This window comes from Engraulis encrasicolus, chromosome 16, assembly GCF_034702125.1.
Source record: "Engraulis encrasicolus isolate BLACKSEA-1 chromosome 16, IST_EnEncr_1.0, whole genome shotgun sequence".
NCBI classification, from domain to species: domain Eukaryota; kingdom Metazoa; phylum Chordata; class Actinopteri; order Clupeiformes; family Engraulidae; genus Engraulis; species Engraulis encrasicolus.
Genome location: NC_085872.1, coordinates 9,964,410 through 10,036,086, shown reverse-complemented (window position 1 = coordinate 10,036,086; position 71,677 = coordinate 9,964,410). Strand labels below are relative to the sequence as shown.

Sequence of the window (71,677 nt, the reverse complement as noted above, 5' to 3'; positions counted from 1 at the left end):
CTGGGACTTGAACCTGCACCCTCTGGCATTCAAAACGGGGACTCAAACCGCTACACCAAGGACGGAGCCAGACTGAGTGTTGGTCAGAACACAGACACAACGCTAGTCATGGTCACTCCATTAGTGTCTGTTGTATTTTGAAAATGCAAACACAGTATTTTGATAATTGATACAGTTACTGTGAAGTATTTTTTATCTTGTAACTTTTTAGTGCTGGGTATTTTGTACTGTATTTGTATATACATTTAGTTGTAGGCCTATCTTTGCTGTGCATTGATTCTCTGTTTGGAATTGAACTCGCAATCCTCAGCTTCAAGGCCAACTGCTAGTCCTTAATTGCCCAAACTCAAGCTGCTGACATCCACAGTGTCAAACGGCCTATATAGTTTCAATTTACACGGTTCAAAGAATTTGTGTTACTTTGCAGCATTTGCTAAAAAAAACATGTTTCAGGAAGCATGAAAGAAAGTAATGGTCACCTTAATTTTTCATGTTCCAAGCTCAGCTATTTGACCACTTCAAGCTTCTTTTACCATAATCATTAGTTAAAACTCTTGTGCCCTACCCCAAGAGTGAAAACATTCATCAGCAGGTTCACTGGAAGCCCTGTGGTGTAATGGTATATTCACTTGACTGCAATGGTGAGAGTCATGGGTTCGTATCCCGGGTGAGCAGAGCTGGCGTACCTCCAGTGTGCAGAACTGGGCAGGCATGCAGAGAAATGTGAACTGGCAAGCAGAACAGAGAGACTAGAACTGAGCACACTGAAAGAGAGACATCAACTGTCAAGCAGAACTGGGCACAATGAAAGAGGGACAAGCACTGACATATCAGGAGAGATTTGAACTGGACACGTTGAAAGACAGTCTTGAGCTGGCAAGCAGAACTGATCACACTGAAAGAGAGACTTGAACTGGGTACACCGAAAGAGAGACTTGAACTTACAGAATGGGATACACTGAAAGAGAGACTTGAACTTACAGAATGGGATATACTGAAAGAGAGACATGAACTGATGGAATGGGATATACTGAAAGAGAGACATGAACTGATGGAATGGGGCATGCTGACAGAGCAACTGGAACTGGCAAGCAGAACTGGGTGCACTGAAAGAGAGCCTTGAACTGGAAACACTGAAAGGAGAGACTTGAACTGGGCAGACTGAAAAAGAGACTTGAACTGGTGTAACTGGGCATGCTGAAAGAGAGACTTGAGCTGTTAAGCAGAACTGGACACAGTGAAAGAGAGACATGAACTGGGTGCACTGAAAGAGAGACTCAAACTGGCAAGCAGAGCTGGGCATACTGAAAGAGAGACTTGAACTGATGGAACAGGACACACTGAAAGAGAGACTTGAACTGGCATATTTTCAGTGTTGGCCACTGGCGACCACAGTCAGAATGAGAATATGTAAATGAAGAGCAACTGAACAATATTTGACTACAAGATGGCAGGCTACAACTGGAGGAACTTGTACCGAACAGAGATGAGAAAAATGGTGTCACAAAATGCATTCAATATGTTTTTTTTTTTTACAAAATGTGTTATTGCGTAATGCGTTGTTACATGGCTTTTAGAGCTGGGATACACTGAAAGAGAGACTTGAACTTACAGAATGGGATATACTGAAAGAGAGACATGAACTGATGGAATGGGGCATGCTGACAGAGCAACTGGAACTGGCAAGCAGAACTGGGCATACTGAAAAAGAGACTTGAACTGGTGTAACTGGGCATGCTGAAAGAGAGACTTGAGCTGTTAAGCAGAACTGGACACAGTGAAAGAGAGACATGAACTGGGTGCACTGAAAGAGAGACTCAAACTGGCAAGCAGAGCTGGGCATACTGAAAGAGAGACTTGAACTGATGGAACAGGACACACTGAAAGAGAGACTTGAACTGGCATATTTTCAGTGGCGGCCACAGTTAGAATGAGAATATGTAAATGAAGAGCAACTGAATGACATTTGGTGGACTACAAGATGGCAGGCTACAACTGGAGGAACTTGCACAGAACAGAGATGAGAAAAATGGTGTCACAAAATGCATTCAATATTTATTTTTTTACAAAATGTGTTATTGCGTAATGTGTTGTTACATGGCTTTTAGAGGTGTTTACATGAGCTCTTCAACTCCAGCCTACCAGAGTGGAGATCTCCTGGGGAACACGTTAGTCACCTGCAGTGTGTGTCTGTCCGTTGTGTCTGTGTGTCATCAAGAGCATCTTTCTCCAGATTGCACACTGGTGGCTGTGACCTGTGATGTAAGTCTTGTTGTGGGTTTAAGTGTGTTATCTAGGCTACTTCAGGCAGCTCTGGGTAGCCATGCAGGGGATCCTGATTCACCTGGGGGCAGGACCGTATTAAGATAATGTGGTGCCCAGGGCCCAAAATGGCTTGTAGATGTTTATCTTACCAGCCAAATACACACTCACTACTGGGTTAAAGGGGCAAGTACTATGCGTTTTCTTTTCTACCAGCCAAACTGAATTTTCACCTTTTGGTCAGTTGTCAGGTGTTAATTTGGGAGCCCTGGAGGTGCCCCGGGCACTATACTGCAGAGGTGCCCCCTTTATGAACCAAAGTTGCTACTGTAACTGACTAACAACTTTGCTTTCAAGAAACGCACCCCAGAATTGAATGGAAATCATGGTTATACAGGAGTTTTTGAGGTTTAGAGTAGTAGGGATACATTTTATTGCTGTCTAACTGTTATTGTTGATCATGTCTTACAAGCCATTTTTGTCTAGCAAAGGGAAGGTACGTTTCCCATGCTGGGGCTTGAACCTGGATCCTCTGGCATTCAAAACAGGGATTCTAACCACTACACCAAGGACGGAGACAAGCTTAATCTTAATCAGAACACAGACACAACGCTAGTCATGGTCACTCCATTAGTGTCTGTTGTATTTTGTGTACTTTGAAAATGCAAACACAGTATTTTGATAATTGATACAGTTACTGTGAAGTATTTTTTTTAATTTTTTGCAACTTTTTTGTGCTGTGTATTTTGTACTGTATTTGGAAATACATTTAGTTGTAGTCTATCTTTGCTGTGCATTGATTCTGTGTTTGGATTTGAACTCGCAATCCTCATGCTTCAAGGCCAACTGCTGGTCCATAATTGCCCAAACTCAAGCTGCTGACATCCACAGTGTCAAATGGCCTATATAGTTCCAATTTACACAGTTCAAAGAATTTGTGTTACTTTGCAGCATTGCTAAAAAAAACATGTTTCAGGAAGCATGAAAGAAAGTATGGTCATCTCCACAATGGGGTATGAACCTGCATTTTTCATGTTCCAAGCTCAGCTATTTGACCACTTCAAGCTTCTTTTAATCATTAGTTAAAACTCTTGTGCCCTACCCCAAGAGTGAAAGCATTCATCAACAGGTTCACAGGAAGCCCTGTGGTGTAATGGTATATTCACTTGACTGCAATGGTGTGAGTCATGGGTTCGTATCCCGGGTGAGCAGAGCTGGCATACCTCCAGTGGGCACCACTGGTCTCATGAAATAAAGACCTGATGGAACAGGTCACACTGAAAGAGAGACTTGAACTGTGGCAAGCAGAAGTGGACACACTGAAAGAGAGACTTGATCTGATGGACTGGAACACACCGAAAGAGAGACCTGAACTGGGCACACTGAAAGAGAGACCTGAACTGGGCACACTGAAAGAGAGACCTGAACTGGGCACACTGAAAGAGAGACCTGAACTGGGCACACTGAAAGAGAGACTTCAACTGTCAAGCAGAACTGGGTGCTCTGAAAGAGAGACTTCAACTGTCAAACAGAACTGGGTGCTCTGAAAGAGAGACTTCAACTGTCAAGCAGAACTGGGCACACTGAAAGAGAGACTTCAACTGTCAAGCAGAACTGGGCACACTGAAAAAGAGACTTGAACTGTGGCAAGCAGAAGTGGACACACTGAAAGAGAGACTTGGACTGGGTGCATTGAAAGAGAAACCTGAACTGATGTAAAGACAGACTAAAAGAGAGACTTGAACACATTGAAAGACAGTCTTGAACTGGGTACATTGAAAGAGAGCCTTGAACGGGCAGCAGAACTGGGGCCTCTGAAAGAAAGACTTGAACTGACAGAATGGGGATGCACTGAAAGAGAGACCTGAGCTTGACAGTAAAACACACTGAAAAAGAGGCTTGAACTGATGGAATGGGACACACTGAAAGACACACTGAAAGAGACACTTGAACTGGGCACATTGAAATAAAGACCTGATGGAACTGGGCACACTGAAAAAGAGACTTGAACTGTGGCAAGCAGAAGTGGTCACACTGAAAGAGAGACTTGGACTGGGTGCATTGAAAGAGAGACTTGAGCTGGCAAGCAGAACTGGGCTTGCTGAAAGAGAGAGCATACTAAGAGGGAGACCTGAACTGATGTAAAGAGAGACTTGAACTGGTGGAATGGAACACACTGAAAGAGAGACTTCAACTGTCAAGCAGAACTGGACACACTGAAGAAGAGTCTTGAACTGATGTAAAGAGAGACTTGAACTGGACACACTGAAAGAGAGACTTGGACTGGGTGCATTGAAAGAGAGACTTGAGCTGGCAAGCAGAACTGGGCTTGCTGAAAGAGAGACTTGAACTGTCCATGCTGAAAGAAAGACTTGAACTGGGCACTGTGTGTGTACACTGGCAGAGCGGCTTGGCCTAGTGGGCACAGTCAGAATGAGAATATGTAAACTAGAAATGCATTCTCACAGAAAATGCTGGAAGCGGGCTTGCCTTTTGGGGCAGAGATGAAACAAAGTACTAATGAGAAAACAAAGCTAAAAGAAATCTTGGAAAAACTCCATCCACCCAGTCAGAAGTTATGGGCCAAACAATTCAGCCATTTTGGATTCAGCCATCTTGAAAGTGTTGTAGCTCTGCATTTTAGGGATATACTAAATGACATACATGGTATTTTAAGTTGGCTAAGGAACACTGCATATGATATAATTTTGAAAATCAACATGGCTTCGAGCGGGATTCGAACTCACAACCTCCATATCTGTAATCCAGCCCCTTTGCCATTGATATTAAATGACATACAATACATGATATTTGAAGTTGGCTAAGGAACACTGCATATGATATCATTTTGAAAATCAACATGGCTTCGACTGGGGTTCGAACCCGCAACCTCCATATCTATAATTCAGCACATTTGCCATTCATACTAAATGACATACATGTGATTTTAAGTTGGCCAAGGAACACTGCATATGATATAATTTTGAAAATCAACATGGCTTTGACTGGGGTTCGAACCCCCAACCTCAATATCTGTAATTCAGCACATTTGCCATCCATACTAAATGACATACATGGCATTTTAAGTTGGCCAAGGAACACTGCATATGATATAATTTTGAAAACCAACATGGCTTTGACTGGGGTTCGAACCCCCAACCTCAATATCTGTAATTCAGCACATTTGCCATCCATACTAAATGACATACATGGCATTTTAAGTTGGCCAAGGAACACTGCATATGATATAATTTTGAAAATCAACATGGCTTTGACTGGGGTTCGAACCCCCAACCTCAATATCTGTAATTCAGCACATTTGCCATCGATACTAAATGACATACATGGTATTTTAACTTGGCTAAGGAACACTGCATATGATATAATTTTGAAAATCAGATTCGCTTCAAGTGGGATTCGAACTCTCAACCTCCATATCTCTAATCCAGCACATTTGCCATTGATAATAAATGACATACATGGCATTTTAAGTTGGCCAAGGAACACTGCATATGATATAATTTTGAAAATCAACATGGCTTCGGGTGGGCTTCGAACCCTCAACCTCCATATCTCTAATCAAGCAGCATGCATTCCCATTATGCCAAGCAGCTAGCTGTCATGCACAGTCCAGCAAGACTATATCACATTGCATTGAAGAGCTGAACAATAGACTTCTAGAATGGTTGCTCGCACCTGCTCGTTAAGAATAGAATCTTGAGACAGTGGCAGTTAAGATGGAACACTTCATTGGGAGCACCTGTTCTGATACTAACTAACAGTTAGTATTTAGCCTTAAACAGGGGATAGAAATAGAATGAGTTTTTTGTCTTTACAACATCGTTGTAAAAAAACTAAAAGGAGTTGGCACGTGTCCTTTTCACAGATCGGAGTCATGCTTGTGATCTCTCTAACAGTCTTTGAATGAAGTTTATAGGTTAAAGGGTTCAGGCACAAATGGACCTCCGTGTGGGACATGCGCTGATCTCTTGAAAAATGCACTTTTCGAAAGACTGGGATTCTCCATAGAGCCAGGCCTGTTTTTTTTACAAACCTGCCATTTAAAAAGTATTGGGAGTTGGGAAATGAAACTTTGACAATTTGGAGACATCCCATAGAGCTCGCTAAGGGACTGTTCGTTATTTATTTTCGGGGTCACCGGAAGAATATGGGGGAGGGTCATGCCATTTTTTCCTGTGTTGAGGGGAGGGTCAACCAACATTTTTTGATCTAAAGGGGAGGGTCATTCATTTTTTTGTGTGTGTGCCTAGATTCATTAATATATATATATATATATATATATATATATATATATTTTTTTTCTCTCTCTCTCGAAATATGAGGCAAAAAACATGCGAACTCAGTGTAAAATCCCCGACTCTCCGCTTCACAGGGCGGTACCATCTTCCTCCAACACCCGCTGAATACAGTCTAGAACTCTCGTAGTAGTACTGAAATCGCCACCGCCTTCGTGAAGTCTAGTGTTCAAGATATCTTAACAATGGCGTTGGCTTTAAAGACTAGCGTTGTCATGCAACGCTTTTTGTGAAAAGAAAATGTTTTGCAATCTAAAACTCGATAAAGTGTGTGGGGGAGGGTCATCGAACAATTTTCGCCGTTAGAAGGAGGGTCATGTATTTTTCGTATACATGAGGGGGAGGGTCAAGCGATTTTTTTTTAAGCCCTATGTCAATCTTCCGACGGCCCCTTAAATAAATAACGAACAGTCCCTAACAACGCGTCAACTAAACTTCTAGGTGAAAGTGTTGATGTTTTATGACCGAAAAAGCCTCCTACACTCTAATGTCTAGAGTGGCGGAACCTTGGTTCATGAAGGTTCCACCATGGTTTTCAATGGGGACCCAGGCTTTCACAAAATCGCCAAAAACGGGAAAACGACAAGAGACACGGAAAAGCCTATAACCATACGCGATCTCCAAGCCGAGCCGGTCGTTTTAGTGTTTGAACGGTGTCTCTATCTCGAAAGGCCTAGGAGGAGATCCATTTTCTATTTTTACTGCCCCTGCACAAGAGAACCAACTAGAAATGCATTCTCACAGAAAATGCTGGAAGCGGGCTTGCCTTTGGGGGCAGAGATGAAACAAAGTACTATTGAGAAAACAAAGCTAAAAGAAATCTTGGAAAAACTCCATCCACCCAGTCAGAAGTTATGGGCCAAACAATTCAGCCATCTTGGATTCAGCCATCTTGAAAGTGTTGTAGCTCTGCGTTTTGGGGATATACTAAATGACATACATGGTATTTTAAGTTGGCTAAGGAACACTGCATATGATATAATTTTGAAAATCAACATGGCTTCGAGCGGGATTCGAACTCACAACCTCCATATCTGTAATCCAACCCCTTTGCCATTGATATTAAATGACATACAATACATGATATTTGAAGTTGGCTAAGGAACACTGCATATGATATCATTTTGAAAATCAACATGGCTTCGACTGGGGTTCGAACCTCCAACCCCCATATCCCTAATTCAGCACATTTGCCATTCATACTAAATGACATACATGGCATTTTAAGTTGGCCAAGGAACACTGCATATGATATAATTTTGAAAATCAACATGGCTTTGACTGGGATTCGAACCCCCAACCTCCATATCTGTAATCCAGCACATTTGCCATGCATACTAAATGACATACATGGCATTTTAAGTTGGCCAAGGAACACTGCATATGATATAATTTTGAAAATCAACATGGCTTTGACTGGGTTTCGAACCCCCAACCTCAATATCTGTAATTCAGCACATTTGCCATCCATACTAAATGATATACATGGCATTTTAAGTCGGCCAAGGAACGCTGCATATGATATAATTTTGAAAATCAACATGGCTTTGACTGGGATTCGAACCCTCAACCTCCATATCTCTAATGCAGCAGCATGCATTACCACTAAGCCAAGCAGCTAGCTGTCATACACAGTCCAGCAAGACTATATTAGATTGCATTGAAGAGCTAAACAATAGACTTCTAGAATGCTTGCTCGCACCTGCTCGTTAAGAATGGAATCTTGAGACAGTGACAGTTGAAATGGAATCCTTCACTGGCAGCACCTGTTGTGATTGACTGAAAGACAGTTAGTATTGAGCTCTAAACTGGGGAGAAAATGAGAATGAGTTTTTTGTCTTTACAACATCGTTGTAAAAAAACTAAAAGGAGTTGGCACGTGTCCTTTTCACAGATCGGAGTCATGCTTGTGATCTCTCTAACAGTCTTTGAATGAAGTTTATAGGTTAATTTTTTCAGGCACAAATGGACCTCCGTGTGGGACATGCGCTGATCTCTTGAAAAATGCCCTTTTCGAAAGAATGGGATTCTCCATAGAGCCAGGCCTGTTTTTTTTACAAACCTGCCATTTAAAAAGTATTGGGAGTTGGGAGATGAAACTTTCACAATTTGGAGACATCTCCTAGAGCTCGCTAACAACGCGTCAACTAAACTTCTAGGTGAAAGTGTTGATGTTTTATGACCGAAAAAGCCTCCTACACTCTAATCTCTAGAGTGGCGGAACTTTGGTTCATGAAGGTTCCACCATAGTTTTCAATGGAGACCCAGGCTTTAACAAAATCGCCAAAAACGGGAAAACGACAAGAGACACAGAGAAGCCTATAACGATACGCGATCTCCAAGCCGAGCCGGTCGTTTTAGTGTTTGAACGGTGTCTCTATCTCGAAAGGCCTAGGAGGAGATCCATTTTCTATTTTACTGCTGCCCTGCACAAGACCAATAATAATAACTAGAAATGCATTCTCACAGAAAATGCTGGAAGCGGGCTTGCCTTTTGGGGCAGAGATGAAACAAAGTACTATTGAGAAAACAAAGCTAAAAGAAATCTTGGAAAAACTCCATCCACCCAGTCAGAAGTTATGGGCCAAACAATTCAGCCATCTTGGATTCAGCCATCTTGAAAGTGTTGTAGCTCTGCATTTTGGGGATATACTAAATGACATAGATGGTATTTTAAGTTGGCTAAGGAACACTGCATATGATATAATTTTGAAAATCAACATGGCTTCGAGCGGGATTAGAACTCACAACCTCCATATCTGTAATCCAACCCCTTTGCCATTGATATGAAATGACATACAATACATGATATTTGAAGTTGGCTAAGGAACACTGCATATGATATCATTTTGAAAATCAACATGGCTTCGACTGGGGTTCGAACCTCCAACCCCCATATCCCTAATTCAGCACATTTGCCATTCATACTAAATGACATACATGGCATTTTAAGTTGGCCAAGGAACACTGCATATGATATACTTTTGAAAATCAACATGGCTTTGACTGGGATTCGAACCCCCAACCTCCATATCTGTAATCCAGCACATTTGCCATGCATACTAAATGACATACATGGCACTTTAAGTTGGCCAAGGAACACTGCATATGATGTAATTTTGAAAATCAACATGGCTTTGACTGGGTTTCGAACCCCCAACCTCAATATCTGTAATTCAGCACATTTGCCATCCATACTAAATGATATACATGTATGGCATTTTAAGTCGGCCAAGGAACGCTGCATATGATATGATTTAGAAAATCAACATTGCTTCGTGTGGGTTTCGAACCCTCAACCTCCATATCTCTAATGCAGCAGCATGCATTACCACTAAGCCAAGCAGCTAATTGTCATGCATAGTCCAGCAAGACTATATTACATTGCATTGCAGAGCTGAACAATGGACTTCTAGAATGCTTGCTCGCACCTGCTCGTTAAGAATGGAATCTTGAGACAGTGACAGTTGAAATGGAATCCTTCACTGGCTGCACCTGTTGTGATTGACTGAAAGACAGTTAGTATTGAGCCTTTAACAGGGGAGAAAATGAGAATGAGTTTTTTGTCTTTACAACATCGTTGTAAAAAAACTAAAAGGAGTTGGCACGTGTCCTTTTCACAGATCGGAGTCATGCTTGTGATGTCTCTAACAGTCTTTGAATGAAGTTTATAGGTTAAATTTTTCAGGCACAAATGGACCTCCGTGTGGGACATGCGCTGATCTCTTGAAAAATGCACTTTTCGAATGAATGGGATTCTCCATAGAGCCAGGCCTGTTTTTTTTACAAACCTGCCATTTAAAAAGTATTGGGAGTTGGGAGATGAAACTTTCACAATTTGGAGACATCCCATAGAGCTCGCTAACAACGCGTCAACTAAACTTCTAGGTGAAAGTGTTGATGTTTTATGACCGAAAAAGCCTCCTACACTCTAATCTTTAGAGTGGCGGAACTTTGATTCATGGAGGTTCCACCACTGTTTTCAATGGGAACCCAGGCTTTTCACAAAATCGCCAAAAACGGGAAAACGACAAGAGACACGGAGAAGCCTATAACTATACGCGATCTCCAAGCCGAGCCGGTCGTTTTAGTGTTTGAACGGTGTCTCTATCTCGAAAGGTCTAGGAGGAGATCCCTGCACAAGACCAATAATAATAATAATGAAAGAAACAGGACTTAGAGATTACTATAAACGGGCCTTGCTCTGCAAGGGCCATGCTCTGCATGGTCCTTGCTCCGCAAGCCCGCTTAATAATAAAAGAAACAGGACTTAGAGATTACTATAATCGGGCCTTGCTCTGCAAGGGCCATGCTCTGCATGGTCCTTGCTCCGCAAGCCCGCTTAATAAAGAGCAACTGAACATTTGGTGGACTACAAGATGGCAGGCTACAACTGGAGGAACTTGCACAGGACAGACATGCCTGTAGAACCCTTGTGGGTGGCCCATATCCCAGGAGGGAAAATAGGCATAACTTGTAGTGAAGAGGGTTAATAGACTACCACATTTTGTTATAAATTCTACATTCTGTAATAATTTATTACAAGATGAGAAAAATGGTGTCACAAAATGCATTCAAATTTTTACAAAATGTGTTATTATATAATGCATTGTAATATGGCTTTTAGAGCTATTTACATATGAGCTCTTCAACTAGGACTCCAGCCTACCAGAGTGGAGGTCTCCTGGGGAATACGTTATTCACCTGCAGTGTGTGTCTGTCCGTTCTGTCTGTGTGTGTCATATCAACAGCGTCTTTCTCGAGATTGGACACTGGTGGCTGTGATGTAAGTCTTATTGTGGATTTAATTGTGTTATGTCCTTGAGGCAGCTCTGGGTTGCCATGCTGGGGATCCTGAGTCACCTTGGGGCAGGACCATATTAAGATAATGGGGTGCCCAGGGCCCAAAATGGTTAGTAGATGCCTTACCAGCCAAATACACACTCACTAATGGGTTAAAGGGGCTAGTATGTTTTCGTTTCTACCAGCCAAACAAATTTTTCACCTTTTGGCCAGTTGTCAGACGTTAATTTGGAGCCATGGAGGTGCCCCGGTCACTATACCTCAGAGGTGCCCCCTTTATGAACAAATATTTGTAAAGCTTGTGTCCTGTGGTGCTACTTCACTGGTGAAAAGATGGTTGGTGCCCCTGGCCCTTGTGGATAATCCGTCCGTGCCTTGGGGAGGCCCTGAAGTATACAGCCAAGACCTCAAGGCAGAACACAGCTCTTAAAATAGGGATTACTCGCTCCATGCTAGTGTGGAGATCCTTACTCAGACAAGACCCAGAGAATATGCTCTCATATGATTAAGACACGTGTGGGCATTGCTGTGTGAACCTCCCTTTTTCTGCCCTCTACAGGTCTGAACCTGAAGATCATTCGTGTGTATGCATGTGAGTGTGCATGTGCATGTCTGCCCTTGGCCGAGTGTGTGTGTGTGTGTGTGTGTGTGTGTGTGTGTGTGTGTGTGTGTGTGTGTGTGCGTGCGTGCGTGCGTGCGTGCGTGCGTGCGTGCGTGCGTGCGTGCGTGCGTGCGTGCGTGCGTGTGCACTGTCCATGCACGCAGCCGTGTTTGTAGACTAACATAAAATGGCAACACTGGCATGGAGAAATAGGAATGGGACGGACCTTCTTTGGTCATTCTGGTAGAGGGGTAATTGCTGAGGTCACCCTCAGGAAGGAAGGGGAGAGAACTCCCGCCATTCCTCTCACCCCTTCAAAACCCATTTGATAATTTCTGGCCCTGCCATGGCTCTAACGGTAGGGCACTGGGATGCTACACCGGCAACGAACCGGGGTTCAAGTTCGGCCTGGCTCCTTTGCCGACCCTTACCCATCTTTTTCCCCATTCACTTCCTGTCTGCATCTCCCACTATAATTCTATCATCAATAAAGTCAGAAGGACCAAAACAATCTTTTAAAAAGCCCCATTTGAGAATTTCAAAATAAAACAATTATAAATGATATAATTATATAAAATATATAATTATAAAACAATTAACACCAACACACATTAACTCAGTGCAATGTGTTACCCCTTATACTCCAACCAATCTTAACAGTCATGATTTACACTGTTGTTTTGGAAGATGAAGATATATGGTTTGCAAATGTTTGGATGTGCTGGGTGTGGGTGATGCGGTGGCTGGATGACTGCTAAGGAAGCCCATGAAGTCCTTTTTACTTTCATGATGATAGATCCCCATGGGGTATTAAGAGTGTAAGAATGTACTGAAGGGAGCCAAGAGACACTGTGCGTCATCCTTAATTCACCCTCCGTGGTCGACTTTTATCTCCAAGAGCAAAGTCAACATGTTTCAATCTCTCCAACGCATTCTTCACTGGAACCCCCAAGACGGCAGTCCATGCACTCTCTCTGGAGGACATCCATAATGATTATGTTCAGTGTGCGCGATTCTGTCAAAAACATCATCTACACTGTAGATTCTACAGCATCACACAGCATTGTGTGCGTGTGTTTGTGTGTGTGTGAGAGAGAGAGAGAGCGAGGGAGAGAGAGAGAGAGAGAGAGAGAGAGAGAGAGAGAGAGAGAGAGAGAGAGAGAGAGAGAGAGAGAAGAGGAAGAAAGCTGGAGGCAAATGTGGCCCACTGCCATAAACTGCTATCTGGATGTTTCTGTGTCACTTGATGGTGAAGCTCAGCAGGCGTGTGGTTTAGTCATAGACCACGGCTCGGGGCTGGGGAGGCTAGAGGCCGCCGGGGTGTGTAAAGGTGATGAAACACACGGCAGCTTTTTGCAACATAATTGGCTCCCAATTTTTAAAAAAGAATGGCTAACTAGGTTTGCCTACTTCTGATCCAGTTACTCTAAAAGTGTTGTTATGATAAACTGTCCAAATGAAAAAGTGGGTTGCCCAAAAATGTTGCTCCAAACATTTCTCTGGGGTGGAGTTGGGGTGTCACTTCTTCCGGGCTCAGGGAGAAGATGGGCCCAGAATTTGGTGACTAACCATGTATTGGAGAAGAGGTACGGGGCTTTCAGGTGATTTTGTTTTTGTCTATCAGCGGCACTGAGTGTCGGAGCTGCAGTTCATCAAACTGGGACAGACAGCCATGATGCAGGTGAGGTGAGGGGGGAGATGTGGATACACATGCTACACAGCAAGATCAATTAGATAACAATCTGACCTCTGAGAGGGGTATAGGGAAAAGGAGGAGACAATGGATGCAGCCTAGGAGAGAGAGAGAGAGAGAGAGAGAGAGAGAGAGAGAGAGAGAGAGAGAGAGAGAGAGAGAGAGAGAGAGAGAGAGAGAGAGAGAGAGAGAGAGAGAGAGAGCATGCTGAGAGGAGGTCGAGCGTTGAGTGGAAAAAAATGTGAAGAAGTGTTTCTGAACGGAAACGAAAGAAAAGTGAAAGGAAAGACAAAAAGAAATGGTTATGGATGTGTTTGCCAACAAGTTTGAACGAGAGAGAGAGAGAGAGAGAGAGAGAGAGAGAGAGAGAGAGAGAGAGAGAGAGAGAGAGAGAGAGAGAGAGGATAAAGAGAAGGGCAGAGAGGAGATGGAATGCTTTGAAGACCAAGTAAATATTCCCAGACAGTGAAATTGGCCTGGATCCGCTCCAGCTCTGACCCTGCATGAATGCAGCACAACTGGGCCAGCACTGGCCCAGCACGGGGCCATGTGTTAGCCGGACCCCACTACTCACCGGCTCCTGGCCTCCTGTCAGCCCCCGTACGGCGCGTACATCATTCCTCTCACCCCCTCTTATCCTCCGCTCTCCTCCTCCAAAACAGAGGCAGGGTCAGGAGCAGAGGCGATTTTAACCTATTAAAACACAGCGTTATAAATATGCTGTTACCAGAATGGCAATGACCGAGTCGTAGTGCATTACGAAAGGCCCTGTGTTATGTCATAGTAGAGTGGTACTATGGTAATTAACCTTTCAATGACTATTACAGCATGCCACTGGAGGTACGGCGTGCATAATTGGGCTAGGGTAAGTTGGAGCCCCAAACGAAAGTTCAAAAGAATGAACATTCACAACAAGTCACCACTACTGTAGTTTAAAGTCTTGGCTGTTATTTACTATGTGAAGGGGGCCCCAAGCACCTGCCGCCGGCCTAGCCTGGTGACACGATACGTCTCTGCGGGGTACGAGGTAGGGACGAGGAGAGGGGGGGACGAGGCAAGGGATGGAGGGAGAGAGGAATGGAGGACTGAGGACACCCCCACAAAACTCTAAACTCCATCCAGTCTTTTTCTTGGCTCCAGCTCCACATGCAAACCCATGCTTTTGCAGACCTTAGAGTGCATTCATACTGAGAACTGTTAAAAAGGTTATATTGCTTCATATGTTGGAGACAGTACTCTCAAGGACCTTCATGTGATGCACAAGTACAAGTTCCAAACAATGCAAGCTCATTGAACTCAACAGAAACCAGCAATCAAATTCACAAAGGTTTACACTTTGCAGCACAAATTATACTGCTGCAAATTATGAACTGACTGCTCCCAACTGATATATTTTACTTCACTAAGTGCACAGAGTGTGTCATCCGTACATATCGAGGTATACTAAATGTAATTAATTTATTGTTGATTTAATATTTTGACATGGGTAGTCATCTTATCTATCAGTGTTGGTATAAATATGGGCTCTGTAGGATAAACACATTGCTGGGTGATATGTAATGTAATGCATGTCTCTTGTCTGTTTGCCTCTCTAGTTTGCTGTTTACATTCATTCCTGAGTGAAAAATTGGCACAACGATTTGACCTGTAGCCTAAGTCTGTGTAGAGAGCCAGTTTTTCACTCATTAAATCAAGACAAGGGAGCTTTTGTGGTGTGCTGATACTTCTTCCTTTTCTTGTACTTATACCATGAATTTACTTTTAATTTTGTCACCTCTGTTTATTTCTACTCATTTACTATACTACACCTGTTTACCATGAGAGCAAAAGAGAGAGAAATAGGCCATAGAGAAGCAAGGGGCAGCCAAAGCCAAAGTCAGACTGAGAAATATACTGTAGATAGAGGAAGAGAAAGAGAGAAAGAATGCTGTGTGTGTGTGTGTGTGTGTGTGTGTGTGTGTGTGTGTGTGTGTGTGTGTGTGTGTGTGTGTGTGTGTGTGTGTGTGTGTGTGTGTGTGTGTGTGTGTGTGTGTGTGTGTGCACAGCTCATGATGGTTGACACACACACACACACACACACACACACACACACACACACACACACACACACACACACACACACACACACACACACACACACACACACACACACACACACACACACGCACACACACACACACAGCGCATGTCGTGATGTCGTACTGACCTGATGACAGTTTTCCTCTGGGCGCAGCAGAGGACCTCAGCAGAGTCCATCCCCTGGCCCAGACGGCTCTTATCTCGGCCCTATTCCCACGACACCCTGGCTTCTTTTTGGGGAGTTTTTACCATAAAAGGAGACGAGGAGCTGGGCTGTGTTTCCTGTGGGAGGGATCTGATTGCCCTCTGTCAGTGTTGGAGTAAGCATGGTGATAGTGATCCCCCTTCTTACACAGAGCTGCTGCACTGCACACTTGCTTGCTTACTTTCTCTCTCTCTCTAACCACTCTCCACAGTGGAGAGAACATCTAATCTACGTAAGAACCTCTTCTCTCTCCAGTCCTACCTATTATTGTCATTTTCCTTTTCTCTGTCACGCATACACTTTCTTTGTCTGTAAACAATTATTCTCCCACTCTTCCTCTCTCTCTCTTCCTTCCTTCCTTCTTCACTCTTTCTCACACACTCACATGTTCTCTCTTTCACTGTAGATCTCCCACTGTCTTTCCTTACCTTGTCAATCACTCTCACTGATCAAGTCAAGTCAAGTCAAGTCAGCTTTTATTGTCACTTTCTTCATATGCACAAGTCACAAGGAAACCTGAAATTACGTTCTCTCTCTATACCATGCCAGGACATAGACATACAGACTGACATAAAGTGCAAGACAGGACAGGTCACAGTGATGGACTGGTGACAATACGTAATCAATAATAAATACTGTACAAATGATCATTTAACATGCAACATTACACATGGAAACAGAAGATAAGATAAATATAGAATGTAGACATTACAATAATAGAAAATAATAACAGTGACAGTAGCAATAGTAACAGTAGTAATACCAATAGTTATATAAAAGTAGATTTGGGGTAGCAGCATTGTAAGCAGCATAATCACTCTTACTCTCAATTTCCTCTGACATCGCTCCCAAACGGCACCCCTACATTGCCTGTTGCTGAAAACTGAGCACGACTTTTACCAACACACAACCTGAGATGCCACAATAATCCTTCATGGAACAAAGAGAGATGTTTTCGTGGCATACCAGCGGTTGAGGGGCATTATTAAAGGCTGTGGTTTGGGCATTAGTGGTGTAAGACAACACCATAGGTAGAACCCCGTTTGCACAATGGAATGGGCTGCGGTTTACCATGATGCTGTTCTTTTGTGGTCAGAGGCCACAGACACAAGAAAATCCAAGACAAAGCAGTGAACAGCTATCTGTGCAGTTCAGGCCGAACCAATGATACAGTAAGTAAGACCTCCTTGGGCCGAACCTTTGCTCACTTACAAAACATACTACGTACTCTGCAGTCCTAGGCCTTCTTTTACAGTAGCTGGCAGATTATTATTATTACTTCTATAAAGGTTCTATAGTCAATCAATCAATCAACCTTCTGTTTCTGCTGAATTCATATCCTGACCAGAAAAGAAGTCAAAGACATAAAAACCCCAGCCAGGCCACGCCCTCCTAGTGACACAACACCTTTGGTGGTCCTTCTAGTCAGGCCAAGAGCAATGTAAATATTGTTTCTGATCTCCACAACTCCACCCACTTTGCCAGTCAGCCAGAAGAAGATCTAGTGAGGCAGGTCAACCATGCTGTTTGGGAAACATTCATTGTTATGCTCTTGGTCAAGTCTCGAAGAGTTTTGAAAGTCGATGATAATCAGGCTATAAAACCCAGCAACAGGTTCTTTCTCTTCCTGCACCATTGGAATAAAGTTGAGATGAAGTTCAGTTGTCATAAACATACCCAGCTGAATGCCATACACATGCCAAACAAATCTGACATACAATGACTACAGTATTACATACAGTATTAGTACATAACAGTACGTATTAACAGTATTAGAGTATAGTGTCTGTCAACATATTAAGGCCAAAAACGCCTGGCAAAAAAGGCCTGTAAATGGCCCTGCCGTTTATATATATACAGTATATAAGGCCTGTAAAACCTAAGCGCAATATTTTAATTAAAAGGCCATCCACAATGAAGCATTTGTGACCAAGCCCGACGACAGGGGCCAAAGGGGTATGTTGTCCCGGGCCCAGGAAATATAGGGGGCCCAGAATTGGGTCCCCATTACATTGTATGTATTGGATAGGGGGCCCTTTCATATGACTTTGTCTTGGGCCCAGCGAAAGCTGTCAGTGGCCCTGTTTGTGACTCTTCCCATCGACCATTGGACTGGGAAACAATAAAGACAAATAGGGTCACAACTGTTGACACATTGCCTGTTATTACTTTAGGGACATAATAACAAAGAGCCTTGTGTTACTCTCCTCACAGCAGACTGCTGGCATGGCGAGACATTCCTAGTCATAACAGACACGGAAATCCTCTTGGCAAGTGTCCCCAGAGAAACCCTTGTGTGTGTGTGTGTGTGTGTGTGTGTGTGTGTGTGTGTGTGTGTGTGTGTGTGTGTGTGTGTGTGTGTGTGTGTGTGTGTGTGTGTGTGTGTGTGTGTGTGTGTTTGTGTGTGAGAGAGAGAGTGTGTGTGTGTGTCAGAAACAGAGTCAGAGATGGCCTGCCACCCCAGCTTTACACCTCACTCCCTCTTCCTCCTTGTCCCACTAGAACAGTAGGGCAGGGCTGCTGACCGCTTTCGCTAAGCCCAGGACAAAGTCATCTGAAAGGGCCCCCTACCCAATGCATACAATGGCTTCCCCCTTGCACGGTTGAGGCATAAATGCAATTTCGTTGTGTTCAGTGTTCAGTGTTCACTTGTGCTGTGGAGTGCTGTGTCAAAATGACAATGGCAGTTGGAGTTTCCCAGTTGGGCTTTCACCTCATCCCATCACCCTGTCTCCCTAGGGCCGGGACAACATGCCCCTTTGTCCCCTCATGTCGGCAGGGCTGAGAGTGATTCTGGCCCGGCCCGTCTCTCTGTCTGTCTGCCGTGAGCAAAGTTATGAGGATCAAACACCACTTTGTAAATCATACACATGTCAGAGGAGCAACCTGCCGGTCAGGCCTGTCTGTGTGCACTGTAAAAAAAAAAGTGAAAGCCCATTGGGAAACTCCAACTCCCATTGTCATTGTGACACAGCACTCCACAGCACACTGCACACAACGAAATTGCATTTATGCCTCACCCGTGCAAGGGGGCAGCCCCCAATGGCGCCCCAAGGGAGCAGTGCGGCGGGACGGTACCATGCTCAGGGTACCTCAGTCATGGAGGAGGATGGGAGTCGAACCGGCAACCTTTGGGCTGCAAGTCTGACGCCCTAACCGCTTACCCATGACTGCAGCCATGTATGATTTTCAGGCTAACAAGACAGTGGTGTAGCATACAAGGGGGTCATGTGCCATCCATCTTCACTGTCAACTGGCACGTCAGGCATCCGTGAGTGTCCGTCATATGTGGGATATCACTGCTAATGAAATACTGAAAGAAAAGTCAGCGACACCAAGCTCCCGTTGCTCTTTTTTAATGTGACGTTTCGGGTAGCATGCCCTTCATTCATCATTGTCTGATGAAGGGCATGCTGCCCGAAACGTCACATTAAAAAAGAGCAACGGGAGCTTGGTGTCGCTGACTTTTCTTTCAGTTTTTCATGGTATTTTTGCTGGTCCTGCACCCAATCTTTTTGAGACGGATGTGCATGTTTTTCTCTTTTTGACTATTGAAATCACTGCTCAACCACAGCACCTCCATTGTTAGATTGTCCAGGCACAAAGTACAAGGAAAAGACATGGGGCTCCCGTTTTTTCATGAGCCAAGTTCTAAAATGTGAGGATCTTGTAGATGTAATGGAACTCACAGCGCCAAGTTAGAAAGATCTAGTATTGATATTTGACATGTAAAATGCCGACTCTGAAAGAAAGAGAAAGTCTGCCTTGCAAAATGGCTGCAGGCTAGCATTGAGCATTTGTAATGGTGCATACACACCGCAAGCGTGGACGTCCACTTAACGTCCACTTCACATGTCTGGTATCAGTCCGAAACAGTTAGAATACATGAAAACAGATCATGCGCCTTGAAAATAGAACTCGAGTCTATTTTCCTGCACGGACGTCCGCGTTCAATGAGCGCGCTCCATTGAAAATGAATGGCTGCTGGCCGCGGACAGAACATGGACGCTGACTGTGCAGTGTGCAAGGCAGCCCGCGAACTTCTCGGACTCGCGATGCTCCTGGACACGTTAAGCGAACGCGAATATCCGTAAACCGTAAACTTCCGCAGCCACGCTGGACAAGGAAGTTTGTTTGCTGCTGATGTAGGTCTTGTGCTGATAGGCAACTCCTAGGCCGACAAAGCATATTGACAAAGTGAAAGTGCCACCAGATATTTCGTCCAACCTCAAAAAGCCGATCCAACCCCCCCCCACAAAAACCATTGGTCTGCCACTGGTGGTTCCTATGATAGTTGAATGAATGAATGAATGAATGAATGAATGAATGAATGAATGAATGATTGAATGAATGAATGAATGAAAGGTAATGTAACGTTGCAGTTTACATGGAAATTAGGCCTGGACTGTGCAGGAAGAAATATAATTGGCACTCATCATCAAGCCCTCTAGACAATCCAAAGGTAGGACCAGAGCTAGCATCCGAGCTAACAAACCCCTAAACCATTAGCTCCTTGGCAGTGTTGCTGTCATCGCCACAAAGGACCACTTGAGCGGGCCTTGTGCTCTTGTCAGATAAGAATGAGAGCTGCTGATTGGGATGCCGTGTGGTGTGTGGCCCTTATACTGTGACAAAGCCCCTTGACTGGTGTCGATGGCGATAACACAATGAGCCAAATGAACGAGCGTCTGCCGTTGCGGGCAGGCTACCGCTGTCCCCTAATCCAGCCACGATCAAGGAGGCCCTTGAAAGAGCCTTGGTTGCTTGTGAAAACAACATTCTTCTAGTGATTACCCCTCTGGTTTGTTAGTGCCTTGGATCTTTCATTACATTATGCCCCTGTATTTTTAGCATCAGCAGCTGCTTTGCTGATGAGCGCGGCTGACCAGAGAGACTGAGGAAGGGAGGAGACTGCATCCCCATCACCACCACCACCGCCACTGGGGATTGCCTCCCAGCCCCACCCTACCGCACCCCCAACTTCCACTTACTAATGCTTCTGTAGTTGCACTGCTTCCTTTAATAAAGCGGCATAGAGGGACATACCACGTGGAGCACCCATACCATTTGCATGTGGACTCAGGTTCGAATCCGGCTGTGGTCGTTTCGCAGACCTAACACATCTCTGTCTCTCGTGACATCTTCTTGTGTCATCTTCACCGATAATACAGTACACACTCAAAAAGCAAAAACAAAAATGTTTATAATATGATGTGACCTACTGTGCAATAACCTTATGTTGATGTAATTTTGCACGGTGAGTTGTATTCTATTTTCTGCTGGTGTTGGTAATGTGTGTGTGTGTGTGTGTGTGTGTGTGTGTGTGTGTGTGTGTGTGTGTGTGTGTGTGTGTGTGTGTGTGTGTGTGTGTGTGTGTGTGTGTGTGTGTGTGTGTGTGTGCGCGCGCGTGTGTGTGTGAACCTATGGAGCGGCCCATCAGCAGCTGCCATAAGACTGACCCCGAGGGAAGGCCCATTTGCCTCTGGCATACACTGACAGTAATTGCATGGAGGAATTTGTATGATTAAGCCTTGCGGGACAGATACCTGAAGCAGACATTTGCCCTATTGCAGCATTGCACTTCCAGTGGGTGTTAAGTATGTTTGGGGGGAAAATAACCTATTGGCATTTAAAATGCTAACTTAACATACAAGGCTCGACTGCATTCTTACTGTGCCATGTATGAGCATTATGTCTAAAATAAATCTCCAAAGTCTTGAGAAGCAATGGAAAAGTATTTTTGGTGCAGCTGTGTGATGTTTTGCAGGAGTTCGGAGAGGTGATTGAACACAAGGCTCACATTTCCGAACCGTTTCACTTGGCTCAGGAGAAGCCTTTTTTCCATGGGCCGATTTCGCCCCCCCATTGAAGGGGAGGATGGGAAAACTTTTCACCCTCTTAAAGCCCTAACCAATGCTGTTATTACCATTAATTTCTGCATTCCTCTGCGCCGGAGCTGAGATCGAAGCAAAAACCATGAAGTATCTGCTGTGGAACGTTTGCACCAACATCATGGAGAGGATTTTTGGAGAGGCGAAGGAGAGTCTGCCAACCCCATGCATTTACACTCTCCATTCCACATTTAATGTCATTCTGAGACAGGTAGACAGTCTGTTTAGTATGTATAGCACATCCTTGCCAGATGACTATTTTCTCAGCGCCACAGTACGTACTTGGATCAAACTCCCTTTACATTTTCATGCCAGGTGGTCCAGGCAGGTTAAATACGGCATCAAGACCTTTTCCCTTCCCTTTCCAACCCCTCCCAGACTCTTCCCCAACCACTACAAACAAAGTCAACACAATCCAAATAAGGAGCTCGGCTATGGTCCACACTCAAGGGCGCTGCCCCACTTATTCCTTAGAAAGGTCTTTGGGAGGTGGTTTACTGTATGTTCTAGGGGTGGTCTGTGGTGGTAGGTTCTGGGGGCTGAAAGGGGTACCAAAGGGGAGGGGAGGGGAGAGGAGGGAGGGGGGTGGAGGGGGGGGGGGTCACCGGGGACCTTGGCTGTCTCCACAACCCTGGCTTTAAACCACTGAAGGCAGCATCGTGTATCAGTCTGCATACCCGACTCTCTTTTCTCCCTTGCACTCTCTCTCTCTCTCTCTCTGTCTCTTGCTCTCTCCTCCACTTGCTCTCTCAGTCTCTCCAAAATCTCTGCCTCTCTCTCTCTCTCTCTCTCTTTTGCTCTCTCTTCCCTTGCTCCTTGTGGCTTGTGCTGGCCCCACTGTTTGACAGGGAAAAAAGGCTGTGTAATTTTACTCTCTGCTCTTTTGTCCGAGAAGGCAGTGCCTCCAACTGCTCAGACCAGGCTCACGTACTGTACCCCTATAGCTTTCTACACTGCTCGGCTCCTTTGCCTATAGCTCTCCCATCTCCTTAGCCTTTTCCTCTCCTCCGCGACTCGTCAGCCCAACTCAATTCAGCCAAAATGGAGGCCATCAAGAAGAAGATGCAGATGCTGAAGCTGGACAAGGAGAATGCCATCGACCGCGCCGAGCAGGCAGAGACCGAGCAGAAGGCAGCTGAGGACAAGTGCAAGCAGGTGAGGTGATGAAGGATGCACGGTGGAGGAGCAGGAGTTGGCGGGAGTTTGAGTTGGAGTCTGCGAGTTGGAGTAATTCCATTCTTTTTTAATTTAGAGGATGGAGGTGCTGTGTTAGTGGAGTGGGATTGGATGAGATGCTGGTGGTGGAATGGATTGGTAAATAGAGGTGCAAATGAGGAAAAGCACGGGATGTTGGGGAGTTGGGAGTGATTCCATCCTTTTTTCTTTAGTGGATGGAGGTGATGTGCTAGTGGGGTGGGATTGGGGTAAAAGCAGATGAGATGCTGATGACTTGAGGATAGAGGTGGTGGTGGAATGGATCAGTGGGTGGAGGTGGATTAATGTGCAAATGAGGAAAAGCAGGTTATCATGAGGGATCATGGGGTGGTGGAGTGGGATTGAAGTGGCGAACAGGTCAGATGATGATGGAATAGTTTTGTAGCTTTGCAGAACTGATTAGCAAGTGTGAAGAAGTTGATGATTGGGGAGATGTTCGGGTGGGACTGATCTACAAGAGTGCAGAAGCTGGCAAGATAGAAGACCAAGGTGGTGGTGGAGTGGGATTGCTGCATGAAAGTGCAGGATGAGAAGATGGTGTCTGGATGACTGCACAGGCACTGAAGTACTTGCATGGAGTTGACAGAGGGGAGGCAGAGTAGAACTCGGGATGGCCATCAAACAGAGTGGAGGGGGATCATTGAAGGGTGGGAACTTATGAGGCAGCTCACACGGATGCATTTCAATTATTCATTAAGTTTTTGAGCACTTATCCACTTGGGTATTGTTTGAGGTCCTCATGAATCACCCAGGAACTGTTTCTAATTGTAGACACATGCTAACTGAAATAGTAGCAAATGGGCGAAGACCTACAAGATAATATGTCCAGTGCGTTTGTGCCAAGAGCTACACAAATATTTAGTGTCTGCTGACTATATATGGCTAAATTCACACCAGACCCCTCTGATTATCTGTACTTAATGACATCCTGCCTCATTGCAAAGGCTTTAAAACATCCTAACCAAGCCAGGACCTTCGGCACAGTTGCCTGATTAATGGCGCAACATCAGGCCATTCATCAGTGCAAACAAGCTAAACATTTAGACCTCGAAAATGTGGAGTGTTATTCTCTGGCATGTGCCATCAGTTTTCCCCACTGAGTCAGCCCACATGGCGATCACTGATGCAGATGATGACGATGGTGATGGAGACGATGATGGACATGGGGCATGTCTGCAAGGCTTATCCCCGGCAGGGCCTGGGAGCTGGTATACTGGGTCCCGCAGCAGCAGCAGCCACAAGGCACTCGGGTGGTGCCCACTGCCCAGAGGGTGGAGCTCACTCACCCCACCCGGAATAAAAAAAGGCCAGCTATGTCAGCTGCTGCCAGCCAATGCAGGCCCTGCTTTGGTACTAGTTAGAGGGCTCTGGGGTGCACTGTGGCGTCACTCAGCATTCCACATTCTAGAACATTCCCCAGCTCCACTACTTATCACTCACTTGCCTTGCTCGCTCGCTCTCTGTTATTTCTCCCTCCACTCCCGTCCACTGGCTTTTTGCTCTCTCTCTTGCTCTCCTAACATGCCCTTATATAGCGAGCTTACTTTTGAGAGAGAAGCAGAGAGCAAGGATGTTTGTCTCCTTGTTTGAGGCCAAAAGCCTGGGTCTGTCAAAACACCATTTTATGTGTTGGCCGTTTGAATCACTTTCAAGTGGGAGGGAGGAAGCTCTTTAAAAAAAAAAAAAAAAAACACCCAAAGAGCATGTCAGAGTCTGCGGTCAGCTGAATCATACGTCCTACAGGTCTACACAGACACCTGAAGTATGACAGGTACAGTATGCAGTGCACAGCATGACAGACAGGGACAGACTTGCCAGTACAGTGCAGACAACAGGGGAGTCCCAGAAAAAGAAACAGACCTTCTGTCTGGATTGCGGCCATCTGGCAGCCCTAGGCTGAGCTGGAGCTGCTCCTCAGCTGGATGCTGATGATGGAACAGTGGCTACCAGGCCCGCTGGCAGCTTTTGCTGGGCCCAGGACGAAGTAATCTGAAAGGGCCACCTACCCAATACGTATAATGTAATGAGGACCCAATTTTGGGCCCCCTCTCTCCCTGGGCACGGCACAATATACCCCTTTGTCCCCCCTGTTGGCTACAGACAGGCACTGTTTACTGCACGGGCCTACCAGGCCCAGGCACAGGGGCTGAAGAGCAGGGTTAGACTGGGATGACAAATCAGTGCGGACATTTTAGCCAAGACCAGTTGGCTAGACATTGAGAGAGACAATGAAGCCTGTGACAACACTTTTAGTCATCTAATATGGGCTATAATGTGCATTCTTATATGACAAATAATCTTGTTTCACCTCAGCACTATAGAAATAGGATGTTGTGAGCTCTATAGATCACTTCTCTCTTGGCGATGTCAAGCTTTTATGCAATTTTTCATTCTACAAACACATGCTGGGCACAAACAAAATATGTTTACTGCCAAGCAGGTATAGACATTCAGTATGGAGAATTTGTCTTGGTATGTTTCAACATCAGTTAAAAAAACACTGATGCATATCTGTATAGCCTACCAGTATAAAGGCCTGTATGAAATGATTGGAATGTTGTATGGGGAAAGACATTCTACATAATTATAGTGTAGATACAATCTGTAATGTAGAATCATGCAAGAAACACATTATTTTACTGCAGAGTTTCTCAAAAAGACAGGACCACTTTGTCCCCCCAAAAATGTTCAGAGACCACCTGGCTGTCAACTGAATTTACAGTTGACGGGTGCTAATCTGACACTGCTAATTGGACAATTCGATGCAAATCATTTACTTTTTATTCACATTGCAAGCCTTCCTTATTGTATTGAAAATAAGACTTCTGCTAGCTTTGTTTAGCTTTGTAACAATGTTACTACAATGTACTGCTAGCTTGTCATGGAGAAGTAGAAATCCCCTTGCAGACCACCTGACCTCTGTCGCGGACCACCAGTGGTACCCAGAGCACACTTTGAAAATCACTGTCTTACAGCATGCTAGAGCTTCTGCTAAAGAATCTGACAACAAAGGCATATAATTGCATTAGAATGCTCTGAACGTCAACGGTAACATGACTTTGTTTCCCTCAGCTGGAGGAGGAGCTGGTGGGGCTGCAGAAGAAGCTGAAGGGGACGGAGGACGAGCTGGACAAGTTCTCCGAGTCTCTGAAAGATGCCCAGGAGAAGCTGGAACTATCTGAGAAGAAAGCCACGGACGTGAGTATCACTATCCATCAGTGATAGGTGGAGTCTGTGAGTCTTTGCAGAAAAAGGGAGGATGCTCTCTCTCTCTCTCTCTCTCTCCCAGTAAAACGTACAAAATAAACAAAAATTCAAAGAATGATGTACAAGATAAACCCAGTGTGGAATAGTATAGTCAGTCCTGATCCAAATATTTCAGTTCGCTACATGTACAGCTTACATGGCCTTGTGGAATTGTTGAAACAGTTACTGTAATCACGAAAAAATAACAATAGGCTAAGTAGATTTTTAAAAGAATCCAAATGTAGCTTTGCACAGCACAGTGCCTGGTGAATGAATATATACACTCACCAGAGGACATGACACACAGCTTTGTTTTTGGTGAGACCCTCTTCAAGTCAAATGCAGTTGCAGCTGGCTGCGCAGGGAATGCACTGCCTGACAGCATAATTACCTGGAGTGGAAGGCCTTTGATCACCGGCTGGCTGTCAACAGCTATGCTGAAGAATATTAAAGGGGGAAAATCTGGTTTCCAATCTTCGCAGTCGGGAACTTTCTTCAATCAGAGTTACTGTATAGCAACAATATACAGTACATATGAATGGGTCATTTTGATAACCTATACAAATGAACCGGTAATATACCCTTGTGTGACACACACACACACACACACACGTACACACGTACACACACACACACACACACACACACACACACACACACACACACACACACACACACACACACACACACACACACACACACACACACACACACACACACACACACACACACACACACACACACACACACACACACACACTTGCTGAGCTTCACCATCAAGTGACACAGAAACATCCAGGTAGCAGTTTATTTACCTATGCATGAAGATCAGTGATTCATCCTTCTCTTGCTTTCTCATCTTCTCTAGATTTCTTTCTCTCTCTCTGTCTCTCCCCCCCCCCCCCCCCACACACACACACACACACACACCTACCTGCAAAGAGTTTATCGTTATCTCCTTTTACTTAAATTATCTCTAAATGCACTGCTTCAAATTCTGTCTCTCCAACATGAAGTCAACGGAGCAGTGCAACCAGACTCTAAACACATAGCTGCTCTGTCTACCACCTAACGTACTGTATAATCAACACCCCCTTTATAACTTCACACTCTCACTGACAAACTGACTGACTGGCTGTCTCTGGATTACTTTGGCAGGCAAACAGTTTTGTTTTGTTTTGTTTTGTTTTCTTTGCTTCTGCATGTGTGTGTGTGTGTGTGTGTGTGTGTGGGGGGGGGGGGGGGGGGGGGGGGGGGGTAAGCTTATGGCTGGTGATGTTTGGAGGTTTGGTTATGTATGCACATCCCCAAAACAGTAATCCAGGTGACAGACAAATGGTAGAAGATAAGTGTGAGAGAATGGTCTACACATATAAAAAACTTCATTTAACAAACGACAATTGAGATCTTCCTCAGCCTGATGGCTGATGGCTGCATCCAAGTAATGTGGTGTGCACATCCAAAATGCAGGTGCAGGAAATAAGGGTCGGACAGCTATGAAAATAAAGGTGAACGTACACTTTTCGAAAAGAAAGAATAAAAAAGCAAAACGGCAGCAAGTGTGTGTGCAGACATTCAGCTTTCTTTTCATTATGTGGCCGTCCAGTCAAGCCTCTACCCCTGCATCAGCCTCAGCCTCAGTCTCAGCCCCAACCCCTGGCCCTGCTCCCCGCCCCGCCCCACCCCACCATGCCTCAGCAGCCTACCCGGAATGTCTGGAATGTAGCTAGAGCAAACAGTACGGCCGGCAGCCGTGTGTTAAAAGAGCCCGGCGCGGAGAGAGCACTTCCGCTGGGGGTCAGAAGGGGAGTGGAGGGGTGGTTGTGGGTTTTGGGGTGTGCAGTGGGAAGGGAGGTAGTTTGGGGGGTGGTGGAGGAGGACTGCATTGGAGCAGGGAGAGGGGTTGCTCTTCGCAACACAGAACGCCTCTGGACCTACTTTTCCCACAGCCAAAGAAAATAAACACTCACATACTGTAACCTACCTGTGGGGATAAGACACACATAAACAGTGAGTCCCACGGGGATGGAAGCTTACCTTCTGACCTTGAAAATGAACCTGGCCAGACTAGCAATGCGGGGCTTCCCACAGATGCTTATGTGTACTCTGTGTGCCTCACCAACACAGCACAAAATACCTTCTGCTTGGTCACAGTAAATTTCGCAGTATTGACTTCTTAAAAACCTAGAGGGGTAGGACTGGCAATTAAGAGTGCTAGATTTGACTCTCTGGGTGCTGCGTTAACACTGAGACATTTACTATGTGAGCATTGAAGTGTTAAGAAAACTTTTACTTTGTAGGGGACTATCCTACTGAGGGGCAACAGGTCGCGGGTCGGGTCAGCCTCAGCCTCAGGTATGCTCACGGTTTGTCTGATAAGAATTTATTACCTTGCCTGGTGAGGATGGGGGCAGCACACACATCGTTGAGACACTGCCACAACACAGTTGGGCTCGTTCGTGATGAAGCACTACTGCGCCGATTGAGCAGGACAAATGAGCAATGCAAAATTAAGATGCATTCTGGTTAGAAAATTGTAACCAGAATGCACTGAAATGGCAAAGTGTGCATGCGCGCGCAGCAATGTGCCATCACCATCAGCATTCATGCACTCGAGTTTTGATGCACACGGACGCCCCTACACGCACTCGCGCGCACGCATGCACACACACACACACACACACACACACACACACACACACACACACACACACACACACACACACACACACACACACACACACACACACCTATACTTTGATATGGGTTCAGTGACATGCAGACTGATTATGAGGTGCTGTTTATTGCAAAGCAAAACTCACTCAACTACTACTACTACTGAGGCCTCGGCTGCCATCAGGGCTACTGAATACTTCTGTATACAGAGTATATTCAGTTCAATGAAACTGGCGATTATACTCTTTGTAATAGACAAGCCAATGGTTATCTTATGCAGTGCCAATAATGCAGATAGGTAGAGTAGTGTAAGAGACCGTGAAAGTGATTGAAGGAGAGAGTGTGTGTATGTGAGAGAGCGAGAGAGAGAGAGAGAGAGAGAGAGAGAGAGAGAGAGAGAGAGAGAGAGAGAGAGAGAGGGAGGGAGGGAGGAAGAGGGGACCACAGTGTGTTGGTGTCGCCACCCCATGGCTGAAGGGAATGTCAACCAGATGAATTAACATTCCACAGGTTGGAGACTTGAGCTGGAATGTGGAGTGTGTTTGTTTTCTTTTTTTTCAATAGAGTGCTACAATGATGTCTTAATGCCCACAGACAATAACAGGTGGAGACGTTCTATTCAGAGCATCATACTGCAGTAGGCTATATAAGCCTTCTGATGTAGTTAGGCGTATCCTCATCTTCACATCCTCATGTGATTCAATGTTTATTCTCTGTTCAGGCAAATATCCAAATGATGACACCTAGGCTAGGCCTACTAACCTGTATTCATTGGGTTAGGAGGATGTTCAAAAATGGCTATCCTCCTATCTCTTCCTTTCTCCCATCTCTCTCCTAATATGTTCAACAGTCAGTTAATTACACAGAGAATTCACCCGCTCTGCAAAGAAAAAAAAGTCAGGAACCCCATCCCCCTTCCCTGGCCGTGATGTCATATGAAACCAACTTCTTCCCAGGATTGGAGGATTTAGCTGTAACTTTCTTGTAGACTCCGTCCAACCCCTTTTCCAGTCTTCCTCATTCTCTCAGAACTCCAATGCAACCGCTACACGTTCAAAAAAATTGAATGGCACATGGAAAATAGCTGCTAGAAGCAAAAACGCCGCAGACCTCTTTTCGAATTTGCTTGTGTCAAACATCTGGAGCGGCGACGTTTTCTCTGATTATTTTTCCCTTGTGTAGGCTACCCTATCAAAGGCAAGGGTTGGAGCGTCGATCGAGTCCAACTGAAACTAACTTTTGGAGGATTTTTGGTTGGCGATTTTTGTTGCCAAAAACGATAGCTCTGTTTCTTGTATTAACGCTTATTATCAAAACCGTACGAGAATGACCGGTGTGAATTCACTGGACTCCATTAAAAGAAAAATCCAGACTTTGCAGCAGCAAGCTGACGATGCAGAAGACCGTGCCCAACTTCTGCAGCGAGAACTGGACAATGAACGGGACCAGCGTGAAAATGTGAGAGCAGCCTATTTTTCAAGCCTACCTTGAGTTCTTCTCCCTGCTTTTCTTTTCTTCTTTCCCCTGTAGGCTACTCCTGCTGCGTCTGCATCCATTTCACTGCTGTGAACTGGTCCTCCTCTCTTCTCTTTGGGATATTTACTTTCATCAGCACGCACCTATTTTTATAGCCTGCTGCTGTTTCCCTCTCTCTACAACTTGTTTTTTTTCCCACATTCGTATTATCATGCATTGCATAATAGGCTACCAATACCATGATATATTATTTGATGTTCTTCAGGCCAAAGTTTGCTAGTTTGTCATTCAATAGGCTATTAGGGTGTGCACAGCACTGAAGGTGTTCAGACCACACTTGCCCAGCAAACGCGTGTGGGTAGGTGAGAGTGTTAGGTCTACTGTGATGTAGGCTACAGTAGCCTATTGATCCTCTCAGGTGCTTAACCTTTTGTGTGCATAAATGATATGGGTCAATGAAATCAATAGTAACAAGCTGTTCAGTTGTTTGTGTTGACAAGGTCAGTGCAAGTCATAGGGAGCATGTTTAAAAATGTTTAAGTAGCCTAATTTCATACCGTTATCTCAATCTCAGACTGTTAACTGTGATTGTCCATGGATGTCCAAGGTTTTAAAATTGTGAAAAATAATTTTAAACAATTTCGTGTAAAGGGTCTCAACTCTGGACTCAACACTTTAGATGCTTTCAATTGTTTGGGTTTTGATGTCAGTTCAGCTTTGTGTTATAATTAGCCTACAACATTACTTAGAGATGGGACCCATGATTGTGAAGAGCAAGCAGCAGCGAGTCTGAAATGAATGAATGTCCATTTAGCAGTGGGTCCTCCACACAGGAAATAGCATCTCTTTGGAAACCACGGGATGTGACGCAGAGCGCAAATTACCATTTCACTTCCTGCCATCTCCTGTCCTTTGAGTATATATATATTTTAAAAAAACAACCCTCAATGCTCACTTCAATCACTTCCTACTGACAAGCCCATAGCCATCTCTCCATGCACTGGAAGATTGTGGTAGATCACATCTGAAATTGACTTGACCTGACTCGAAATATCCTACATCCTGTGCTGTGATTGGCAGGCTAGGCGTGTGTGTGTGTGTGTGTGTGTGTGTGTGTGTGTGTGTGTGTGTGTGTGTGTGTGTGCGTGCGTGCGTGCGTGCGTGCGTGCGTGCGTGCGTGCGTGCGTGAGTGGGTGTGTGCGTGCATGTGTGCGTGTGTCTTGGGGTAATCTCAAAACGTTAAAAGGTCTGTGCAGGCCTGGGTCTTCAGGTGTTGGGGTAACATTTGGGTTAGGTTGGGTAGGGTGGCGGGGGTGGTCTGGTAATCATTTGACCCATGTAATGGCCAACACAGATGCTTGACCTCAACACCTCCTGATGGTCACTGAGCTGCTTTCAGGTCGACGCAGTTCAGGCAGGGTTGGGGTCAGTCCAGGGCTGGACTGTTCATCTGGCATACAGGACATTTTCCCTGTGGGCTAAGAGTACTCAGGGCTGATGCTGTTGCTTTTTGTTTGTTTTTTCAAAAGTTTTTTTTTCCTTAGAGACCTTCCCTCAATTTTAAATGCGGCGTCCCATTGATCCATCTCCATGTACAGTGGACGGACCTAACCATCATATCATAGAAAAGCAAGGGGCTGTGTGAGAGGCTGGTCTATGCCAAAAATGGCGGGGCTGTTTTTTGATCCCAGTCCAGTCCTGGGTCAGTCAGCGTCTCAGTCTGATGGCATAGTTCTGTGGCCTGGCCTGAGTCACTCCCACCGTCTGCCTGCCCAGAGGAAGTAACCCAGCGCGTAGCGTAGCGAGGCCTGCTTTCCCATGCATCCCCAGACCCCAGGCCCAGCTCCTGGGTCCCTTGGGTGAAATGGTGTGTGGCCATCCTGTTTGCTAGGACATGCTTGAACTCAGATTACTCATACAGTGAGGCACCACATAGCAATGACAAATGCCTGCTGCTGCTGCAACCAATGCCACCACCACCACCGCCGCCCTTGTGTTCATGCTCATACCAAAGTTTTCAATATTGCTCTCAGAAGTGGCTTTGGAAAGTTATTATCAAACTGCTGGTGGTTTATGAAATGGCTTATTAACTGTATTAAATGTTGGAGCTTGCGGATCCCCATCTTGGGAATGTGGCCCTTTGGCCTCTGGTCCCCCCACCCCCCTCTTAATCGCTAAAAAAAGAAAACAGTGCTGTCACCCATTCCCTGTAAAGGATTCTTCCCGGGTTGCGATATAACAGGATGTGTCCAACAAGATTAAAAAAGCATTAAGTGAACATAGCACAGCTGGCCGACCAGGAGCCTCTAATGTTGGCGCTGCCCTGACATATTAGTGGCAATTATACGTAAGCTTCCCTGCTGAATGACCCCTTCTGAAACTGTAGGCACGCCCAGCACTGGGAAGCCATTGCTCCAAAAGCTTGCCCATGCAATACATGGAATTTCCAATTAGTCATATCCTGCTGTTTTATTTATTTATTTTCTATTTATTTAGTTTAGTTGTTTAATTTCATCATGGTAATAAATGTGCCTCTGTGCAAAATGTGGCAAGGTTTGAGAGCAGTCTACTTTAGGGTCTTATAAGGTTTATGGTGTATTCAGAGGACTTTTGTCCAGAGCGACTTAAAATCGAGGATACACAGGTAAGCTACTGTTAAAAGTTTTTTTGCTTGGTTTGTTTATATTTAACTAGCCACAACCAAAGAGATTGAACTGGCTTTTTATATTGGCACAACGCATGCAAACTGACTGAGTGCCTCTGTGTGATTCCCCTTTGAGTGCCTTTACAAAGACCCAATAATGTACTTGCTCACTAACCCACTGGTTCCCAAACTGGGGGTTGGGACCCCTAGGAGGATTGCAGAGGTACTGCAGGGGGGGTCGTAGGGGTTCGACGGAATGAACTTTGCATAAGAATCGTAAAACCACAGGTTAACAGTACCACAATTCCATAAATAGGTTAGAAAGTATTGACCTGTTAAAGGGACACTGTGCAGGAAATGGTCAAACAAGGTACTGCAACTATGCTGCTCATTGAAATTGGGCTGCCTATTGCCAAATTTGATCTTTACATGAAAGTTTACTGAGTATTAAACAAATATTTTCTAGTATGGTCCAAGTACAGTCATTTTTGCAGCTAAAAATGGCTATTTTTTGGAAATTCAAAATGGCGGACCATGGAGAAGATCCCCCTTTTCATGTATGAAAAGTGCAATTTTTCAAGTCATAATGAATACTCAGAATTTGATGGTGGTGGTAAGTATTCATGAAAAAGGTAACATTAGTGAATGGGCAGCATGAATTCTGGAAATAAACAACTACAAATCTCACACAGTGTCCCTTTAAAGCACAGCATTATAAATTTGTTGTTACCAGAATGGCAATGATCGAGTCATAGTGCATTACTGAAGGCCCTGTAGTATGTCATAGTAGAGTAGTACTATGGTAATTAACCTTTCAATGACTATTACAGTGTGCCTCAGATGGAACGGCATGCATTATGGGGCTATGTATTAGGCAGTATTAAGCATAAGTATTAATTTCTATGATATTTACTTTTTAGAAATTGCCATTTAAAATTAAGCAATATTAATGAACAAAACATGTTTGGCATTCGGAATGGAGAGGGGGGTCATGTCGTGGTAATATTCTTTGGTGCAAATGGGGATCCCGGCAGAAAAAGTTTGAGAACCACTGCACTAACCTAACTGACAATGGTTTATATGCTTGTAGAGGTCAAGGTTCACTTCAGTCACACAGCAGTGAATGAGCCGGTAAGAGTGTGACAGCTTCCTATCCGTCATGTGCTCTTCAGTCTCCAAGAAAAGCTTTTAACACAGGCCGACAGAGACACTGCCTTTAATGCAGAGAAGCTGAACATGTGTAAACACAGGCCAAGGAAATACCCGCTCTGAGTGATTTAAAAGGGTCATGGTTGTGCACGTTGTCTTTTTATTTGAGTCACGTCACAACAGGCAGTTTCGTTCTGTGACAGTCTTGCGCCCTCCTTCCCCAGCATCTGTTTTACCATATATGGCGTCTGGCCCAGGCAGCTGTAGAATGTGGTGACTAAGGAGGGGGCGTGCCCAGTCCTCTGAACCTAGCAATAAAGGCTGAGGAAGAAAGAATGAAAGAGAGAGAAACAAAGAAAGAGAGAGAAACAAAGAGAGAGAGAGAGACAGACTGAGAGAGAGAGAGAGACCGAGAGAGACCGAGAGACACAGAGAGAGAGGATCAGCAAGAAAGGGAAAGAGTTTAAGTGTGTGTGAGTGAAAATTGAGATGGAGAGAGCGGAAAAGAGCGCACCCCAGGGCACTGGGAGAGGATGTGCACTTGTGGGGGACCAGCCCATTTGTTTACTCCAGGTCCACAGAGACGGCATCTAAAAGGGGCCAGCGGTTTATTTATTTCGTCCTCCAGGGGTTCCCACACTGTGACGTATACCTAAACGGAACAAAAAAGAAAGAAGATCTGCACTGTTGCTGCTCCCAGTTTATTATACACAACGTTTCGACCAGTCAGGTGTACCTATACCTGACGAAGACCAGACTTGTCAAAACGTTGTGTATTGTAAACTGGGAGCAGCAACAGTGTGCGAATCCTCTTTCTTTTTTGTTTGATCACGTTTAGTCCGGCACCTGTTAACTTGGATGTGCACGCAACTAAATCGCTTACTGTTAGCACTATCTAAGCTAAACATTCACTCCCTGCATCTGCCATGTGCTTGATGCTCCTATATGACTCCAACACTGAAACACAAAATGTGTAGCGAGTCAATGCAAATAAATGGGTCTCTAACATTCATTTCAGTGTGAAAAAGAGATGAATACAGGTTTGAATGCAGACATGAAAAGTCACATGAATACAGATTTGAGGGAGACCTTTGGCCATGTTTGTGTGTACAAGTCTGTCTGAGTGTTTAGGTGTATTGGTGCTCGTGTATTATTGTTCCTTAGGCCAACATTAAAAAGTTTGAAACCCATTCTGTTGTATATTTCTAAACGTGCAGTCACAGTAGCATCTATCTGTTGTGGTTTTGAGTTATGGTTTTCCACATCTGGGGGACTTAGAAAAGGCTTGGCACAGAGCCTGGTCTTGGTCTACAATTCACTAAAGTAAATCTATCTAATAATAATAATAATAATAATAATAATAATAATAATTGTATTTGTATAGCACTGTATTATACAAGGGATGCAACTCAAAGTGCTTAACAAATGAGAAAAAAAGAACATAATTGTTAGAGGTGGATTTAAAAGGAGAGGCAGAGAGGAGAGGCACAGATAGCAGGAAGGCAGAGGAAGAAGAGGTAGAAAGAGATCGTAGAGTCATAGGGGCAACGCAGGTTAGGACCGGGATTCCTAGATGCGTAAGGTCCATAGTGGCTGGGTCTGGCATAAGTCATAGATAGTCACACAGAGATTGGGCGCTCAGATGCGGCCCCTGGTGGCATCAGGGGTGAGGAAAAACTCTGTTTCGCTTGATTTGCAGAGACAGTGGCAACAGCTAGGACAGAGTAAATTAATAGTGCACCATTATTGGAAATGCATCTTGAAGCATAAATAAACATTGTATTAGAAGTGTACAAGTGCCGATTGGTGGCATAAGAAGGCAGATAATGTGTTAAGGGTAATCACAATTCCGTGTTTAAGCAGCTCTATGATATTGTATGTTGAGCTGCAAGTGTGGTGATACAGCTTAAGTACTAAAGAGCAGTTATTCAGTTGGAGCCATTGTATGCATTTCCCTGACCGTGAAAGTCATGGAAGCCAACACAACACATTTAGGGCTCTGACACCACCAACTGCTCAAATACTAGTGACATTTCAGTTCATTTCACCCATTAGTGAGATTGTGTTTGGCTAGTAAGAGAAACATCTACTAGACATTTTGGCTGGTGATGAAAGAAGTCATTTAGAGCCCTGAATACAATACAACGCAGCACACGGTAGCAGAACTAACCCAGTGGCCATGTGTTTGCTCATGCTTGCCTTGTCCCCTGCCCTCTGTGGTCTGCAGGCCGAAGGGGACGTGGCAGCACTGAACCGGCGTATCCAACTGGTGGAGGAGGAGTTGGACAGGGCCCAGGAGAGACTGGCCACAGCACTGCAGAAGCTGGAGGAGGCCGAGAAGGCAGCCGACGAGAGCGAGAGGTAAACACACCACCATTCGGCAGTCTACATGGATAGTGTAATGTAGTTTGTGAAGGTGCATGCATATCAAAAGACTAAAGCTCTGAGAAGAAATCCAAGGATAAAATCCAGGATGTCCTGGATAAAATCTTCAAACCCATCATGCGTGTATACCATGTACGTAAGGCCAGTTGCCAGCGTAACCAATTGTTTATGGCTGTTCTGTAAGTGAAGAGCTCTGGAACAGCCATGTAGCGCTATGTGGCAGTTCAGTGTTTCCCAAACCTTTTTGTCATACCACAAGCTCTAGACGTGTTTCTCTATCCCAGTGTGACTGTGCTCCGTACATTTGTTATAACATTTTTACCACATACCCTTAACAGCGTTCTTGCAAACCCCTCGTGATACACATACGTACCGCTGGTTGTGAATCACTGTTGTAATCTATTGAAGACTAATTTACCAGCAAAATACTTAAGTACAACCATTGTGTGTCCGATCTTACAAAAAATCATTTTCTGAATAAGCCTTCCTCATACTCACTGCAACAATGGTTTGCTTGCAGAGAGCATTTGGAGACTGTGTATATCAGCTCAGCAGAAATGTATATACAAAAACACATCAATAGGTCTGTGTTAAAGAAGTCTTAACGGCAAAGAAAAGGAAATCCAGACTCAAGAACTAATGATTTGAATACATTCATTTTTAAAATGTTCTTTTTCATTTTATCCCTTTAGTGCCTCTGTGTTTTATGCACTACAAACAAGCTGTACACGCATGCTCATTTGACAGACATGAGGGTGATTTGGAAGCAGGTCATGACTATCCCTGTATCCTGTACATAGGGGCATGAAGGTGATCGAGAACCGGGCCATGAAGGACGAGGAGAAGATGGAGATCCAGGAGATGCAACTGAAGGAGGCCAAGCACATCGCCGAGGAGGCCGACCGCAAATATGAGGAGGTGAGAGAGAGAGAGAGAGAGAGAGAGAGAGAGAGAGAGAGAGAGAGAGAGAGAGAGAGAGAGAGAGAGAGAGAGAGAGAGAGAGAGAGATAGGGGGTGGGTGAATTGGAGAGGGAGAGCAGGAGGGGTGGATGATAGAGAGAGGATGGGTGGATTGGAGAGAGAGAGAGAGAGGAGATTGGTGGATTGGAGAGAGAGGGGAGAGCAGGAGATGGGTGGATGAGAGAGAGAAAGAGAGAGATGAGATGGGTGATTTGGGGAACAGAAAGTTCTATCAGATTTAGAGCTAGGCCCAGGGATGCCTATGGTGGAATACAAAATCCTCCCAAAAATCTGGAAATAATGTTTTGAAGATCCAAGATATATCCAAGGCACTCGTCGTCTTTGTTAATAAGCTTTTAATTACCAACATGTTTTTGCTTGAAATTAGAGCTTTTAATATCTTCAAAACATTATTTCCAAGTTACGTTCAACCAAAGAGCACCTTCGCAGTACTGAAAAGAATGTCGAAGCCCTCTAACCTACACCTGCTTTGTCTGCTTACCCCAGATTCTGATTTCAGTCTGTGTGGTGGAACTTGGGGAGATATTATTAAATTAAGGATCTGTTCGGTGACACTGTGAAATTCAGCCATGCTTTGAGGAGATCTGTGCTGCAACTATGTGAAATTGAGGTTGTGTGCTGCAACGTCATGTTGACCTGTGCATTGAGGATGTGTGCTGGAGGTGTCATGTTGAACTGTGCAGTGAGGATGTGTGCTGCGACGTGATGTTGATGTGCATTGAGGATGTGTGCTGGAGATGTGATGTTGATGTGCATTGAGGATGTGTGTTGGAGATGTGGTGTTGAACTGTGCAGTGAGGATGTGTGTTGGAGGTGTGATGTTGAACTGTGCAGTGAGGATGTGTGCTGTTTTTGTCAGGTGGCCCGCAAGCTGGTGATCCTTGAGGGCGAGCTGGAGAGAGCCGAGGAGAGGGCAGAGATCTCGGAGCTGTGAGTTTCACTCTGTGTTTGTCAACCACTCTCAGTTCCACTCTGTTTATCACTCCCATACATTTCTTGCTTGTAGCACCAGTATACTAGCTATACTAGCACCAGTATACACATCATATATACAGTATGTGTATGTCCAAGACAAATTTCCTTCGGGACAAATAAAAAGAATCTTGAAGCTTTTTTTCAGTGTGTGCTTATGTCACTGAATCATGGCTAGGGATCAATAAATGAAACTCTACTCTACTCTACTCTATTAGTATTGAAGTAAATTGACGAAACAGCAGTGTGGCAATACAATACAAGTCAAGACTGATGTTTGCGTTTGCATTTGCACTACTCACAATAAGTTAGAGATATTCTAAAGGTGCACTGTGTGCCCCTCTGAATGAATGGCATATGCAGATATGTCAGATGATTTACTCAGCTTAAGATTCATGACTCACTCACAGCATTTTCCGCCTGGTGACTAAACAACTTGTTTTTTTTTTGTCCTGTTCAGTAAATGCGGTGATATGGAGGAGGAACTGAAAAATGTTACTAACAACCTGAAGTCTTTAGAAGCACAGTCTGACAAGGTGAGTCAAAGCTTTAATGCAAACATCTGATATTAGATAAGATAACCCAAACTCCTCCCACCCAATGCAAAGGAGTGTGCTCAAGTTTGGTCTCCTAAGGGGGCATTGTCCTAGCCTTGCTCTCACGCAGACCCTTTGTGCTTTGGGCACCTTCGTTAAACTTCGTGAGCTCGCACTTGGGTCTGGAAATCTTAGACGAGCCCGAAGGAATAAGATATTTCAATGCCTGTCCAATCAGAATCGCGGGGTGGGATCGCGGGGCGGGGTATATACAAGTCCGTGGTTCGAGCTGTTTTGAGCACACACACGCCTTTCCAGAGCTAAGCGATTGACAATGTTCCAGATGGTTGGTAACAACCATTGCGTGAGAACCAGGTTATCGTTGTCCCCTCCTTCCACTTGTCTTTCTTGCATGAGATGTGCACTACCGCCATCTACAGTGCCAAGGGAACTCCATTTATACTCAACCGTAAGACTCCAACGGTCTCCTAACCTAAGGTCTCCTAAAAGGGCGTTCACCTGACATCACATGGATACAGGAAATGCACAGGCTTGAAGTATCTTACTCTAATAGAAGATGTTTGCTTGATGGGTTTTGTGGAAAATGCTGTCATATTCCTCATGCAAAGGTCTTGTGCCTCTCAATATATTTCGATGGACACTGTACTAAACTTTTTTCTTTTTGGCTTTGGCACAGTATTCTGAGAAGGAGGACAAATATGAAGAGGAAATTAAAATGCTCACTGACAAGCTGAAAGAGGTAAGAGTACTCAACTCTCTTTTGTAAGAAATCTCATATTAAATCCTGAAAATCAGCGTATAACATAACATGCTTAACTGCCCAACAAAGACAAAGTGCAGTAACTATGGCAGCTTTGAAGGAGAGGCAAAAGGCCTTCAAAGTATTGGTATTAGGTTGGATGTTGAGACAAAAAAGCAGGTAAAACTCTGCAAATGTGAACAGTGTGCGGGAGCTTTTTTGTTTCATCTTTGTAGACCCAGTGGTTCCACTCCTACGCACCTGGCCTAAGGAGGTGTGCTAATTCTAAAAATTGGATTAGGTCGGATGTTGTAATTACTGCAAATTTGACGTAGCAGCATCGCTAAAACAGGACGCATCTGGACCATAAGGCGCTTTGTTACAAGATAAAGGAGGTGTTATGACCATCTTATGACCATGTTCAGATAAAATATGTGGTTAGTGCACTCGAAGCTGAGCACTTGAGTTGAACCCTAATTGTGACATACTACTACTGCTAGCTACTACTACTACTACTACAGTACATTTGTACCCCTGGAGCAATGTGGGGACAGAAACTCTTCCAAAGAGCACCTCAATTCTAATGGTGCAGAATAGCACTTGCTGTTCACTTCCCCAGTCATACAGTAGGCCTACATACCCAACAAATGCAGGAATCACACGCCCTCCACACGACCCTGAAACTACTACACGCTTGTAACCCTACAGTACAACTACACAGAATACTAATGCTCTGTATGCCTTGCAGGCAGAGACACGGGCAGAGTTTGCAGAGAGAACAGTGGCCAAGCTGGAGAAGACCATTGATGATCTAGAGGGTAAGATTTTTTTAATTTTTTTTTACATTGATTACAATACATTTCATTCTACTTAGCGGAAACTTTTATCCAAAGCGACTTGGTTATTTACCGGGTATTGGTTTCAGTCACTGGAGCAGTGTAGGGGTTAAGTGCCTTGCTCAAGGGCACTTGACCAATGGATGGAGGATTAGGCCCCCCAATCTTCAATTAAATTTCTGCTGCATCTCTCACTCATCTTCAAGAGCATGAGTCCCATGCCGCCGCACTCTGTAATATTGGGTGGTGCATTTCTATTACCTGACTAGATTTATTTCATTGGGCATGATTGGGGGAACACAAAATTACATAGACACAAAATTACAAGAGTTCAATGCTTTGGCATGGTGTATTTATGCATTTTCTATTTCATTTGGGTGTGTGCCCATGACCATTTCGGTGACTGATCCCAGGATCACACTTTAGCAATCCCACCCTTTGTCCTTTTCTTCTGCCCTTTCCTTATGCTTTTTTCCCTTATATCTTTTTATTTCTCTGATAACTGCCAACCTGTGCTAATCCTATTGATATTCTCTCTCCCCCTCTCTGTCTTTTTTCTTTTCTTTTTTCCTCCTCTTGCCTGTTTCCTGTGCTCTTCCCTGTGCCTCATCATTCTCGTCACCTTTGACCCCTGTGACCATGCGTGCCTCCTAGATGAACTGTATGCCCAGAAGCTGAAGTACAAGGCCATCAGTGAGGAGCTGGATCATGCCCTGAATGACATGACCTCCTTGTAAAATGGCCTCGTGGGCTGCCTGCTGTAGTTTGACTCTTTGCCTGGTGTTAACTTAGCAGCGTCCTATCCTGTCTACTTTTCCCCTCCGTTTCCCTTTCCCACACTTTGCCTTTACCCACTGCTTTTATCAAAATAAAATTGAAATGAACTTTCCTTGTTTCCTTGTTTCCTTTTCTTCCTTTCCTCTTGTTCATGCATGGCCATGGTATCACTTTGCTTTGATTCTCTTGAAACAGCCACTATCTCTGCAGGTCACCCCCGCATTCAGAGTAAGTATCTGGCCACACAGCTGATGAACTCACCAGTCAGATTATCAATTGGGGAAATCAACTGTGTTAAGAACACTGAGAGAACATGACTGGATGTAGCTTGTGTGCCAGTATTTCTCTGTAGTCAGTCAAGAAATGCAATCCTCTAGACCAAGATGTAATAATATAGCGATCATGAGTGTAACCAAGAATAATATTACACCATTTTGGTTAAAAGTGGATTGTGAACACTTTTACTTATAGACTTTGGGACATATCATCACAGGTTATTTTACACGCTTTGTCTAGGTATTATTTGTATACTTTCTGAAGTTTAGTGAAGTGTTTTAATGGCACTAACCCCTTTGCTTTAGAAAACCTAACTACTGCCAAAGATGAGAACCTGGAGATGCATCATGTGCTGGACCAGACGCTACAGGAGCTGAACAGCTTGTAAACCCCAGGGGAGATGAGGAGGACCAATCACCAACATTCCACAGTTTCAGCGTAGAGCTCTCCGTGTTTTGAAGCTGGGGCATCCTTCAAATGAGTTCCCCCCATTTCCCGTTGCTTGTGGCCTCGTGATGCAAGGCGCGAGGTGACGGTTGATTGAAGCAGGGCTTTGAACCAGACATTTTATGCAATTGGTTCATTCTGAACAGAAACTGAATTCTAACGTTTTCGGTTCTGTGTGTACCACCATTAAATAGACGTTCCCAAACCCAAAAAATACTTTCTTGCAACAGTTAATTTCGCTGCCTGTCAGCTGTTTAATAAATGGATAAAAAATAAATAACATTTAAATAAATTATGTCTCATCCTGCATAAACTAAATATAATACTTTTACAACCTTCATTAAATGAGACGGTAATAATTCAAAGCAATTATTATTTTAAGTGTGGCTTTGCCACTCAGTGGGCAACAACAAAATCCCACAAGTTTGAGGAACAAAATAAAAATCTTGGTTACCAGTATTTACTGGTTACCATTATTTTCACAAGTGTATAGGCTAATAATTAGGTTTCTGGTTCTGTTCCTGTTCCGGGCAAAATTCAATGCCGGTTAATTGAAGTATAATTGAAGTATTATTCAATACCTCACATAAGCACAATTTGAAGGTCATTATCTCATTTCCAATCCGGAAATGCAAGAGGCCACAAGCCACAAGTAAGGATGGGAGAAACTAGTTTGAAAGGCGGCCCTAGTCTTGCTCACAATGTTCTCCAAGGTTTTTTTTGTCAAGAACATTCCAAATTGCCCAGCCTCTTGCGCTATCACTATTCCATGTCTGTGCACATTCCTTTTAACCACTTTGTAATTGGTTGTATTTTTTGTTGTTGTTTTGTTTAAAGAATTTTCTATGCATTTCTATGTAGTCCATGCATTTTGTCAACATTTCACCTTAACAAATGAGACATTCCAGTGTTTTGAGCTGAACCATCTGTTTAAAAAGACAGTGCTATTTATTTTAGTCAGACTAAAAAATAACAAGGCATACCTCTAGAAGGTCTGTGTTCTGACCTACACTAACTGTTGAGGTAGAGCACCCCCTCTCTGTTGCATTCGTAAGTATTTTTGTATGTCTGAAGACAGAAATGAGCCTTTTTTCAAATGTGACAATCTTCCATCAATGAAACAAATAGTATTACACAAGACTGTAGGTGATAGCCTATAACTCAACGGTGCTAAGATTTCCCTGAAATGTATATAAAATAGGTAGTGGTTGTTAAACATACAAAACCAAAGACATTGATACTTTACTTTTTTTGGCAATTTCTTTCCCCTGCATCCATACTTATTTCTTTTATTTTATAAAGACACCCTTCCCTTTGACCCACATGTCTATCTTTAATTTGTTTTGTATCTCTGGAGAAGTTGTAATAAAGTTTTATAAATTTTGAAAGTGTGTGCGCGTGTGTTTGAATTGAAAGAGTTTGATAGATGGCAGGAGCCAGTTCTGGCTGTAAAGGACCTGTGTATGGTACATAGTATGGTGCAGTGTGGTACTCGGTGGATCCACTGCTGCACAAGCTCCTTGATTGGATGTCTGTACACTTTATGGGTGAAAGTGAAAGCGAAAGCCCAACTGCGAAACTCCAATTCCCATTGTCATTGTGACACAGAACTCCACAGCACACAAGGCACTCTTCACACAACGAAATAGCATTTATGCCTCACCCATGCAAGGGGCCAGCCGCCAATGGCGCCTGAAAGGGAGCAGTACGGCGGGACGGTACCATGCTCAGGGTACCTCAGTCATGGTGGAGGATGGGGGAGAGCACTGGTTAACTACTCCCTAGCCAGGCCGTGCCCTCCTAGTGACGCATCAGCGTCAGCGTTGCTACCAGTCAGGTCAAGAGTCAATGCAAGTACTTTCTGAGTTCCCGCAAATACAGGAACTCCTACTTTGTTGGGCAGCAAACAATCATTAGCAAACCAAGGGAGGTCATTTGGGAAATGTTAATTGTTGTGCTCTTGGTCAGACCAAGTCTCGAAGAGATTTGAAAGTTGATGATAATCAGGCTAACTACTGCCCACACCAACCTGGCGGGTCGGGAGTCGAACCGGCAACCTTTGGGCTACAAGTCTGACACCCTGACCGCTTACCCATGACAGCCCAGGGTGTGCAGGGGTTGTCAATAGGGATGGGATATCTGTATCAGTGTATCGTATCGGGTTAAGATATCAACATAATGCAGAGATCAGATCGGATTTGAATTTTCTCAAAGTTTCCGATACTGACATTGAGCCAGGTGTAATGTTAATTTGAAATCATAACACTTGCATAATAGGGATGGGATTGTTACTTTTTTACTCTTTTGTAATAGGGATGGGATTGTTACTTTTTTTTTTTACTTATTAATTGTTTTCCTCTTCTTCTGACTTCCTTTTCTGACCAAATAGTATACCTGGGCCTACCTCAAGTTGAAAACCATGCATACTGTAATGTATATGGTTTGTGTATTGGATCGGATTAGTATCGGTATTGGCTGATATCCAAATTTAGATATGTGGATCGGATTGGAAGTGAAAAAATGTGTATCGTGCATCCCTAGTTGTCAAGATGGGCAGCTTCACTAAGATGAGCCACACCCAAACCCTACCTGCTACTGGTGCTACTGCAGGGCATTGCAATGGCTTGGTAACCCAGCCTGATGGGTAGCTGATAGCAGCATGACGCTGGTCCATTAGAGCAATGTTTCCCAATCCTTTTTGTTCATACCATGATTACCCTCTCACTCATGCGCTACACAGTGTATCCCAATGTGACTACGCTCCACACATTTGCTCATGTCCCCCTAGTGGTGTACCCCTGGTTGGGAACCTCTGCATTAGAGAATGCCTTCTCAGTGTCCTCCTATCTGCAATTGTTGTGTGTCTGCCAGTTCCTCTAGAAGCTGAGATCCTTCAATGTCTGCAACAGACTTCTGTTTTACCAGTCTGTCATGGCTAGTGTCCTGTCCTATGCTATTGCCTGCTGGGGTGGTAGTATTGGGAAACGGGATGCTGTACACCTAGACTGGCTGGTGAAGAAAGCTGGGTCTGTGCTGGGCATGGAACTGGAGGCTCTCAGCACAACAGCCAAGAAGAGGACCATGGGCAGATTGGACTCCATACTTGACAATGACAGTCACCACCTGCACCCGTTTCTGGCCAGTCAGAGGAGTCTGTTCAGCTACAGATTCTGTGCCATCCCCTGCCGGACAGACAGACTGCGGAAGTCCTTTGTCCCTAGGGCCATTCAGCTCTTCAACACCACACAGAAGAATAAGAAAGATACACTGGAAGAGATACACTGGACTGCATGAACCAACCCCCAACCCCTACACTACCTTTGCACTACCTTAGACTCCTTACTGCACTGAGCGTTGCCTAACAACAGAACTGTACTACAAAGTCACTTTACCCACTATACACTCCTCATACCCTGGGATAGCCGCTCTGTAATACCTTCGACTTCTGAACTGCACTGAGACTCTTTACATAGAACAATAACCCAGGAGGACAATCACTTTTACTACACTGGGTATGTGTGTTGTGTGGGACCCACTAGTTTGACACCCTTTTTGACACCTGTACTGATGTATTACGTCACATAGTAATGAAAAATTTCAAACAAGCGATTTTAGGGTTAGGGTTAGGTTTAGGGTTAAGGTTAGGGTTAGGGTTAGGTTTAGGTTAAGGTTTAGGTTAGGGTTAGGTTTAGGTTTAGGGTTGTATGACTTAAGACATCAGTACCGAAAGGGCGTCAAATTAGTGAGTCCCATGTGTGTGTGGGGGGGGGTGGGGTGTTGAACTGAGGGAAGGCTAACTGCTGTACTGAATATATGTTTACTGCAGTGCTATAATGTGTAGTAGGTCTGAGGTTGTTTCTGTGTGTGTGTGTGTGTGTGTGTGTGTGTGTGTGTGTGTGTGTGTGTGTGTGTGTGTGTGTGTGTGTGTGTGTGTGTGTGTGTGTGTGGGTGTGTTTGTTCATGTGTGTGTGTGTGTGTGTGTGTGTGTGTGTGTGTGTGTGTGTGTGTGTGTGTGTGTGTGTGTGTGTGTGTGTGTGTGTGTGTGCTCATACCCTGGGATAGCCGCTCTATAATACCTTCGACTTCTGAACTGCACTGAGACTCTTTACATAGAACAATAACCCAGGACAATCACTTTTACTACACTGGGTATGTGTGATGTGTGTGTGTGTGTGTGTGTGTGTGTGTGTGTGTGTGTGTGTGTGTGTGTGTGTGTGTGTGTGTGTGTGTGTGTGTGTGTGTGTGTGTGTGTGTGTGTGTGTGTGTGTGTGTGTGTGTGTGTGTATGTGGGGGGGGGGGGGGGGGCTGTTGAACTGAGGGAAGGCTAACTGCTGTACTGAATATATGTTTACTGCAGTGCTATAATGTGTAGTAGGTCTGAGGTTGTTTGTGTGTGTGTGTGTGTGTGTGTGTGTGTGTGTGTGTGTGTGTGTGTGTGTGTGTGTGTGTGTGTGCGTGTGTGTGCGTGTGTGTGCGTGTGTGTGTGTGTGTGTGTGTGTGTGTGTGTGTGTGTGTGTGTGTGTGTGTGTGTGTAAGAGAGAGAGCGTGGGTGTGTGTATGTTAACTGATGTAAGGCTTTTGCTATACTCAGATTTTGCTATACGTATGTTTACTGCATAATGTGTATTATGTAACGGAGGCTAACTAGCACAGAGTTGGCGTGGAACGTTGGTAAACCTCCCTCCGATAGCCTCATACAGTCTCGTGCCGTTGGGCCGAGAGACTAGTCTCTTGGCCCAGCGGTATCGTACTGTGTCCCCCATTGCCGAACCGTTGTAGTTGACGAGGATGCAGGTTCGATCCCCGAGGGGGGTGAACAGGTGCAAGATGACCTCCGTCACATTAGGTCTTTGTCTGAGTCTTGTGTCTATGTATCTATCTAAGATGTCAGATACCTTTTCCCCTTGGGATTAATAAAAGTACTCTACTCTACTCTAAATGCATACTTCAGATCCAGCCTTCCTCACCAATCTGTCCAGTTGGCGAAGAGGAGTTAAACCAAAGAAAAAAAACCTAACCCTTCTTTGCAACTGCACTTGTTGTTCTGTATATGTCCTGTGCACTTTGTATTTACTTTGGATGTTGGCTATGATTGTGTCCTCTTTTGAAAGTCGCTTTGGTTATAAAGCGTCTGTCAAATCCAATGTAATGTAATGTAATGTAACACTAGTGCAGCGGCTAACCAAAACAATCGTTCAGTTTGTGATACAAGCATGAAAATTGGTACACATATAGCCAAAGGCATTCTAAAAAGAACTGGATATGGAGCCGTCGTGAATTTTCAACATGGTGGCCATAGCAGCCGTTTTTCAAAATGGCCGCCAGCAACAACAGTTTTCTTATGAGTAATGGAAATAATATGACATTTTAGACACATTTACCATTCATACTATTTGGTAAATGTCTTATGGATAATTTAAAAGTTGTCATGAATATTCAAGATGGCCGCCATTTTCAAGAAAAAGGCCATTAGCGTTAAGGAGCTGACAAAAGCGTGAAATTCAGAACATGCTTCCTTAGGACCCAGTACTGCACTGTACTGTACTATACTATATTGTATGCTATTGTATGCTACTATACTGTACTGTATGCTACTGTACTGTACTGTACTCTACTGTACTTTTCTATACTGCACCATACTGTATGCTACTGTACTGTACTGTACTGTACTGAACTGTACTGTACTGTACAACTATAGAACTGAAACATGTAGAGTATTCTGAGGTCATGTATAAAGCAAAAAAGTGTAGTGGGAATGAGTTATGTTACTGTTACCACTCAAATTCGTGAAGGTTAAAAAAAAAGTAATGTGGCATTTTGTTTGGGTGGGGGATATGGTAGACTATCCTTCCTCCCAGACTATTTGTGTGCCTTGCATATCAAGAAAATGAGTACCGTCATGACTTACTTTTATAGTATACCTGTATACCATGAGAGTTGTTGTTTTATATAGATATTTCTCCTATGGGTGGCAAAGACCTACGGTACATGTTGTCCATCAATTGTCAATTTTGAAGTACCAATTGAAGTACTCAGTGATTACTGAGCTAACTGTAATGCAACTTGTGACACAATTACTTGGTGAGGACTCGTTTGCAAATTCAGGAAAAACAATTTACCTCTGCCTTCTTACTCAACACCTACTTAGAAAACATTTCCATTTAATTTGAACTGAAGACATACTGTAGCCTATATGTATATTGAATAATCTGTAATGCCATTCTAAAGATGGCAGAAATGCACTCAATATGCACAATGCTACTTGTGACAATGTAGAATTAGGTGATCTTATGGGTTCTTCATACATATGGAGAGGTCCTGTCCTTTACCCTCTCTCTTACAAATAAAAAATATCTGTCAGGGAAATTAGAAGATGGAGAACCTGCTACCTTGGACATCATCTTGCACTGACACTTCCCCATTCAGATGCTGCTCAGCAAGCATTAGCAGCAGTCGTCTATTCTCACCATAGTTTTAGTGTGGGAAATGCTCATTTGAATTCAGATTCAGAAAACAGCCAGTAAAATGTTGTTCAGTATCTGACTACTTGTATTGCCTCATCATGACTGATGAAACATTTGCTTTGCTGTCAGGAGAAATGTAATGCATTGCAGTGCATTGTAGAATTGAATCAAATCGAATCGAATCGCTACCTCCCGAATCATAATCGAATCTTGAGGGCTGGTCAAGGAGGCTACCACTGCCCTTTCATCTCTGCTGAGTTCCGGACTCTATTAACATTGTCAGCTACTATAATGTCATTTAATAACAATGTAATGCATTACACAACATGATATATTGTATATGACAGTAGAAAAAAAAGCTGAGGGCTTTTAGGCTAGAATTACAGCATATACCCTAAAGAATCACCATGCAAAGTGCTTTTCTAACTTCCGTAACGGTAAAACCCTTAACAGACTCCACTATTATATGATTATCTGACATGGGCTGCCATCTTGAAAGAAACATTGATACTATACTGTATATTAAGTATAGAATGAGATAAAAGGAAGCTTCTGGTTAATTCCAAAGTTACATCATGAAAAATGACTGATTTGACACCGATATAACCTATATCAGATAAATCATACAAGTGACGGCTGCCATCTTGAAAATGGGGGCCATCTTGAATATTCATGAAAACTTTTCTATTATCCATATCACATTTACCAAGTGGTATGAATGGTAAATATGTCTAAAATATATTATATCCAAGAAAACTGTTGTGGCTGGCAGCCATTTTGAAAAATGGCTGCCATGGCCACCATGTTGAAAATTCACAATGGCTCCATATCCAGTTCTTTTTGGAATGCCTTTGGCTATATGTGTACCAATTTTCATGCTTGTATCACAAACTGAACGATTTCTTTATATTTTGGAGCTAAGCTATTAGACTACACCACCCCAACCTACCACTCTGGCCATAACTGGTAATAGAATCAGTGAGCGTGCATGCTCAAATACACAATTGCCTACAGAGGAAGGGTGTTTTTGAAATTTCTCCAACCCTGTTTATTTATGTGTAAACCGCCTGGACCTTTAGCTCAGCTGTATCGTACTGTACCTCCCATTACCAAATGAAAGCGTTGATTGACAGGACGCAGGTTCTACATGGTGAAATAGTGCAAAATGACCTCAGACATTCAAAGATTACTGATATTATTGTTGTTTAACTTGTGGCCAGGGGTGAGGAGTCGGGGTTATGATGTGGTCACTCAGAGGGTTGTTTGTTAAAAAAACGACTCTATCTAAACCTCCTCCATATAGCGCCTATGTGAGCACCAGAACTTGTCACGGCTCCTTTATCGCTATAAGACAAACAGAGGCAGAAGGTTATGGTGAATAGTGAAGCGGTAGGCTACACAGTAACCTCTTTCGAGTGTCTCGAGAAGCCACCCATTGAATGTTGTTTCTCTGCAGCTAACTTCTGAACATAGTGTAGCCATGAAAGAGCTGTAACAGCACTAACTGTACACACAACAAAGGCAGAATCGACTATGTGATGGCAGAGACCGCATGAATGGGCAAAGGCTTGTTAGGCCACTGTTAGTGGCATCAAGAGCCACAAACTGAATGTTTCACCTACCAGCCCTTGTTACAGTTTTGACAGGCAATAGGCTTACAGTCCAGCAGGATTCTTCAGCTATCATTCTTGTGTGGTAGGCCTAGGCCTAGGCCTAAGCAATTTCAGAGATGGTGTCCCTGCTGTAGGCGAGACAATTCCCCTCTCAACCTGCAGGGCGGGCAGAGATGAAGGACTACATAGTGCTACTTCAGTAGGCTAGGCCTAAAAGACACCAGAGTTCTTTTTTTTTCTTTGAACACATGATCTGACAGAGGGCAGGGCTACACTTGAGCTACACACCCAGAGTCGTAGTTATAACATATTTAGTATTATATATTTATATAGGCCTATGGCTCTGGCTGGTTACACCTTTACAGGCCTAGAATACTTCAACTACATTCTCTCTGACAGTAGCCTCAGAGGGGGCGTGTTCATTCAGGCACTACTAGTCATACTAGTGTCTACGCGGCGCTGAGCTATTGCCGGGCGGGATTTCCGCAATATCAAGTATGGCGAAGACTTACGATTATTTGTTCAAACTACTTTTAATTGGAGATTCCGGAGTCGGGAAAACATGTGTATTGTTCAGGTTTTCAGAGGACGCATTCAACTCCACGTTTATCTCCACAATAGGTATTTATTTCTGGCTTGGATAAAGCCCGAGTTGAAGTGTTTGGATTGTGACTGAAGTGAAAGCTGTGGTTGCTATTGTAATCTAGGTAGCTGCTGTCATCTGTTAGCTTATGCCAATATATGGGTTATTGTGATGATACGCTATTCAATTCTTTAGTTGTAAAGTATTCTGCTATGAAATATGTAGCTTATTTAGACCACAGCCGTTAGCTAACCCTTTGCTAAGTGTGTTGTGACGAATGTCAAAGTTGATAAGCTAACATTAGCCGGGTAACTCTGCATAGCTTATTGACTTTAGCATAGCTAATTTGGTAGGTAAGCATTCCTCAATTGTCATTACAGCTAACAAGAGATCTAGAATCCACAATTAAACTGTTACATTGCGGGATGGTTTTTTACCACATGTGATGTTGCTCACACCTTTTTGATTTGTTAATAGGCTGTGCATCACAACAAAGAAACCCTTCCTCTTAACTGTTCAGTTAGCCCGTGTCGGTATGGTTTACATTAGCTAGCTACTCCCAACAAAGTTGACCGCAAAGATAGGAGTTCTAGATACATTTCGCTTGAAAACATGGCCACTGTTTACATTCCAACAGAATGTACTCCACATAAAGTGGACTGTATGCAGTGAGTGCATGGTGCAAAGCGAAGTGTTTTGAGAGTTACTCAAGTGGAGTCATTGCTTCCTTGCTAGATAGCTGCTGTCATTTCCTAGCCAAATAGCTAAACTCATACCTACGTGTGTGGACTTCTTCTGTATTTAATTGGCTCCTCGTTACGGTTCACGGCCGTATACTTTTCACTTCTGGTGTGCATTACCACTGTTGTCATTGTAGACTCCGTCCTGCTATCGCTATTACGGCGCAAATTGACAACGAACCTCAGCTTACTTAGCTAGGTCGGGATGTGACGATTGTCAAAAGTTCCTCGGGTAACATCGCTCGAGCTAAGCAGAGTCGAAAAGCTGTGCGGCGTTACCCAAAGTCCCATTGTAGCTAACCATTGAGAGTGTATAGAAATGTAGCTAACGAGGTCTCTTAACTGATGGGGATAATGGAAATTTGACACCTTTTATGGACTGGTCTGGGTTATTCACAGGCGCTTTCATGTAAGTTTCTGTAAATGTGAGCTGTGCATCACACAAACATGCTTCCGCCTCTGCTCAGTTAGCTTGCATGATTTACATTAGCTTGCTAAATTGGCTAAACATGTCGAAATGCTCACCGGCAAGCTAGCAGCCCGTGTACTGGACAGCTTAGCTGATTTGCACACTGCAAACAACATTATATTGTTTTATAGTTTCACAATGAAGTGACACTGCTGTCCAAAGTAAGACATCTGATGTTCTCTGGTGGACTAGCAGTACAGTTGGTTGGTTTCTTCATTGGATTTCAAATCACTTGCTTTTTTGTTGGCTAGTTGTATTTAGTCAGCATTCCAGCTAGATTAGCGAAACGGCCAAGCCTCATATGATTTCCTGTACTGACGCGAAGCTTGAAAAGTGTCTATTAAGCTAACAACCGAAAGGTCGCAATGACTTAAAGATAATTATGTAGGGAGTACATTTGTATTATTTCCATGCCTTAAATCTAGCGTCAGTTACCGACCCTGGTTGGACGATATAGCCAACTTTTGTTTTACCAATGTTTTCTTTGTTTGTTTGGCTCTGTTGCTCAGACGATGCACATTTCTCAGTGTCTACTGTCAAAAACTACATTTGTCCTTTTTAGGTATTGATTTCAAGATTAGGACTATAGAGCTTGATGGGAAGAAGATAAAGCTGCAGATATGGTATGTTGACCAATGTCCACTCAGCCCTATTGACAATCACAGACATTGATTTGTGCTGTTTAGAAGACAGCCTTTATGTGGATTGATAATGATAATGTGTGCATTTACAGGGACACAGCAGGCCAGGAGAGATTCCGAACAATCACAACGGCATACTACAGGGGAGCCATGGTGAGTTGTCCCACACAGTTCTATTAAACTTGCCTTCTGCAAGAAGATTATCTGACCCTGGGTGTTGTCTGTTCTTCTCTTTCTCACATGCTAGTTGTTTGGAGATCTTTGGATCTGTGTTTGATGAGACAGATTGCAGTGGGATAACTTCCCGCTGTGCAAGTAAAATAATATGAAACCAGGGTGCCTCTGCTTTCTTTTTTTGTTATAATGTTTGACACCCACATAACTGCCGAAATGGCACCAGTGTTTTCTAAGAAGCTGTGAGGATGCTGGCAGAACTTCTTTTCCACTTTTTTCTAAGTGGTGATTAACTCTTTCTGTTTTGTCTTTTCAGGGCATTATGTTGGTGTATGACATCACCAATGAAAAGTCCTTTGACAATATTAAAAACTGGATAAGGAACATTGAAGAGGTTGGTGTCAGCCTGCTATGCCCCACATACTGTTTCTATTGTAGAATCTTTGATGTCTGTGCATGCGTTAGGATGATGGTTAAAAATCAGTTGTAATTTGAGATGAGAACACACAACTGGAGTGCATCTAAATCCATCAAACACGAGCAAATATTGGCCATGAATGTGTTTGCATTGAACAATATCATTTCAACAGTCTTAAAAAGTCTAATCCAAACTATGCAAAAATGGCAATCATTTTAGAAACTGATGCAGCAGCAGTGGGCGTTTTCCTTTCTTTCATGTGCTGACCCTTAATATGATGTGTTTTTTCACTACCCAGCATGCATCAGCGGATGTGGAGAAGATGATCCTTGGCAACAAATGTGACATCAATGACAAACGACAGGTGTCCAAAGACAGAGGCGAGAAGGTGTGCTTCCTCATTTTGGCTATATAATACATTTTGTTCTCCTAGTCAGGCACACAGATTTCAGGGAAATGCATGGTTTGTCCTCAAAATAAATAGTAATTATAGATGCATAGAGATTTCCAACTAAATGTGCCAACATGCATATACAGGGGTATTCTGAGACACCTGTCGTTTAGTTCCTCTTGTGTCCACAGTTAATCCTGTTGGATGTGGTTCATCCTTCTTGGTGGTATGCAGACATTACCTTGGATACTGTGGCTCTTGATACATCACAAAGACTTGCTGTCTTGGTCAAGGATGCAACGGTTACATGCGTACCAAGAATGTCTCCTTTTTGAACTCTGACATGTCACCCATAATGTTGTGCGCATTGCAAAATTTTGAGCAAAACTGTGCTCTTACCCTGCTAATTCAACCTTCACACTTCACTTTACTGGTGCAATGTGCCATTAATGACGATTGGCCAACAGGCTGGTCCACTTGAGCCATGAAACTTCCCACACTAAAATGACAGGTGTCTCAGTTATTTTGTCCAAACCCTGTACCTGTACGTATATGAGTTTGGTGAGGTATGTCACAACTCAGATTATGCCACTGACCAGAGTTGTGTTCATGTAACACTACAGTAAGCGTCACAACCATTGTATTACTTTCCTGTTTCCCTTTGCAGCTGGCGCTGGAGTATGGCATTAAGTTCATGGAGACCAGCGCGAAGGCCAATATAAATGTGGAAAATGTGAGTGGCTTACAAACTTGTATTGATCATTATCATGCTCAGTGATGTTGTGGCACTATTGCATGTGCGAAATCCTATGTGATGGAGAAACTGTTGCTTGCATCTGGTTCATATTTAGGCATTCCTGACGCTCGCCAGAGACATCAAAGCAAAAATGGACACAAAATTGGTGAGAATCCCATCTGTTCCATGTAACTTTTCAAGAGATATGGGTGGCTTCCATGGATGAAAAAAGATGGGCATCAGTCTAAGTTCAATTTTGTGTCGTTCTGCAGGAGGGCAACAGTCCACAGGGCAGCAACCACGGGGTGAAGATCACCACGGACCAAACGCAGAAAAAGACCAGCTTCTTCCGTTGCGTACTCCTGTGAAGCCGTGCCTGCCTGCCCGCCTTATCGTCCGTTCGCACGCAAGCACACACATACTCGTACGAGCAGGGCGTCACTGGACTGTGCTCTTCTTCTCAGCACTCCCCAGCCCTACTATCCTTGTGTTCTGCCCCTGTCTCTTCTTTGTTCTCCCCCCTGCCCCTCCCTGATCCTACCCCTTTTGTACCCTCTCTGTATCTCCCTGTCCTTCTTTCTTGGTCTCTCTCTTTCTGTGCTCTCCTATGGCTCCCCCTTTCCCAACCCCACTGTCTCCTGTCCTACCAGTTGGCCGATGGAAGTAGTCTATATCCATCTTCTTCCACAAGACGCATACGCGGGTGACGCCATCCTCTTCCAGGCTTATGATCCTTAGCCGTTATTGCCGCGCTTCCGACTGGCTTTACCGGGCCTAGGTGAAGAGCCCAGCCGGCCCCCAGGCCGGTGCGAAGCGGTGCTCACGCTAGCTGTCTCTCTCTGGCTCTCGGCGTGCATCCCTCACTTCAGGGAGAGGAGGCTCACCACTCCTGTTTTGTCCTGTCCGATCTGAAAAGACCCTCCTTGGAGTTCTTGTCTGAATATTCCGCTGCCAAACCCATGCCAGCCCCACCTTCCTTCTTTTGTCCCCCTCTATCCTACCACGTGGCAGTGGTGGCTGTTTGGTCTGAGAGTTCTCCCAGGGTCAGGATCAGGCTGTATAGTGCAAGCCGTTGCTGAGTTGCCCTGAGCACTATAATCTAGGAAGCTTCTATTCTCCATTCCATTCTGTTCTCTTTTCTATATTTTTCCTTCTCCTTCTTCATCTCCATGCATTCCGTGACAATCACTTGACTTAACTTTTAAAAATAGGAATTTGGTAGCGGGCCACATACTGTCTGGTCATGGCTCCTCTCTTGTTTGTGAGAGGTTTTTTGTTTGTTTGTTTTCTTCACGATTCTTTTTGTATTTTATAACTACCTGAACTTTTTCCCTCTTCCACAATTCCCCTCTCCGGACATTCAATCGTAAATGGCGTATTCGTCTGCAGGCATTCCACCTAACTAACGTTGTTTACCTGTTCATCCTATTGAGATTTTTTTTCTCAGTGAGAATTTGTGCACAACTTGTATGTTACTTGTAGGTTAGGCATATCTGATTTTCTCTTTTTTTCCCCCCACCCCTCAAGTTTGTTGTTCCACGAATTTCCCAAATATTTGTCTTTCTACTACTGCCCTTACATATGGCCCCAAATGTCATTTGCTCATAGGAGTGCCCCTCTCAGTTGGACTACTAAAGAGGGTAGACTGTCAGTGTGTGCCCAGCACATAACCTTAGCTCATTGCTGCCATTTTATCCAAAAAAAAGAAAAAGACCTCAGTCGGGACTTGTCTCAATGAAGATCTGAGAGGTTGTAGCAACCCACCCAACTCGGCCCAACTCTTTTACCCCTTGTTAGTAATTGTATACATTTAGTCAATCTGGTCCCAGCCAGTAGCATACAGACACAGACTTGTTGTAGGATACGTCATGTGTTTCTGTCTGCCTCCAGCAATATCTCAATTGGAGAGGAAAATCGTCTGCCTACCCACTGTCCAATGCACTTTACGAGTGACCTTGGTGTTGTGAGTAGTCTTGTGCTGAGTGGTAGTGTATTTGCATAATGCAATTAGTCTTTTTCTTAAAAAAAAAAACATAAATAAAATCAATATTGTCTCTTGGGTATAAAAAAAATATGTTCAAATGTATGTGGACCTAACGACGATGTTTTTAATGACTTAATTTGACATTTATTTTTTATCTCAAAGACATATGTATATGAATGCTTACTGTTTTGGTTGATGCAGTTTCTGAAATGTCGCCTGCAATAACACTTAAGTATTAACTCACAAACGCAACAGACACCAGGAGGGTCAAAGCACAGTAGATGTCACCCTGTTTTCATTCAGACTGCCGCCATAGAGAGATCTTGGCTCTTCGTAGTTGTGCTGTGTGATCAGGAGGCAAGCCACCTTGTGAGTGATGGTTGTATTGTTTTTGATAGGGGGGGAGCTAGCCAGAGCTCTTTGTGGCTTTTGTGTGTGTGTGTGTGTGTGTGTGTGTGTGTGTGTGTGTGTGTGTGTGTGTGTGTGTGTGTGTGTGTGTGTGTGTGTGTGTGTGTGTGTGTCTGTCTGTGTGTGTGTGTGAATGGGAATGGGTTGCCTATATCTCCTCTACTGTGTTGCGGTAGTGTACGTAAGCATGTTGGCCTCGGGTTGTCTGCATGGTGGAGGAGAGTGAAGGGTGCAGAGCTATGCTCTGATGTGTCATCAGGATGTGATGTGGCCCAGAGCTAGGCCGTTCCCAGCTGTGCAGCAAGGAGAAGGTGAACCTCTGGCCATACGCCACCAGGCTGTGGTGCCATGTGGTCAGTTGTGGTACTGTCATCAGCTGTGAAGAGTGTTTGTAAGGAAAGGGAAAGATGTGAAGTGTTAGTATGGGAAAAGGTAGCCTTTTTAGGTCCTTTACACACCGTCAACTGTCAAGCTTGAGCTGTCGGAGCTGTGCTGTGTGCGCCCTGACGAGCCGCTGTCTGTCGCTTCCTCTGAGTGGGAGGACGCGCCCTTGCCGTGTGGGCTGGAGATGGTGTGGCCTCTTCTGGTTTCCTTTTCAGTCACATGCAGGCACTTCCTTGCCTGTGTCAGCTTGGGGTGCTGTGCTGTATTTGGGCGTTGCTGCTCCCTCGGCTTTGCATCCCAAGGAATTCTCTGTGATATCTGTTCCTTTTAGCTGTGCATTTGGTTGGAGCCAACTTTCTTGCAGGGTGTCAGAAAGACTTAAAATATATATATATTGTCAATATTTTGTAGCCTCTAGTGCTTGATACCCATAGGTGGTTTCGCACTCAAGGTCTTTGACTGTAGCTGACATCTTTCTCCATCATTGATAAGGATGATCTATGTCAGACTGCAGCTTAAGCTTTGTCTTTTTTATTTGGTGCAAACAGCTAACCGGTTGCAAAAAAAGAAAAGGCTCCTCCTTTTCATCATTGACAATGTCTTACTGTGAGGCTGCAACCAGCAGGATAATGTGTTGAGTTTCCTCCAAACCTTGACATTTCAACATCTTGTCATCACACCAGCACACTTGCATCTTACTTCGCATCTTCCTGGTCCACTCGGTCTGGCACGCCCATTTACCATATTGGGTTTTTAGACAGTTTTTCCCCCTTTTCTGTTTGTTTCCCAAAGTGAAAGCCAAGCAGGGTAGACTTATTTGGTTTTGGGAAGTCTGTGTGTGAGCAGTGATGAACTGCATGGGATGTTAGGTGAGCAAAAGGGGGGTTCAGGGTGTGTCCCTGGCCTCGACCTTGGCTCCTTGTTTGGAGGTTGAAAGCATTCCGTTAGAAACAAAACAAACAAATGAAGAACAGTGTTCTGTATGTTGATGCAATGAGATGTTTGTCTGTGTGTGTGCGTGTGTGTGGTTTTGTCTTTGTTTTTGTTTTGGTTATTTTTTTATGCTTTTTTCCCCAGTTTCCCAGGTTTTAAGTTAGACCGTTCTCTTCCGTTTTTGAGGTCTTTTTGCCTGGGTGTGGAGCAGTTTGCCTATCAAAAACAGTGTACTGGCTTCCCGTTTCAATTCATCAATTTATTTTTGCCCAAAGAGATCAAATGATCACTTCCCTCTCCTCCCACCGGTACCTTTTATTGAAAGTGATTATTATTATTATTATTATTGGGTGCTTTTTCTAGTGTCCATATCTGCCACTCTGTTTTGAGTCAGTTAATTGATCTCAGATCTGCATGCGTTCACAGCCGAACCCTTTGTCTTAATTGCTAATACTTGATCTCTTTTCATTTTGAAACTATGCATCATGAAGGTTCATATTGACAACCTTTAACAACACACTTTTATTAATGACCTTGTGGTTTTGTTTCTTTTTAATAATTTTGAAAACGGCATCAGTCATTTCTGTATTTTTTGATTTGGTCTATACTTTCCCCCCCATTTCTCAAATCTCTGTGCAATGTTTTTTTTTTTTTTTTTTCCCTCTGCAAATACTTAAATACACCCACCTCACCTGTTTGGCTGTATGTAGTTCGGTGCAAAAAGGATGTCTTCCATGCTTGTACTGACCTGTGGCTGCCTTGATGAGGGCTGTTGGTCAGTCATTGTTTTATGGTCTCAGGAGAGTGCCATAGTCACCCCCACCCGCAGCCGATCATGGAACTAAGGGGAGTATTTCAAGAAACTGGCTTAGCAGTATAGCAGGTTAACTTAACCTTGAGGTAGTGGTAAATCATCTAATAGAAGACCCTGGAGACTAAATTACATCTGTGATCTATCTTTTAGCAGGTTTACCACTTTCTGTTGGTAAACCTAGCCAGGTTTAGCACTTAGCCATGTTCATGTAACCCCCCCAAGGTAGTACTGCACGCCACCACTCAAATCGTGCCCTCACACTTCTCCCAATAGGTTTTCGGCTCTTACTGTTTTTGTTTTTTGTTTTTTTTCTTTCTTTCTTTCTTGCATTGCTGTCTAATTCATATCATATACCAGTTCTCTCTTGTTTTTGTTTTATGTTTTCAAGGACTGTTTTCATGTATCTGTTGATTTTAGAGGTATATGGGGAGAAAAAAAAATTAAGTTACCTTTTGGAAAAAAAATTGTAAATAACACTCTAAAAAGAGATCTACGTAAAAACAAACAAAACAAAAAAAATGTACTGTACTTTCTAAAATCATATGAAAATTGATCTACAGTTTTGTAGATATCTGTACTTTTGATTTATTAAAATAAGACTTTTAAAGAAAATCAGTATGATGCCTCGTCCATACAAAAGCATGCTGGGTGTGGGTGTATATGTTTGTGTCAAAGGCAGTGACGCAGGCAGGTGACTAGGAAATCGGCTTTAATATACTCCATCATAGCCCTGACCAACCCCATCCTTTGCTGTCCCCTTTGTCACTGTGGGACGGTGTAACTGAGACCCCTCTCTCTGACATACACACACACACACACGTCCCATATGCTGATAGTGTTGCAAGGTCGTCTTCAGCGAGGCCCGCTCACCCTGCAAGCCTCTTATTTACCTCGCAGGTCAGCTGAGTCTTGGCCAGCCGTTGCCGCGGTCACTGGAGCCTGCTGGAAGCTCAGGTTCACTGAGAGACCTTTATGTCGAGCCACAAGGAGGCCAGTCACTCAGGGGGGCCACGAAATGCAATAAAGAAAGGTGTGCAGCACGTTTAACTGTAAACATGAGACAGGAGCAGAGTCCCTCCCTCTTGCTACAGCTAAGGCAAAAGGGTCACGACTGCTGTGTGTAATGTTCCACCAGCCAGATTTGCATACAGCGGGCCGTTGAAATGGTCAAGCTGGGTACAGTGTTTTCTCAGTCCATTCTTTTCCCTGGGCTGCCTTTTGTAAAAAGTAAATCGCCACGTGCCATAACCCCTTCGAGGACTCCTCTTCGGATCCCCTCCCAGGCGGCTCTCTCCTTGTTGATTCACAGCGTAGTGGCTTTTATATCCTTATATGGAAAGTGCTAGGGAGGAAAACAACAGGTTACTGTTTCCATAGAGGAGGTTCTTCTTCAGTGCTCTTGACTTACGGCTTAATAACTTATGTATTATTCCCTTACTTCCCCCTAAAGCAAACATGGAAGTTTCCCTGCCTGGAGGGAACATGGAAGTTTTTACATGCCTATATGACCAACTTAATGGAAAACCAGAAATGGGGAGAAAAATACAGTCCCCTCTGTATTTGTCTTTGTATTTGTCTGTTTACTACAGACTTCCAGATGGTGTCCTTTTAAGGTCTGCTACTTTTACTGATTCTTCAAGTGACCCCCAGCTTTGTTAATGGGAGACAAACATCTGGTTCAACCACATCATTTCAACATCAAAAGCTGAGGTCCATTAGACCCTTCTCAAATTGACCCGCTCTCCTCTTGTTTATATGATACTAATGTTTTATTTTATTATTATTTTTATGTTGGGCCGCTGATCGGTGATGACGGTGGTTCTCAAGGATGACTGCTGTTGGGTTGTGTCTATTGGACAACAACCCCCAAAATTAAATGTTTGCTTTAGTGGGGCCCTGCTGACTGTGTCCTACTGTACACCTCTATTTCAATTGCCCCTGCCCTGGCCCTAGTCTACCTCACTTTACTTTTACTTTACATTTATTTTTGAAACCATTGCACATTAATGAACATATACATACAGTATACATTATACAGTATACATGTAAATGCGCCAGATTATAACACAGAGGCTAATTTCTATCTGGTGTCCAAAAAATAGGCAGACCACCTGAGGAACTCAAATCTTCAAGTTTCTTTTGTTTCAGACATGCATGTAAACGTTTTTATCTTTTACGTGACACGTTTCGACGGTGAAACATGTCAGGTAAAAGATAAAAACGTTTACATGTATGAAAAAAAGAAACTTGAAGATGTTATATAACTCTAAGACATGATGAACATCATACATCTACCTGAGGAACTCTGGGGCGCGGACAATCATGTGTTGGAAGTCCTCCAGGGACAAGCGTCCGTCGTTGTCCAGGTCGGCCTCGTCCATGACCTTTTCGCACACCATCCGCACCTCGTCTTCCGTCAGCTCGTTACGGGTCAGCTTGTTCAGCGTCTTCTCCAGGTCAGACTTGCAGATGAAGTCATCGTTGTTGAAGTCTTTGGCAAAGGAACCAAAAGTAGTAAAATAAGTCAACTGTACATACAGTATACACAGTAAGACTTGCGAAAGTGGGTTGCTGAGTTTTTCTCAAAATACTCATGAGACAGAAGAAAAACTTTTCAAGCAAATCAAATCTTTATGCTTAGGTGTGTTTCGCGACCAACTTTGAGGACACCAGCGAAGAAGAAACAGCTAACAGGACGTGACCCTGTGACCCCAAACCTCAAGGCTTTTCTCTGGGCATTCAGACGGCTAACAGCACCCGTGTGGCCGCTTTAGTTATCTTAAACGATCTCTTCAACAGGCCTGAATAATACATGAAAACTTTCCTTCACCCATGACCATGCAGGCACCTCCATCTCGGTGTGCGAGACCACGAAACATCTTCTGCGGTCGCCGTCATTTAATTAGGGAGACTCTGGCGCGTGTTGCTTGCGCAGGGCAGACCACTGCCATAACTGGGGGACCGGTGAATAATTTAAGGGGCTGCTTTTGTTTGCCCGTTCAAAGACATTGCCCCAGTCTCCATTAGTTATCGTGCATCATCAGACAGACATAAAGGCTGTTGACAGCACTCCTGTCACATGTCTCCAAGCCTGCTTACGAGCTCTTGTAGAACCTTCAGCACGTCGAGGCCTCAGTGCTGCATCTTTCATACTCCTGTCAATGTACAGCAAGTGTTAAGGTGAATCATGTTTCACATGCTTCATCAAGAACAGCTTCTTAGCTGGAGTTTGTACGAATTTTTTTTTACCATCACCATACATCTTGGAAGAAACACCATGCATATCAATGCATATCTTGCATATCATAATACTGTGGTATCATGACCACTGCCATGCACAGGCATTTTTGGGGGGCAGGTGCTGGGGGGAAATGTGGAACTTACTTGGCTACATATAATAGGCAGGGCCGCCGCCAGACATTTTGGTCCCCATGAAATATTCGAATATTGGGCCCCCTTAGGGGCCCCTGTCAGTGCTTGGGCCCTTTGAATCTGTAACCGTTTCCCCACTACCAGCACCCATGTACATAAGGATTGTATCACTTTGTATTGTATTACTGGATTATAATGTCAACAATTACCACAATACATTGTGGAAAAACAACAATAAAGAACTTTCCAAAAAGGCACTTTTTGTTCAGGAGGTCAAAGAGGCAGGTGCTGTAGCATCCCCTCGTCCCTATCTGTGCACGCCTATGATCATGACTGCAGTACACAACCTAACTTGTGAAATACCTATTTAAATGTACAGGTATAGAAGACTGAAGTGCCACTGGCAACTGGTCCTGGCAAAAAAAGGGATGTCATTTTTTATGTTGACACACACGTGACCTGAGGAAGGCCCACAGGCCGAAACATTGTCACATTAAAAACTTGTTTATTTAACTCGAGAGTGTGCGGCACTTCTCTCCTCCTGCAACTTTTGATGGTGATGACAGTAATTTGAGGGGAAAAGGAAAGAGAAAGTTAGTTCTGCGTGGTTGGTTACTGACCATAAATCTTGAAGGCATAATAGGCCTTCAGGTCTCTTGGAGCCATCTCGCTGAGCACCGAAAACATGTCTAAGAAGTCGTCCAGAGTCATGTTTCCCTCGCCATCCTCCGAGAACACCTCTGCTATTCGCTGACGGAAAGGATTATCCTACAAAACACAACAGAGGCATATCACTCATTCAGAAATTCACACACAAGCATCTTAAGGATCAGTGAGATCTCCTGCAATAAAACCTGGCTTCAGAGTCTGAAATCTTTGTCAAAACTACTTTCTTGAACACAAACAACTTCAAGTAATCCCAGCTGGCATGTTGGCAGAGCAGGCCACTTCGGTGGTACACATAACAAGATTATCTTATAAAAGGGAGAGTATTGGTTAGGGGTATTGTTTGAGTCATTTCGTAAGTTATTTCTGGTGGGCATTAAAGGAACACATAGTCTGTTTCTGGCATTTTGCAATTCCATCCAACCTCAGTTCAAACATTTCACAGCTCCTACACTGTATAAGTGCTGAAATACAAAGCAGTATCACCTTGAAGGAAAGTTGAAGGGAATTGGCTGAAATTGCAATAGGTTTTTGTAGAAGACAGTATTAGCCTTGAACAAAATATGAACTGTCATTGACGGCAAGTGTGGGGAAACACCTTCGAAAGCGGTCCAGGTCCTGTTTAAATCAGCCTAGATCTGCTGTCCGCTGTGGATGAACATAATTCACCACCGTCACTCCTGACCATGACCTCTCTCTCTCTCTCTCTCTCTCTCTCTCTCTCTCTCTCTCTCTCTCTCTCTCTCTCTCTCTCTCTCTCTCTCTCTCTCTCTCTCTCCCTCCTATTCTTCCTACCTGTCTCTTTCAAAGACCAGGGGGGACCCTGTGCTTTCATTGCACCTGAAAGGATCTGGTGACACGTAAACTCTCCAAGACTGACAATTAGTAAGAGCTGCATAATACATGAACAACAGAGCGCCGGTTGGTGAGTGAGTGACTGAATGAATGGGAGGAGGAAAAAGAGAGATAAACAGAGAGATAGAGAGAGAGCAGATATAGAGACAAACACAAAGAGAAAGACATACAGTACATGCACAAAAAAGACAGTGTGCTAGAGAAATGTGCTTGCACAGATTCAAAATGTACAGAGACAGAAAGAAGAGAGGGAAAGTAGAAGGATGTAAGGAAATAACAGCAGGCCAAAGTGTGCGGCCAAGGTGGCATCATGCATCAGCGTGGGGCGGCACGGCGGGATGGCACCTTCAGCTCTGGCATGCTGCCGATGAGCTCATACGGCAGCTTCACATCTGGCCGAGCGGTGTAGTCGAGCGGCACCAGCTGAGGGGCCAGGTCACGGTAGCGCTCGTACAGCCTGCCAGGCACAGCACAGGGATGAATAAAATATCATTTCATAAATAACACAGAGGAATAACAGCTTCCTCCACCTCGTGAAATAATATAGTTTTCGGAGTGAGGAATCCACACACTTGAAATCCTTTTTGTTATTTTTTATTATTATTATTTCATGGCTGGGTTAGGAAAATCTGATGATGTTCTGATGATCAGATGATCTGTTGAAGTCGAAACGTAACCCAGACATGCAATAATAATACTTTTTTTTTTAACTGCAAAAAAGATTTCAAGTGTGCGGACTCCTCACATCGAAAGCCTTTGTCCTACACCTTTTCCTGGGATGTGCACAATCTTCAACTTCAAATGAATCTCATGAAATAATATAACACATGCATTATTATTCTCATATCAGAGGTATGGTGTTTTTTCAGTAATGGCACAGAGGAATAACAGCTTCCTCTGCCTTCTGAAATAATATAATACCATAATTTGCTTATCAGAGCTACTGTGTTATATTTTGGTGCACTGTGTGTTTCATACTAAACAATATTGACAAATGCACACTGGTTACACTGGCATACACTGGTTAAATAAATTGTTTTTAAAAAGTGTGTGTGTGTGTGTGTGTGTGTGTGTGTGTGTGTGTGTGTGTGTGTGTGTGTGTGTGTGTGTGTGTGTGTGTGTGTGTGTGTGTGTGTGTGTGTGTGTGTGTGTGTGTGTGTGTGTTTGCACGTTTAAAACAAAATAGTATAATAACTACAGATGCACCGGATCCTGATTTTTAGGATCCTGTCGGATACCGGATCCCCTGCTTAAGATCCTGCCGGATCCGGAACCGGATACCAGATCCTACCAAAGAATTGAAACACATAGTCTATTCGCACACGTGGGCCCTTTTTATTACGTTGGCTCAAACCATTTTTTAGACTCATTGGCTTACTGCCACACTGCCTGCAACAGCCGCTTCCAAAGGGCTTTCACTCCATGCAGCGATTGGGGTTGTGAAAAACTGACTGAAAAGCCTAGGCTACGTAAAAACTAGAGATGCACCAGATCCTGATTTTTAGGATACTGCCGGATACCAGATCCACTGCTTAAGATCCTGTGAAACCCTTTGAAAAACCCTATTATCCTGCCGGATCCGGAACCGGATCTTGGATCTAATAATAACATCATATAATGTCCTCTCGACTATATAACAAGCCTACGTACATATAAAGTGCAATGGCACTCCTCAAGAAGTGTTTTTAAGTACCACATTCATTACAGTTTAATCACCCCAACAACAAGCTCATATATCGCTTCAAAATGAAGCTGCCTCAACATCCAAACAGGTAGACATTTCTCATGATGTCAATTTGACAGCTTATCCCTCCATCTCTAGTGTTCTCAGGTTCCAGACTGTGTGTATGCGTAGGTGGCATAACTTTCACCTTTACTTGAAGATCCGGTGAGGCAGAACACAACAAACACTTGAAGGCAGGGCTCTAAATTAACACCAGCGAACCCGCCAAATGCTGGTGAAATGTCAGTATGGCAGGTAGAAAATACCAATTTACTAGCCACCCATTAGTGAGTGAGTTTGGATAGTATTAACTAGAGATGCACCGGATCCTGATTTTTAGGATCCTGCTGGATACCGGATCCCCTGCTTAAGATCCTGCCGTATCTGGAACCGGATACCGGATCCTACGAAAGGGTTGAAACACATAGCCTACTCGCACACGTGGGCCCTTTTTATTACGTTGGCTCAAACTATTTTTTAGACTCATTGGCTTACTGCCACACCGTCTGCAACGGCCGCTTCCAAAGGGCTTTCACTCCACGCAGCGATTGGGGTTGTGAAAGACTGACTGAAAAGCCTAGGCTACGTAAAAACTTCACAGAACAGGTGAAGAGGGAAAACATGTGGTGTAAGTAGGCAACTGCCACTCAACACTGCTTTGACTCACTGCCATCGTGGATGATCAATGCAAAGCACATTCACTTTATGCTCACATGTAGGATCTGGTCCGGTTCGGAGCACTGGGTCCGGCCGGACTCGTATCCTGTGAAAAACCCTATTATCCTGCCGGATCCGGAACCGGATCTTGGATGCATCTCTAGTATTAACATCTACTAGCCATTATGGCTGGTGATGAAAAAAGTTAATATAGAGCCCTACTTGAAGGTGATAGCTTTTAAAGGTGCATTGTGTAATATTTTTTAAATACTTATCACCACCATGAAATTCGAAGTATTCATTTGGTAATTGCATTTGTCATACATAAAAAGGGGGATCTTCTCCATGGTCTGCCATTCTATTGTCCAGAAATAGACATTTTTAGCAGCAAAACTTTCTGTACTTTGGTCATACTAGTAAATAATAGTTTATTATTTAGTAAGTATTCATGAAAGGATCAAATTTGGCAATGGGCAGCACAGGTTCAATGAGCAGCATAGTTGCAATATCTACTCTGGCCATCCTACACTGTGCACTTTTAAACAAGACATTGGTGCCTGTTAGTCACAGCTTTCATTTACCCACATGTCTGTTCTGTATTCCAGTTGAGAAGTTGAATTTACCTACCTCAAAATTTCCTTCCTGGTAAAGAATGTACAGTCCTGTAATATATGAATTAGACAAAACTAACGCATGAAAATATGAATTTATGGCAATAATATAATGAGTCACAATTATAAAGTCTGTTTTTCATTGCTCTCATTGTTGTGTGCAACCAATCCAGAATTGTAATAAAAATTATAAATAAACAGCACACATGAATGTTGGCACATCAATTATGTAGCAACACCAATTCATCCATTGATACAAATCTGCCAGACATTGTGGATTAAATAGAAATGTCAACACCAATAGATCACAGAAACAAATGCCATGTCCGTTGTCTGCTTAGACCACTAACGCGTATTTGTTTACCTCGCCCCTCTCTCATGCTAGACCCCACCGGGACCCTCTTCTGTCAAACACTGTCCTCATGAATATTGATTCAACCGTTAAACACAGCTCTTCTAAACCTGCCTAAACACCCCTCGCATTTGTGAGAGAGAATTACCAAGTAAATACAAAGTAACACTAAAGACGAAATTATTTCTCAAAACACATTTGAGAGTTTTAAGAGTGTAAAAACATACTGTATATAAAATCTTAACAATTGTCACACACACACACACACACACACACACACACACACACACACACACACACACACACACACACACACACACACACACACACACACACACACACACACACACACACACACACACACACACAATATTACCCACGACAACATAACATGATCCTTCATAGAAAACAATAAAATATAAAGACTGTGCAAAAATCATAGTCTAGTTTCGTATCAATGATGGAAATGTCACCGACAGGCACACCACAACTTGATCCACATAAAAATATAAAATGCAACATAATATCATTATGACAATAAGCACCGCAGGCCTAGTTCAAAACCACGCTAGTGGGACACCATAGTGGTGGTTACCAGCCCTCACCTGATAGGCATCCAGCTGCTGCGGGGTGAAGATGGTCTGTTTGTTGCCCATTTCCAAGCAGAGGGCTGTTTTCCTTGCTGCCTCCACCGGGTGCAGCATGGAGTGGCTGTGTGTGTGCACATTGCAGCTGCATCAGATATGACACGATGGTGTATTGGTGGTGGTGGTGGTGAGGACAATGGTGGTGGTGGAGGGGGGGAGTATCAGGTATCAGGTGGCTGTTGGCCCTGTGTCTCGGCATCATAATGGAGGCATTTCAGCGTTTTCACTGATGTGAATAGCAGGCCTTTAGCGAATAGGGAGATGGGCGGGCGGCCAGCGCCGGGCCCAGTGGCTCGTGTGGTGTGGATGCCGCCCCACTCGCTCTCCGCTCTGCTCCACTCCTCTCCCTACACACCACACCGCTCCACTGCCCTACAGCACAGACACACTGCATGACAGCACAGCAGAGCACAGGCACAGCACAGGCACAGCACAGGCACAGCACAGGCACAGCATACTGTGTGATGGCACAACACAACACAACACAACACGGCTTAGCATGGCACGGCACGGCACAGTACAGCACGGCACGGCACGGCACGGCACGGCACGGCACGGCACGGCACAGCACAGCACAGCACAGCACACTGCATTCGGCACGGCACAGCACGGCACAGCACGGCACAGCACAGCACAGCACAGCACAGCACAGCACAGTACAGCACAGTACAGCACACTGCATTCGGCACGGCACAGCACAGCACACTGCATTCGGCACGGCACAGCACAGCACAGCTGTTTTACAGTGTTTTGAGACCATGCTGTATGGTGTACTGCACTTTAAGCAATAAATATTATAATTATTATTATTTCGCCACCGTGACAGTAAGTACAGTGCGCCCAGAAGTTAAATATTATCTAACTACACCCGGAAGTTAAATATTTAGGCTATCTATCACGCAAGGCAATTGTTGCATCTTCAGTGTTTAGCTAAGTGTAGGCCTAATTAATATCTCTTCCTCCCCTCCATTGTCTTTTTTTGAGCGCAAGTTTTAACTATGTAGAGTTAACTTAGCAGATCGAGCCCTGGCAGATGACAGCAAGCTTCAGGACATGGGGCAATAATCTATATTCATGACCGTAGCGAGCTTTGATATCACCAAAGTCCTGAACTCAGAAAAAAACTGTTGACGATTGTATATTAGATATCACTTTGGTGTACTGAGAGTGCGTTTTAGGCTACCACAACGATGTGTGTTCGTTTGCGCTTTTCCACCTCGCTGAGAAATTAACATCAACAAACAGTTGCATTATCAATTTATGGACTATACGAACAGCAGCCTTTCCACAATCCGGATCAAGCCCAGATTGATGTCTTTCTGATGATATGCATGTCACAACCAATATTCAGGGGATATGAACTAGTCCATTCGTATGCATCTGTCTGCCCTTTACTCAAACTGCATAGGTGTTTCATCCTGAATTTGAGCTTTATAAGCCTCAGAGACAATATCTCCAACTCCATGTTTAACCCCTTAGTGCAGAGCCTTTGTTATAACCCCACTGTCACCAAAATAGTAATGGTTATTTCTTCATGTGTTACGTACGGCTCTCTGTAATGTCATAGTGATGTTGTTATGATGTAGTTAAGTATTTTCAGCAAATAGTGAATAGGCCCGCCGGCGACCCCATCTGCAGTAAGAGGCTACTCTGTTCATAACTAGCCCTGGCAGGGGGCTCCCCTAGGTGGCCGCTGGTCTCTGCCTGAGGTTTCTTCCTGACTGTATGGTTTTTTTTTCACAGACCTCACTCATTGAGCTTTTCCCCCTATAAACCATGAATCAAGTGAAAAGGGAGTTTTTCCTCGCCCCTGTTGCCACCAGGCAGCGGTGTAGTCTACTTTTTTGAAGTGGGTATACTGTATATCCTAGCATTTTCTGAAGTGGGTATACTGTATATATTTATGCTATTCTAAATAATGGATCAATCAATTTTAAGTGGGTATACTGAAGCCCCTAAAATTTAGAAGTGGGTATACTCAGTATACCTGCGTTCTACGTAGACTACACCACTGCCACCAGGGGCAACATCTGAGCGCCCCATTCACTGTGACTATTTATCACTTATACTGGGCCTAACCCTTGTGGACCTTATGTCTCTATATAATCTCTACTTATGTCTTCTTTAAACTCCTTATTTAATTTTTCTACATCTACTTAGTTTTTTTCTATCTACTTATTTTCTCCATTTTGTCTAGTTTCTTCTCTTGTCTTCTTGTTATTCTTTCTTGTTTTTGTCTATCTTTTCAGTACAGTGCGCCCAGAAGTTAAATATGTATCTAACTGCACCCAGAAGTTAAATATTTAGGCTATCTATCACGCAAGGCAATTCTTGCATCTTCAGTGTTAAGCTAAGTGTAGGCCTAATTAATTATATCTCCTCCCCTCCATTGTCTTTTTTCGAGTGCAAGTTTTAACTATCTGTAGAGTTAACTTAGCCAACTAGATCAAGCCCTGGCAGATGCCAGTAAGCTTCAGGACATGGGGCAATAATATACATTCATGGCCGTAGCGAGCTTTGATATCACCAAAGTCCTGAACTCAGGTAGGCCTATTTCAGGCATCACTGTCTGGTATGGTAACATCACGCAGGCTGAGAGGAAGTCTCTGCAACAAGTAATCAAGACTGCGGAGAGGATTGTACACAGTAAATTCTGCAGTGCTCATTTAACACTTAGAGAGTTCATTTGAGTCCATTTGGACTTAAATGAACTCTGTAAGTGTTGAATTAACACCACAACATTTACTGTGTAGGCACCACACCTCCATCCATGAATTCCATATACGTACAGCGCAGCCAGAAGAGAGCAGAGAGAATCATTTAAGACCCACTCCATCCAGCTAACGCTCTGCTCAGACACAAGCACTGCACGTACAACCTCAGACACAGCAGAGCGGACAGTATCTCTACCACAAAAGCAAGGTTTTTTAACAGCTTCTACCCAGCTACAGTCAGACTAATGGCAAAGAACATGACATAGATTTTTTTAAAAACTCCTTTGATTTTTTAAATAACTTTTTAAAATGTCTTTTGTCTTTTTCCTTTTTCTATTTAACTCTATTTATTGACTCAGAGGGCCTGCACAAGAGTTCCTATGTGCCTGGGCTACTAGTCCATGCACAAATGGCTAATATAGAACTTTGAACTTTGAACCACAGTTTTCATAGCCTGGCTCTCGCGCAGACCATCTGCGTGAGAACCAGGTTACGGTTTTAATGGATACCCCAAAAACTATGGATAAGCCATAGTAATACTATGGTTGGTTCAGAGTACTTAGAGGAGCCATGGCATACCATGGTGGAAGCATGGTTACAAAACCAGGTTCAGCAGCAGAAGCAGCAACAGCATCAACCTCTCCTCATCACAGGAGACTGTTGCATCTCTAGACATGACACCCAGAGAGGTATACACTTGTAGGGTCATCAGGATCACTATTACTCAGCCAGCCAGAACTCATCAACCACATTGCAGAGATACATAACCTGGTGGATTCCTGAGAGCAAATAATCAATCCACAGCTTCACACCACAAATGTCAAGAGATGTAATCGCCATCTCTATAGTCTCGTGAAGCTGTTGAAATCTCTCAGTGACTGGATTAGGGCCAGAGCAATCAACAATCAACAGTGTCTGTCCTTTCACACAATTAGCTGGAAGACAGACATCACAAAACAAGTCTCATGCCTCAAGTTTTATATTTCACTCAGACTTGTTATAGGTTGTGGTTTTGAAAAAGTCAACAATGTCTTCCCGTACTCTTGACGGAGGAGAGTGAGTAAATATTCCATATGACATTGACACGAGCATACAATGGTGT

At 43.9% G+C, this 71,677-nt stretch overlaps 3 protein-coding genes and 1 pseudogene across 6 annotated transcripts; 3 read left to right on the top strand and 1 right to left on the bottom strand.

The window, feature by feature from the left end:
* The window catches only part of LOC134465971 (uncharacterized), a 15,826-nt pseudogene extending 3,880 nt beyond the window's left edge, over positions 1-11,946 (top strand).
* Positions 11,947-22,500: 10,554 nt separating this feature from the next.
* Positions 22,501-43,591, top strand: LOC134465104 (tropomyosin alpha-1 chain-like). Of its 4 annotated transcripts, none has more exons than XM_063218557.1 (9): positions 22,501-23,005; positions 26,138-26,263; positions 36,484-36,617; positions 37,442-37,559; positions 38,482-38,552; positions 39,055-39,130; positions 39,828-39,890; positions 40,639-40,708; positions 42,085-43,591. In XM_063218557.1, the coding sequence occupies exons 1-9, from the start codon at positions 22,892-22,894 to the stop codon at positions 42,165-42,167; spliced, it is 855 nt and encodes a 284-aa protein (XP_063074627.1). In that variant the 5' UTR covers positions 22,501-22,891; the 3' UTR covers positions 42,168-43,591. The 4 variants fall into 4 exon arrangements, with proteins under 4 accessions (XP_063074627.1, XP_063074625.1, XP_063074629.1 ...); XM_063218555.1 differs by lacking the exon at positions 42,085-43,591 and adding an exon at positions 41,381-41,615; XM_063218559.1 differs by lacking the exons at positions 22,501-23,005; positions 26,138-26,263; positions 42,085-43,591 and adding exons at positions 29,970-30,445; positions 41,381-41,615.
* Positions 43,592-50,759: 7,168 nt separating this feature from the next.
* Positions 50,760-59,590, top strand: rab8a (RAB8A, member RAS oncogene family). The gene is made up of 8 exons (XM_063218553.1): positions 50,760-50,924; positions 52,658-52,718; positions 52,829-52,889; positions 53,227-53,304; positions 53,627-53,716; positions 54,387-54,452; positions 54,571-54,621; positions 54,728-59,590. Exons 1-8 carry the CDS (start codon positions 50,801-50,803, stop codon positions 54,821-54,823), a joined length of 627 nt encoding a protein of 208 aa, XP_063074623.1. The 5' UTR covers positions 50,760-50,800; the 3' UTR covers positions 54,824-59,590.
* cib3 (calcium and integrin binding family member 3) lies at positions 59,203-67,870 on the bottom strand. Its single transcript, XM_063218554.1, has 6 exons — positions 67,820-67,870; positions 66,879-66,913; positions 64,217-64,328; positions 62,971-63,118; positions 61,274-61,469; positions 59,203-60,320 (listed from the first exon to the last, which is right to left on the bottom strand). The coding sequence occupies exons 1-6, from the start codon at positions 67,868-67,870 to the stop codon at positions 60,299-60,301; spliced, it is 564 nt and encodes a 187-aa protein (XP_063074624.1). The 3' UTR covers positions 59,203-60,298.
* Between the last annotated feature and the right edge of the window lie 3,807 nt (positions 67,871-71,677).

Excerpts from the sequence above, each read along its gene's own strand:
- LOC134465104 (XM_063218557.1), top strand. The coding sequence starts at position 22,892 with ATGGAGGCCATCAAGAAGAAGATGCAGATGCTGAAGCTGGACAAGGAG. Across the intron at positions 36,618-37,441 it reads GCAGCCGACGAGAGCGAGAG|GGGCATGAAGGTGATCGAGA; the intron begins GTAAACACACCA and ends TCCTGTACATAG. Across the intron at positions 39,131-39,827 it reads TAGAAGCACAGTCTGACAAG|TATTCTGAGAAGGAGGACAA; the intron begins GTGAGTCAAAGC and ends GCTTTGGCACAG.
- cib3 (XM_063218554.1), bottom strand. The coding sequence starts at position 67,870 with ATGGGCAACAAACAGACCATCTTCACCCCGCAGCAGCTGGATGCCTAT. Across the intron at positions 64,329-66,878 it reads ACCAGGAAGGAAATTTTGAG|GCTGTACGAGCGCTACCGTG; the intron begins GTAGGTAAATTC and ends TGTGCCTGGCAG. Across the intron at positions 63,119-64,216 it reads GCAGCATGCCAGAGCTGAAG|GATAATCCTTTCCGTCAGCG; the intron begins GTGCCATCCCGC and ends TGTGTTTTGTAG.
- rab8a (XM_063218553.1), top strand. The coding sequence starts at position 50,801 with ATGGCGAAGACTTACGATTATTTGTTCAAACTACTTTTAATTGGAGAT. Across the intron at positions 52,719-52,828 it reads AAGATAAAGCTGCAGATATG|GGACACAGCAGGCCAGGAGA; the intron begins GTATGTTGACCA and ends GTGCATTTACAG. Across the intron at positions 52,890-53,226 it reads CATACTACAGGGGAGCCATG|GGCATTATGTTGGTGTATGA; the intron begins GTGAGTTGTCCC and ends TTGTCTTTTCAG.